This window comes from Argiope bruennichi, chromosome 2 (assembly GCF_947563725.1).
Source record: "Argiope bruennichi chromosome 2, qqArgBrue1.1, whole genome shotgun sequence".
Classification (NCBI taxonomy): Eukaryota; Metazoa; Arthropoda; class Arachnida; order Araneae; family Araneidae; genus Argiope; species Argiope bruennichi.
Genome location: NC_079152.1, coordinates 14,998,200 through 15,070,288, shown reverse-complemented (window position 1 = coordinate 15,070,288; position 72,089 = coordinate 14,998,200). Strand labels below are relative to the sequence as shown.

The 72,089-nt window shown below is 28.9% G+C and overlaps 1 protein-coding gene across 2 annotated transcripts; it reads left to right on the top strand.

Moving 5' to 3' along the window:
• Positions 1-45,066: 45,066 nt before the first annotated feature.
• On the top strand, positions 45,067-70,532 carry LOC129961650 (diacylglycerol lipase-beta-like). Of its 2 annotated transcripts, none has more exons than XM_056075175.1 (14): positions 45,067-45,194; positions 45,366-45,407; positions 45,698-45,783; positions 47,938-48,041; positions 49,725-49,884; positions 50,680-50,820; positions 53,336-53,490; positions 55,127-55,217; positions 55,528-55,645; positions 58,956-59,094; positions 59,876-60,515; positions 61,462-61,584; positions 65,981-66,060; positions 70,281-70,532. In XM_056075175.1, the coding sequence occupies exons 4-14, from the start codon at positions 47,947-47,949 to the stop codon at positions 70,429-70,431; spliced, it is 1,893 nt and encodes a 630-aa protein (XP_055931150.1). In that variant the 5' UTR covers positions 45,067-45,194; positions 45,366-45,407; positions 45,698-45,783; positions 47,938-47,946; the 3' UTR covers positions 70,432-70,532. The 2 variants fall into 2 exon arrangements, with proteins under 2 accessions (XP_055931150.1, XP_055931151.1); XM_056075176.1 differs by lacking the exon at positions 45,067-45,194 and adding an exon at positions 45,195-45,277.
• Positions 70,533-72,089: the final 1,557 nt, after the last annotated feature.

Here is a 72,089-nt window from a genome sequence, read left to right as displayed (position 1 = left end):
GCTTCTACAATAACTCGGGGACTCGGCACACAGCTCAATTCAGCAATCACTTGAGCTCCACACAACGCTTGCTCTTCGCCAGACTGATCCAACTATTCCACCATTCAATACACGACTCAATTCACGACTGACTTCGACTTCGAATTCGAGGCAGGCTTATCGGGGCTCCCGTCCTCGGAGAGGGACTATCCCCTTATTGATTGTGACTATTAGAGCATTTACTTTTATTATGTTGGCATGAATTAGTAAAAGTAATAGGGAAAAGTTTGGATTGTTTCAGATGTGTTTCTGAGTGGAGCTAGGATTGTGGTTGGCTGAGAGGATGAGGATTGTCGAAAGACGTAAAGCTATTGGTTGTTACAGGTGGTGTGTGTGAGTGGGTATGTTGCCGAAAGTAAACAGGGCTTTGCTGACTTCAACTTGAAATTGCCGGTCTTTTATAGTTTCCCGAGGCGGGCAGTGAAGGTTCTGGAACAAATGAGGCATATCTCGGTTTCTATTGGCTTAATCGCAAAAATTCTGGAAGTTTCCCGTAATATCTATTTTGTCGCCAAATTCGTCAACAAGTGGCAAATGGTCGCTAAGTTTGTCGCCAAGCTCTGAAATCACTGATTGGGCATACGATCAGCATGCAATAGAACTAATCGTAAAGCGGTCTATCCAGTGAACCATGCTGGGAAGTAACATTGCAGATTTGTAACAATAATCTCAAAATTATCTTCAAAAATTATGGTCTTTTTTTACTGTAAATAACAGTATGTTAATGCATCCTTTTCAGAATATATCTAAATTTCATTTAGTATTTTTTCTTAATTAATAATATTTCCCATAGCAATTATCCTATTAAAAACATGCATATCTTGGATTTAATGGCTTGCAAATTAGCAAAAAAAAATCTTTTCAATTTATGTAATGTCTCAATCACATGAAACATTTTTCTGTGCATATTATCTAACATTTAACTGCCCAATGTCTTACTTTGCGACGTCAGGGCCACCTCCCTCTTAAAAGTATGAAATGGATTTTTAAATTAAATTTACTTGACCCTTTTGTGAGCATAAGCATAAATAATTGAGTAAAAGTCGACGTGAGCATAAGCATAAATGATTAATATTCGATTTTGAGTAAAATAGTTTCACTGAAAATCAATTCTTTTAATGCATTTCTTGTAAAACCTTTTAATAATTTCTTATCATTTCAAAAGTTTTTAAATGACATTCGATTTTTAAGTTCAAAAGAAAAGACAGCTTTTTTCAAATATTTTAGCACTTAAGTATATCAACAGTTATTTAAAAGAATTTTTATTCGCCTCCCCCTTCCCCCCCCCTTGAAAAAAAACCTGAATTCATTCATTTCACACCATATAACATTTTAATTTCAGTCGAAAATTTCCATCTTTCTTCCTAGATTTGAATTTCTGGAGAGTTTATTTCATTGCACTAAATCTCGTATTTTGCAAATGTTTTTTTAAAGATCTGAAGACAAAATATGTTTTTGTATGCTTTCATATTTAATCCATCTCGTCTGCGTTAGAAAAACTATATGCTTAATTAAGTTTTTTACACAATATGTATGAAAGCCCGAGAGGCAACTCAAGGATTAAAAGTAATTTAGAAAGGAAATTTAATCTATCTGCTTGCAAGCATTAATTTCTTATAGGAATTCCTTATCGTCACATTGTATCGTTAAAGTATTATCTTAATTTGAATTAAAATTGAGAGAAAAAACTTTAATAATTAATCCCAGAATATTAAACAATTCAAACTAACTTTTAATCCTTCATCTTAAATATAATTTACATGAAAATTGCAGCAAATACCGTTATACTATGTTTCTAATTCTATAAACTGCAATTCTAGTGGGAAGTAATCCATTGTGTTTCGTTTATAAACTAATAATTAATTACAGCGGATTAATTTTAACTATAATATAATTCATCTTATATAAAATCTATAAGGACTCATTACAATCGATAGTGACGTCAGTATATGAAATAAATTTACATATTATTTAAATGAGTCTATCTAATCTAGATTAAAATGAGCTAATTAAGGAAGTTCTCATTTTAAGATTTTAAAAACGTTTACGGACCGCGATAGCCTGGTTGGTAGGACGTTGTATTCACATCCCTTGGATTTCGAGTTTGAACCCCGCCGACCTAAGACTCTCCGTGAGTGTGGTGGCTGGCGCACGTATAAATCTGCCAGGGTCACACAGTTCTCCATATCGAGAGTAATACCACTGGGGATACTGGTTCAGAGTTGATCGTTCCCTGGTTCAGGTCTAAATTACGATCTGCGGATGAATGAATGAAGTGCGCCCCGTAAAAAGGGTTGTGATGTGTGAGTAGTTAAGTCATACTGTAGGCGCTACTGAAAAAACAAGAGACGCTCATTCGCTTAAATCGACTTGTAATGTGCCGTAAGTCACAAAACAAAACAAAAACATTTACAGGCGAATTTAAACTTTGAAAATGTTTAGTGAAAAGCATTTCAACATTTTTAATGATATCGTCACATTTCATAAGCAAACCAGTAGGAATGGTCCCCCCTCCGAAAAAAAACTTTCTCGCATCTTTTTAATAAAAGTGTATTATATCAGAGAGCTCCTTACACGGCATTGGCGTGCAATAGTTACGAAATATTAACCTTTGGTGTGCATTTAGCATTTTTATTAAATCTATCGCGTCAACTTAAAGAGTTAATTGGAGATTCATTTTGGCATGTGGTTAATAACACCGGAAATTCTAATTTATGATTTAGATGCATTTTTCCCAACCGGTTGAAACCAAAATTTATCAAAAAAAACCCTGCATTTGTAGTTATAAAATCCCGTACCAAATTTTATATAGTTAAATCGTTGCGTTTTCGTATTATCGAGTTTATATGTTTCTGGAAGTACAAACCGATAGATGGCCAACTTCTCATTGTATTTTGTTAAAAATTTGATTGGTGCTAACTATAAATGTTAATTTTTTCTACCGAACTTTATCTATCTAGCTCTTTTCGTTTTGCAGTCATCTTGTTAAATTACATTTGAACAGCAGGACAGACAAATTTTTTCTGAACGGATTTTGTTCAAAATTTTATAGAAGTCTGCAAATTTACTAAAAGGCCGTACACGAAATTTTATCTATCTAGATCAAAATATTTTTGTGTAATCTTTGTTATAGACAAGCATTTTCCAAATATGTGTTTTTCGAACTCAAGGAAGTCTGAAACGTAGTCTTCATCGAAATCTCGAGTTCGAATTTTTTGACGATTACTATTCTATCTCTATACTACGCATACGAGAAAGTAAGTCAACCATCTAACTCTCCGACCCGCCACGAAGGCACACGGATTTAAACCATAAAACTGAATGACCGGACCGCCGCAACAGCAACATTCGCGGGAACTGCGGTTGAGTCCTAAGGGCCAACACCGGCCACGGTACAACCCTCCCCAAAGGAAGTACGTCCCGTCATCGATGGGAGGAGTCAGATCCACCACCTATTAGTGTACCCTCCAGGGTGGCGAGATCCAACCACCATGCCGGAAGCATCTCATCCTCATTTCGAGGTGCCCCCCCCCGGGGGTTGCATACGTGAAAGTAAAAATTCCTTTATAACTCATGAAATGAATGAATTTTCTTAAATTAATAATAATTTTCTTATTGCATAAATGGTGGTAGAAACTCTCTCATTTCAATTGTTAACTTCGAGGTTAGTAATTTCGAGGTTTAATGAAATTACTTGAATTAATACATTACTTTGATAAAATTATTTCTCCTTATGTTGAATAAATAAATATTAAGATTTGTTGCCCAGAATGATGCATTTCCTAAAGTGACAGTATGTTTAAATTAGACAGTATTAATGCCCTGTTTGTTTAAGTTTTGGTTGAAATCCTCTAGATACTCCTCTTTTTATTTTCTTGTTTATGGAGTATGCGAAAAAAAGTATTGTGATGGTCAAAAAATTTAGTCTAGAGATTTTCATTTTTCTGCTTATCTCTCAGTCCGTGGACACGTTATACGTTAATTTGAGTATATCACGAAACACAAAAATGAAAATTAATATGTGTTCTTGGTATTATCATATAGTAGATAAGAGTATTTCTCAAAATGTATATTCCATTAAATTTTAAATAAAGACGTCAAAGTACATATATCTGCCAATCCGTGTAATAATATAACTTAAAATTGCAACAAACATCACTCTAATAATGAAACATATTGTTGTACAATTCTCTTGAAATATTATTTGTTAATTTATTAAAAGATTTTTTTTTAAAATTGGCAAAAAAATATTGATTACATTGAAAAGATATGTTTATGAATTTTAAGATTATGCAAAAACCCTTTTTGTTTCTGTAATATCATTGGAAGTTATCTCGAAAAAACGCCAAATTTTTGCTTACTTTTTAATTAAAATTTCAAATGTGTGCCAAGTCAGTAGTTCTAGGTCAAATGATCTGGCTTATACAACAAACATTCTATAAAAACATATAGAAAATTTTACCAATGATTTTCTGTGAACGAAAACGAAACATCCAAAACTCTCAGGTATCTCCTTTAAACTGTTATAGCTCTATCGCAATTACATAGTGAAAATGACCCTTCAAATTTCTTTGAAATATAATACTATATTTTAAGTTCTGTGGAATTGCGAACAATGACGTTATGTCTTGTGATAACATGAGCAAATTTGATATCAATTATAAAATTTTCTACTTTTGTGCAGCGGCAAACGATGCTTTTTATAACTGCATATCTTTATTCACTTTGATGATATAAACATGTTTCTGAAAGGACAAAGTTTCTTAACAAGACATAGATTATGCACGTTGGTGTAAAATATATTATTTTCCCTTCAGAGCTGATAAATGATATTACTGTCAAAGATTTTTTAAATAAAAATATTCGATTAGTAAAAACAATTCATTTCTCTTTAAAGCTCTGTATTCAGGTTGCAACACATAGATCTGGTAAGAATTACACAAAGAACACACACAGAAAATAAAGTTCATAGAAAAATGCATTAAGCTTGCCTTCATGATTTGTTGTTTCACAGGAAATATAAAAATGTCATTATAGGGATTCTTGGATTTTTTTCGTATCTAGTAGTTATGATATGAATGGTCTATAAAGTGCAAACTCAAGTCTTTACAAGAAACGAATGCTTGCTATTCCACAAAATGTCTTTAAATAATGATATTACTGTTATCCCTTTTTCATTACTTAACACAAATACAATCTATACAATAATGAGATCTACACAACAGACGCACAAAATTAAATAGGTCTGTATTGCACATCTTTTCATACAGAATGAGCATCCCACGTTGTATCGGATTAAACAGTTAAAATATTATCAAGTGACACGGATCTTCTGTTATTGAAGTGAACATTGTTGTTCTGAAGTCCTTGTCTCTGGAGTAAGTTGTTTTGCCATTCATCGTCGTCATTCTGCTCGATGGAGTTGTTGTCTAAAGCGATGACGTCTCTCGTGTTGAAAACTGCTCCGTTGACCACAGGTCTTTCGATGCGGATGACTCCACCTGAAAATTGGTCAAAAAAATATTCTGTATATCACCTTATATATCGTTAATAATTTTTATGAATTCTTAACTAAACTTTCTAACTAGGGATTCTTAATTGGATTAATTAATATATGACTTTCAGTTCATAAAACAGTTTGCAATCATATGCCCAGATAGAAACAGAAAAAGAACACTAGAAACGAATTGCATAATTATATTCAAGTAAAACAAAATTCTGCCCAATACTATTAAGATAAAAAGAGAGAAGAAACCTTCTCTATAATCATTTGAATTAGCTGAATATTCCTAATCTAAAATCTTTGCATATATCATCTGTAACTTTTAAAATTATGTCTACACATAGCACACCTCGATTATATTCTATTCAATGTGATTTTATTGCGAGTGCTTTGTTAGAAAGACATATAAGGGGCAATCAAACGAAAACGAGACAGATGGAAAAAAGTTAGTAACCTATGGTAAACTATGTATTATTTTAAAGTAATCGCCGTAATTATTAATACATTTATTCCACTGTGTGACAATATGGTAGTATATGTTCACGGAAAAATATTAATGGTTGCCTCCGGAACCATGATTGTGACAGGCGTGCATTTCTCCATTTGAAGCAAATCGACGGCACGTTTATTTTTCTTCAGGTCTCTAAAAATATGGAAATCGCATGAGGAAAGATCTGGACTGTATGGATGATATGTAAGGGTTTCTCGGCGAAACTTCTCTTGCTTATTCTTAAAAACATGTAGAAAAATGATGCCATTTATCAACACTTGATGCGTGCTTCAATTTTTGTAAAGTTCTCAAGTATTAGTGTGTTAATCGTAACGTCACGTTCCAACACATTCGCCATTCACAGCTGATATTCGGGCATGAGTTTTTACTCCCTGATACTCCTTTCGCAGTCAAAAAATGCACTGTAGTACGTTGCTCCTTTTCCTCTGCCCCCCTCCCACTGGGGGGTATCTCGTAATTGAGGATGAGAAACTTCCGGTATGGTTTTCACCATCCTGGTGGGTACAGAAAAAGGAGGATTTTGGCTGTCTTCCATCGATGACAGGACCTACTTCCTAAGGGAAGGGTTATATAATAGTCGGTGAGGCCCTTGGAAGTTCCCGCCAGTGTTGTTGATGCAGCGGTTCGGTCATTCATATTTTCCGTGTGCCTTCAGGCGGGTCGGAGTGACTGGTTATAGGTATGTTCCCAGGCTTCCATAGTGACGTCGAATGAGCGCACAATTCATTGACCTCACTTCGAGAAGTACTCACAAACAAATTACACACAACGCGAATAAACATTCGCGTTGTTTCTTCCCGATTCTCAATAGATGGCGCTTTTCTACACAAACATACCAACATTGCCAATATCAGCATATAGGCTCGTAATATACTAGTTATATAGTCTTCCTCGTTTATATTAATATGATTGCCATTTATACAATGAGATAACTAGCATATGCAACAGAAAGAAATGTCTATCATTGTTTGTAAATATTACTCCTTTCCAAGCAGTGATAAGGTTGCCTAGGTACTTAAGGACAACACGAACTCCCAGAGAGAGAGAGATAATATATGCAAAATCATGAAGACAGCAAAGCGGGCTGCATGAAACTCCCACCCAATACAAGGTATAAACCCGTATCCTGTATACATATTGGAGACAACCCTTAAAGCCCTTCATTTTAAGAAGTTACGAATCATCTCGTAGTATAATAATCCCTTAAAGAAGACCTACTTTATCTATCCATTCGTCAGTAGGTCTTCAACTGCATTGGCAATCCATTAAAAGACATGAGAATGGCAATGTAAGCTGCCACGAGGTAGTTCCATCTAATGCATATAAATTCAGTATCCTCAGTAATCTGCAAGCGTTCAAAGAGATAAATTTGATACAATCAATCAACTCCTTTACTTGAAGACCTTCAGGATCATCTCATAAATGAATAATCCCTTGAAGGTAATCTACTCTATCTATCCATCCACCAACAAGTTTTCAGCTTCATTAGCAGTGTATTAAAAAGTATGCGGACGGCAATATAGGCAGCCACAAAGTAATTTTACCCAATAAAGGTATAAGCCTTGTATTCCATAAGCTATCCAAATGATAAATTGGAGACAATCGATCAATTCCTTCACTTTAAGGCCTACCGTATCATCTCATAGTAAATTAATCCCTTGAAGAAGGTCTACTTTAACTATTCATTCACCGGCAGGTTCTCAATTCCATTGACAGTATATTAAAGGTAAAATCATTACCATACGTCAAAATTAAATAGTCTTTTTTATATAGGGTTGATAAAAGGTTACTTAACAAATTCCATGGCGAGAAGAGCAAAATGATTTTTTTTATTATTTTAAGAGATCATAATCGCATGCTTCCATAAATCTGTGTCGGATTGATATGAACGAGGATAGAACCTGGGATCTTGTAGTTCGCAGCCCAGTAACATGACCACAATACAAAAGCAATTGCTCATGTAGCGTTGCTGTTAACTGGCTTATAAGCCTTCACTACAAATCCTGAATTAATTGGTTTTCCGAGTTTATTGGTCACGTACTTCATTTGCTTTGCCATACTTCACAGTCTTTAATGAAATATTCAACCTTCCCATTGTCTTTGTACTGAAATTTGTCTTTTTTACCGAATAGACTCGATTAGTGAGTTTAAAAAATTCCATTTATAAAATTAAATTTAAGAACTCTTTCAAAAAAAATTGACATATTGGGCATTATTCCAACGATATTGCCATTCTCCTTTAATTCTATTACTGCATTCATTCCTGATTTGAACAATAGATCCATTGTAGTGAAAATCTGTTTTATCTGGTAGAAGCAGCTCATTTGCACAATTTATCTCCTCTTTCATTTCTATAGTGTGCTTGATGGAATCGAATCCACATTTAATGCAAATCAGTCTCTCTTTCTTTAAAGCAGTCTTTAATTTGTTCAATGTGATTCTTCTCTCATTTATAGATTTTAAGACCATTTTTAGATCAAAGAATTAAGAGATGGACAATAGTCTAATGAAAAGAATTAAGACAAAAAACAATCTTCAGTAATCGTCGAATTTCGGACAGAAAAATATAGACTGAATGACAAAGCAAGCAGTCGCTTACGATGATGATGAAGGTAAAAACAATCATTTCGAATAATAGTTTTACCATTTCTTCTAAGCCTGAGCCACTATCAAGTTAAAAATGCCACCCGTGAAATCAAATGGATAGAATCCGTTACAGATTCCTAAAATGTGTATCCAAGAGTGCTTATAGTTAGTATTTGGACATTATCTGGAATTCTGAGTAAAATTACCCAGAATAAATATTAAATACCTTCTGATCTTTCATCCTTAATGAATTAAATAGTTTATATGATCCATCAAAAAAATAACTTAATTTTAATCAAAACAATATGATTTGAAACAAAATAGTATATTTGAATCTTCCTGAGCAATTAGTAGTTTGATAATCAGAAAATAATGGCATTTTAAATTAAAACAAGCGGTGGTCACTTCAAAACTTTCTCGCATACTTTCTAATAAACTCGTTATGCCAAAGAACGCCTTGAAAGACAATGGCATATAATTGTTACGAAACAATAACTTTTGGCGTGAATTTAGCATTTTTACTGAATCTATCATGTCATCCTTTGTTAGTTTTTGGCGATTAATTCTTAGTAACGTTATAGTAACCGAAAATCGGATTTGCTTTAGATACGTTTTTCTCAACTAACTGAAACGAAAATTTGACACAAAACTGCACTTGTAGTCACAAAATCCCATACCAAATTTGATATATTTAAGTCATTATATTTTTTAATTGTCGCGTTTAATTGTTTCTGTTCTACAGACAGCTAGGCGGTCAACTCTTAATTGGATTTGGCTTAAAATTTGATTGATATCTGTACAATATATGTTAAATTTGTGTATCGAATTTTATTTATCTAGCTTCATCTGAACGAATTCTGCTCAAAACTTGATAGAAATCTGCAAATTTCCATCTAAACGAATTCTGCTCAAAACTTGATAGAAATCTACAAATTTCCTGTAAAGACCATAATTAAATTGACAGTTCAATGCGCCTTTGAATTATATTTGTCACGGACAGATAGGCGAATATTTTCCAAAACTGTTTTCGAACTCAAAAAGGTCTAAAATGTCGAGATTTGTTAAATTCTCGAGTTCGAATTTATAATTACTATACTTTCTCTATACTACATATGCAGGAAAAGTAAAAATAAGAAATAATATCATCTTCTTATTTTATTCTGCTGAATTAGATGTTCTTACCATCTCTCACCCAGCCTCTATTGTTCATTCTGCCAGGTTCTTCTGGAGTCGGAATGGTTAAATTGTTCCGCATTTTCCTTCGTGCGCCATTTCCAGTGTATCGTCTGCGCATAGGGTCCCATCTGGGAACTGTCGGTACTGGTTGAGGACTGGGCTTCAGCCAAAATGCTTCCCTGTCTGTGAATTTCAAGGAGGTGTTCATCTGAAACATAGAATCGCATGTAAAACTCTCGGATAAATCCAATTATAAAGCAGAACAATTATTTTTAATTTATGATAAAAAGAACTTCGTGTTTAATTTGTTTTCATCGTATAGGTATTACCGAAGAAACATAATTTTCTCGTACAAGCAAGGACTTCGATTTTAATTTTCACTTATAATTTGTCAACTACGAGGAATAATTTTGAGTGCAAATTTTATTTTATAAATTGTAGATATATTATAAATCATTTATCTCACAAAGACTTTCAGAAGTTCGTTTTGCTTATATTTGTGAATTAATTCATCCTTTTTATTTTTGTAATTGAAAAAATAGAACAAAGTGCAGTACCAAAATATTTTTTTAATTGAAAAAATAGAACAAAGTGCAGTACCCAAATATTTTTTTAATTGAAAAAATAGAACAAAGTGCAGTACCCAAATATTTTTTAATTGAAATTTAACACATGATTTCATATCATTTCTGGTTTAGCTCGAAGAAAATACAAACGCCAATATTTTTGCTTTGCACTTTTTTTAATAATTTAAGAAGTCACTTTAGTATATCATTATTCACAGTATTATCATATCAAAATGCAGAAATTTGGTTTAGAAAGATGCAATATGCTGTTTCATCTTTGCCGTTTTATGTAAATGGAAATTCTTGCCACACACTTAGAAGCATTCTTTAGAAATCACTAGCTTCTACCCGCGACTTCGTACGCGTGGAAATAGATGGGAATTTATAGCATCAATGGCTTTATCTTTTGTTACTCCTGCGCATGCGTGAATTTTCAACGCCAACTAGGGCAACACAAATGTATGAATTTTCTACGCCAGTTGGGGTAACACAATATAGATTAGAAATTTTTAATTTCCTTTATTCTGTTTTATTTTAGTTCAAAAGTACTTCAGAATGAATCCGAAAGATCGATTCATTAACAATGTTTAATTTTAAATGTATCGAACACTAAGAAAATAAACAGAATCGTTTGAAATAATAGTCAAAATCATGTTAAACCTAATCTCATTGGCGTGGAAAAAAGAAAAAACACCTTGAATCTTTACTCATTTGGCGATTTTTGGCGGGAAAGTTAGTTTTTAATTAATAAACAATTAACCACTCAATTAAACGGAATAAATAGTAGCCTATGTCCTATTCCAGACTATAATCTATCTCTGTGCTAAATTTCATCCAATTCCGTTCAACCGTTCTGGCGTGATTGACTAACAAACATCCATCCAAACTTTCACATTTATAATAGTAGCATAGATTATATGCATAGCATGTAAAATGAAGTAGATCGCTATAAGTAAAATATTTTGACTGAATGCCTGTAAATTGTAAAAGATTTTGACTAATGCCACGGATTTCGACACATTATACGTGATGTAACGAAAATCACGGATTATGTCTTTTGCATCGCTAATATATTTGTATATTGAATGCCTTATTAATACTTCTGTGAAATTCCTTCTGATATGAAAGAAAGATTTTTTAAAATGCAAAAAGGAAGGAGGTAGATGGTTAAAAGAGGGAGATGGTTAAACCTCGAACTACCACATTTTGTCCCATTATATTTTGGAAGGCGAAAATTTGAACCTCGCAGATTTTAATTATAATTTTAATTAATTAAAATTTTAGCTGGTTTTCGATGTTTCTTCGCAATAACTCTCGAAAATATTCTCGCACAAAAAATATTCTTATATAGCTTTAAAGTCCAAAAAATTATATTTTCTACTATGCAAATTTACTTGTTGCATATTTCTTTAGTCTAAATTTAATTAACTTTTCAACTTATTTTTAAGTATATTTCATTACAATATTTGCATTTTTGAAATTGAAATCGTTCATTGTTCATCAAATATTTGATCGCGTGCTTTTCTTCCAGTGTTTAAAGCTAAAGGAAGATTCTGTTTAATATTTATATCGTTTACATGACAAATAAAAATGAATTAAGATATCGTTAAGTTAGTAAATAAATGAAATGAAACATAATAGCGCTATGACGTCATGGAACTAAAAGTCCTTTAACTTCAGTTGTTATATTTTTACAATCCATATAAAGTATTATGTATATTTATCTACAGACATATATGTATATTTATCTACATTCCATTATATACCATTATCTACATTCTGTTATATAAGATGCCGGTATCTTAGTTAAAGGTGAATGATCTGGAATTTCGAATCATCACGGATACACTCAATTGGCCTAGTATTCTCTGCTCTTTAATGTCACTTAGTATGTTTCTAATACGTCCTATAATCTTTTTAATAACATGGATGCATATGTGTACGTTTAGTTTTTTATATTTTAAATTTGGTGAATAAAAAATATTTAATAAAGAAAGAAAGAGTTAGTGGGGGGGGGGTATGTTTTACTGAATTGTTGCTACTATAATATAAATACAATCAAATAAAAAGAATTCTTTTCTATGATTTTTATTTGATTGTATTTATATTTATTACTGAATTATTTTTTTATTGAATTTATTGTTACTATTTTTTCAAATTAGTTTCCTTTACTTGTACTAATTCTTTATCTTGTATAATCAAATTTCATTTCTAGAGCGAGACATTTCTTAGGAAATTGAAAACGAGGTCTACGAATTAATGCTTATAAATAGAGGGAATTATTATTATTTAAAAATGTTAAATTTCAGTTGAAAGACAATTCTATGAAATGTTCAAATATGTTTAAACTCAGAAATGGGGTTGATAATATATAAAACTGAGAAAATATATAAAACAGAAATCATATAAAATAATATATAAAACTGATTTCCAATACTAGAAAGCTAAAACCGCTCCATTTGGTAAAAATGCTCCACAGCTTTCGCAGGCCGTAGCTTTCATGCTTCTCACGGCTCTTTCTACGAGGCGCAGCATATTCAATTAGCGTCCGGGATGTGGGACGAATAAAGCGGAGGCTAATCATCAATCAGCGAACGATCCATTACCGCGATGTTTGGCTAAAATCTCATCCAACTTAATGCCATTAAGTTTCTCTTTCTGGGCCTCACACGAAAGTTATTTTAATAGTTCTTGAATCATTTCTGTGATTGATTTGATGGCAGTTTTAGTTTTTAACATAATGCGTATTTTAGAGATGGCTTAATTGTTTAAAAGCGTTTCGAAGGGAATATAAAAGACTTGCACTCAAAAATTGTTACTCGGTTATTCTAAAAATAAGAAAGTCGCAATCTCTTCGAATGCCTAAATATAGTTAAGAGAAGGGGGTTTGATTTTTAAATACAAATATTAAGGGCGACGGTCGCAAACAATTTTGATTTTCTGCAAAAACTTTGTATTTTGTCGTATTTAAAGTATATGAAGGAATGTATTAACCCTCCAGCTGTTCATCACGTGATTTCCCTGGGGCCGCGGTGGCCTGCTGATAAGATCTCGGCTTGTGAGCCGTAGGGTTTTAGGTTCGAGACCCGATTCCACCGAAGAACCGTCGTGTAAGGGGGTCTTTTGCACTTTAAATCCGTCGAAGCCAAACGTCTTCCCTCTGGTGTAGTGTGATGTGGAGAAGGGGATGCCAGCTCAGGTGTCGTCCTCATCATCTGACTACGGTTCAAAATTACGAGATCCATCTCAAAATAGCCCTAGTGTTGCTTTACAACGGGAAGTTAATATAATTAAACTAAACTAAACCCGTGATATCCGCGAGTCGGCAATCAGTCCGTTTTTCTATTGCATCCCGCGTTTTTCACAATTTAGGGTGTTTGATTTTTCGATTACAGATTTTTATTATATCATATTATTATCACATAACATATAGTACCAGCTCACTTTGTTTGAAAAATATTTGAACTTATTTGTGAACATCGCATCTAAATAGTGATTTTAAAAAATTACGCTGTGACAGGATTAAAATTGTCAAGCGATTCAAAACGTAATCCACAGAACGCCGTACCTGGCATACGTGTACAATAGTCACGAAATATTTGCCTTTATATGAATATAACAATTTTACTAATCTATCGTATGATCCATGGCGACTTTTTTGGCGATTAATCCATAGCATGCGGTTAATAGTATTCGAATAATTTTTGTCAAAAGTATTTATACTTAAGGCGTGTTTTTCCAAACTGATTTAAACAAAAATTTGGTACAAAACAACACTTTCAATCTTAAAATCATATATTAAACGATATTTTTAAGTTAAGGCATTTACATTTTCCTGAAAATAGAGCCAGATGGATAATCAATCCCTTAATGGATTTACTTCAAAATTGGAACAAAATATTGTATCTATATTGTAACATCTACAATTTAGATGTTACATTTGTGTACCGAATTTTACTTATCTAACTTATTTCACTTCGTTAATATCGTGTTAACTTTTATTCAAACAACCGGACAGATAGACTTCCTGTAAACGAATTTTGCTGAAATCTCGAAAGAAATCTTCAAATTTGGTGTAAAGACTATATACTAATTTTCAACCGTCCAGCTCAAAGCATTTTTGAGTTATATTTATCACAGACAGATAGACGAACGGACAGACATTTTTTAAAAGTACGTTTTTCGAATTTAGGAATTTCTGAAAAGTGAAAATTCGTCAAAATCTCGAGTTCGAATTTTTTGATCATTACAATACTTTCAAAGTACTTCGTATATGAAAAAGTAAAAAGGGTCTCAAAGGTCTGCCAGTAGAGTTTCAGTTTGTTGTCGAAAGATTACACATTCATTACCTATTTCTTCGATGAGCCGTCATGATGTTAAAGATATCTCGCTATCAAGCGTCCTCATGTTGATGTGGCGTTGATATTTGGAGAAGGGGGGTATCGATTCATTTGTTATCCTCGTGTTCTATCATGGTGCATATTTATGAGACCTATGCTATAGTTAACTCTAGTATAATTTCAAAATGAGACATTAATTTAACTTTATTGAACTTAACATGGAAAAAGTAAAATTCGCAATTTTTGGAAGTTAATAAGTAATTAGGTTTAGGAAGATATCTAGTTATTTTCTTCTCAAAATTTTAATGCCTTCAATTAAATTTTATTTTGTTTATTTTAAAATTATAAAAGCAGTAATCTTTTTCATTTATATAAACTTTTAATAACTGAAAATTAGACAACTCATTGATTTCTCTTTTCTTACATAATTGTCTCGGACAGTGATCATTTTAAGGGATTTTTTTATATATTTTTATGACTCAAATTTATTATTATTTAATTGAAGCACGTTAAGATGAAAATCAGTATTTTTTGTTTCATAATGACAGACTTCTGCCTTATTGGGATAAACAGATTAATAAAATGTTTTTCGAGGCCTCTCTAACTTTATAATGATTAGTTGATTAACTAGGTTTACTTTTTTTATAAAAATTACTAAGTTTTAAAAAGGGACATGCGTCAGAAATTTTCTACCAATAGCAAAAAAAAATATTTTCAGGTGACTGCTCCAAAATAATTTATAAAGACGTCGTGATTAATTAAATTTTTGCTTTCTACATTACTTTCTAATTAACTTTATTTAAACTACATCCCTCAACAATGGAAATTTTTAATAAGTTATTTTAATTAATGATAGAAATAATAAAAAAATGATTACTTTAAAGTTTCACAAAAGGTATTTTTCACCGATAATCTGAGCCCTACTTTAATTATGTTTATATCACTTACAAAATCAGTATACGATCAAAAATTTCAGAGGCTTTAATGGATAATAACATTTAAAATATCGATATAAGGATTAAATATTTTTAATATTATTTCTTTATTTTTGTTAGAAGTTAATATTACAAGGTAATCAAATAAATAGAATAGGCTTTTTCATTCTTTTTTCAACAAATTTTTAGAAACTTTGAAATTTTGTATTTAATCCTAGTCACACAACATTGTTTACAGATTTAAGATCAGAGAAATTTTTCTAAAGCTGTTATATTTGATTATATTAATAGCTATATTATTCTCTAAGGTAGAAAGTTTTAAAGCTAAAAAAACTATGCTTCTTTCATCTATGTAAATTAAATAGGCTAAATATATATTACTGTTATCATAGAAATAAACCAGACAGAAAAATTTATTCCAAAATGTTTTGTTTTTCATTTTTGATTCTGCTTTACAAACGTTTGAATTATAAAATTCTATTGAAACCATTCTTTCTTGATTCACATAGTATTGCACATTTATAAATTACAATCTTTACTATCAAGGCCACTCATTTTCACCAGACTAAAAATAATGTTTCCATTGCCAACTCCAGGTATATAAATACAGATTGATAACGATTTTAATACTAAATATAGAATTCTAAAAAATGAAATACAATAAAATTTGAGAGTTTTAAGGTGCTATTTTTCGTGATCACGCATTTATCATTGTTTTTATCGTCTCTACATCATTTTATCTTCCACCATTTACTATTTGATTTAATCATTCTTAGACTTTAGGAATAATTCTTTTTAATTATTGATATTTTTAGAACTCAGAAATTATGAATATGTATTGAATAAAGAAATGATCTGGTTAAAGTTCCACACATCTTCATGTTTTATTTAGGATTTATTCATGTACATTTAATAAAATTGAAAAATATGATTTAAATTAATCCTTTACCCTACATATTAAAAATGTGAGTTTGAATTAATGCAGTTTCAGTTTAGAAATTGGATTCCTTATTTACTCATTATTTTATTAGCCCCTTTTTGAGCTATTGGTTATAATTATTTTCTTTCTAAAATCATTATTCGGCTTTTCAAATTAAAAATAATTAATGATTAAATCAATTCGAAATTAATTGCGCTGTATGTTTCCAAAGTTTTCTTCTTATCTAGGCCTAATTAATTAATTTCACGTTATTCTAATTTCTCAATTCAAATTTATTGCAAAATATCCAATTATTATAACAATATCTTTCATTAAGGTGGGTTTACACTCGGCCAGTAGCCAGCGCATGCGTAGAACGGTTAAAAAAGGCTTTTCGGTCCATGGCACATATTTGTCCCGACGGGACAACAACATGCCGCTGTATTGTATTTTTTTTTTTTCTTACTGCGCATGCGTTTGTAAAATTTGTCATGGTTTTAGGGGGGGGGGGCGATTTTTTAGCGATTACAATGCCTTCTCTTTGCGTAATCCTCATATGAGAATGGAAAAATTATTAAAATTGAAAACTAAAAATTCTAACTTTTTGGCAATTACTGTACTTTCTCTATACTACGTATAGAGAAAGTAAAAAATGATATATATATCATTTATTTATTTTATATTTTTTAATTTTATATTGGAAAGTAAAAAATGATAATGTAATTTAGTTTTAGTTATGTTAACGTCCCGTTTTAAAGCAACACTATGGCTATTTTGGAACGGACCTCGTAATTTTGAATCCCGGTCAGACGACGAGGACGAAACGTGAGCTTGCACCCCCTCTCCTAACTTCCATACCACACCAGCGGGAGGACGTTTGGCCCCGAAGAATTTACCGTGCATTAGACCCACTTACACGACGGTTCTTCAGTGGAATCAGGTCTCAAACCTAAAGCTCTGAGGTTCCGCGGCCGAGACTTTAATACCAGGCCATCACGGCCCCAAACTTAATTTACATTAATGTAAAAAAGAAATTCTTGGAATTTGTGCAGCAAAAAAAAGTGTGTATAAACTGAGAATATTTTTGTTGGTAAAAATTACTTTTTATATAATAATTAGAATTAATTATAACTATTTATATTATTTTCCAAAAAAAATAACTATGCATTTTATTCTGCATTTTTAGCATATATACAAAATAATATTTCACCACTCAAACAGTTAAATTGAATATACAAAGACTGACGAAAAATTACTCAACTTATTTTCAAAAAGAACGCATGCTCTTACCTCAGAAACGAAATGTCCATCGGAATGGAGGCTGAACTTCCGGTATTTGAAACCGATTGGAACGTCTCTGTCATAAACTAACGATTTCTGGCGGTTTCCCATGAGAACACTCAGCTTCACGTAGTTGGCAAATACCACATCAGTGATCACGTACAAAGTTTTTACGCCTTGCAGATCTGAAGAAAAAAATATATAAAATTAATTTCATTTGATGATACACATTATTTCTGAGATACTATCATTCTATGTCTAAAAAAATTATAGAAGATTCTCGAGTCTAGTCTTATACATCGTAGCATTATAAAGTTTATTTTTATTTATCTATATTTAATTATTTTTAAAATCTACTCTTAATTATATAACAAAAAATAAGTTTAATATTACCTCAAAACGCGGAAATATTCATATAATAATTAAAAATAGCAAAATAATTCGTTATAAGTTGCACTTTAAATTTTTTGATATTAGAGAAAAAAATTATAAGGAAATAAAACTGAAAAAGTATTTTTTCGATGTTATTCTAACACAAAAGTGGATTTTGTACAATTACATATCCCAAAGTTATTGTGGGGAAAATTTTTAAAATTTAGACTTTTTTTAATTTGATACCTTTGGCGACCAGCTGGTTTATCAATGATATTGGTTATATTTAATTTCTGTTAAATCTTGTGGATGTAACTTCATAATACTGCCATCAACCATTAAGGTCGTATTATTTTAATCGTTTTAATATGTTTTCTTTATTTGTTTGAGTGAACTTTCCTAGTTGAGGCTAGTCCCCTGACGTCATAGCGCTATTAAAAACGTAAATATGAGGTTAGTCTCTCTTCTAACTTTTAGAATATTATAAATTCATTTTTTATTAATCTTATAAATTACACAAGAATCCTTCTTTCTTAGCGTTTAAAAATGAAAAAATGTCCAATGATTTAAAATTTGATAAAGCAATGAATGCGGTTTAAATTTCAGATTAATAATGTAATCTATTGATGGAAATTTAAAAAAAAATTTATTTGAAAAAATCTGGAAAAATTTGCAAAGCACTTAAATTGATATCATAAAAATTACAATAATTAAAATACAACTTCTTAAGTTTTAAAACATGTTAAATTCATTTTGTGCAATAAAATTTTTTGAACTTTTGAAAGAATTACCACAATTAAACTTAATTTTTAATTAATTAAAAAAAATTTAAATGCTCGGAGGTGCATATTTCCATCCTCCAAAGTATATATAAGCTAAATTTATAAAAGATAGAATCTATCTTCGCTCTTTCAATTTGTCGGTAAGATATTTTTAATGTGATTATATGTTATGTATGTATTATAATATATTAAATTTTTCTTTAAAGTTCTTACCAATCTGCAACAATTAATTTCCTTTAAAAATGAAGGCATTAATTACGAAGGAATTAAGGAATGAAAAGTAAAATACAAACTACCAAAAAACAACTGGACAGAACTCGTAAATAAGATTTTTTTGAAATATTTTATATAAAACTAAAGCATTTTCTCTAAATATTTAAAACTAAATATTTTCTCTGTGGGCCAAACAACGATTAAATAAGAGTTTTTTAGAAATATTTTTGTATAAAGCTAAATCATTTTTTCTAAATATTTAAAGCTAAATCATTTTTTCTAAATATTTAAAGCTAAATCATTTTTTCTAAATATTTAAAGCTAAATCATTTTTTCTAAATATTTAAAGCTAAATCATTTTTTCTAAATATTTAAAGCTAAATCGTTTTCTCTGAAATGTAGACAAAGATTAAGCAAAATGTGTTTAAAAAAGTAAAAAGTATTTTTTTATATTAAATGATTTTTTTAAACATATCATTACCTTTTAATGTATGAACTTGTATTTTAGCACTTATATAAATTTTATAAACATTTTCCAACTAAAAATACTAAATGGAATCTTTTTTGTTAAATCTTATATAGAAAAATAGAGATACACTCAAAAAATCATGATATTTTGTATCAATTTAGGTTCTCAAACCATTTAGTTGAAAAGTCTAGTAGGTTTTTGATAGAAAGTTTCTTAGAGTAAGCTTTTGATGCGGAAGAAAGTATCCGGCTTCAAATTCAGAAAACGAGATAAATGATACGGAACGTCACTTCCACATCTTATTTCTAGTTTTAATAAATGTTCGAAATGTCATCGTTCTTTTATCCCTTCATACAGATTGTTACGAAAGCTTAAAAAGAACGTAAAACAATTTTTTTTTCTTGCAATCTCGTATAAGTACATAAAAATAATAATTTAATCGCCAAAGGATTTGACCTCGAGATTTTGATGAATTAATTTAAAACATAAAACTTCTCCACGTTTTATACTTTCTTCAATACAAAAAAAATAATTTTATTCGGAATTTGTCTGTTTATAAGGATATGGAAGGGATCATTCAAAACAAGAAAAAAAAATCCGATGACAGTAAAGATGAAAATTATATAATTATACTAAAACTGTGAATATTTATCATATTTTAGACAAAACACAGTGAAAACTCTACGTCTCTTTATTAATTTGTGGGCATATGAAGATGATAATTTAGAAGTTCAAAGAATAAAGAGAATAAAATTTACTATAAGGTTTTATCATAAGATTTGAACGAAATTTTGGATCAAATCAGCGCCATTATCGAACTACGAAAGTCCATCGTATTTCTAATTATTCATATTAATATCTTGAATATCTAACAATAATTCTAAATAACAAAACTAATAAATGAAATTCGAAAGATTATCAACCCTAAAAAAGTATCTGTATTAAATTTCAAATCGAAATAGTTAAAAGAAAGATGTCTAGGAAGAATAAGCATAAAATTCACCCTATTTTCAAATAAAAAGAAGTCTTGAGAATGAATATACACTACTCTCTTAAAGTTGCAATATTTTACTTATTAAAACTGGTGTTATATGGATAAAGAATACACAGAAATTTTGTTGTAGCTGTTTATATTCAATAGATTCTTTTTAAGCATGTTTTCAAATTCTGTTATCCTTGTACAAACAGACTTTCGTAGTTCTTTTATGTGACTCGGATCAAAGTGAATGTAATTGGATTAAATAGAGACTATGCTGTGGAGATCTCCATAGAGTAATTTGGTTCGTTCCAAATTATTTTTCCAAAATATTCAATCTGAGATACAAGAATCTCAGCAAAATAATGCAGAAAACAAAATCTAATATTACTTTTTTTATGAATCACAAAAAGACAGACAACTCTGAACCCCTAAAAACATATTTCTAGAATTATGTTTGTCACTCTGTTTAGCTGTCTGTGAGGATGATAATTCAAAAACGTATTGGTCTAGGTTCATGAAATTAGGTATGTAATCTTTACTTAGAATTTTCATATTTCTGTAAATTTTGAAAGAAATCTATATTCAGAAATTTATCTCTCTGGATATAAATATATTAACTACAAAAAGCAAAGAGCTAAGTGAATGAAATTTGGTACGCAGCCTTGGTATCTGAATTATATATATTTGTCATATTTTGAACCAATTTGATCGAGTTGCTGATTGTCTATCGGTCGGTATATTCCATAATGTAAATGAATGTAAATGTAAAAGTGATGACTCAAAACGTTTATACAACGACCTATGTTAGATTTTGTGACTAAAATTGTGGATTTGTTCGAAATATTTGTTTAAGGGGATCAAAAAAGGCCTCCAAACTGTACATTCGAATATTAATTGACTATAAATTCATAAATATAAATCCTTGATTATGAATTCATAAATATAAATCCTTGAATATAAATTCTACAATTTACAAGTAATTCTTTTTTTTAACAAGCTGGTTTCTTAACCCTAAAACTCGAACAAAATACTTCATGTAAGTCACTGCTGAATTTTAGAAGGAAAAAAAACATTAGAAACCAGGTACAGGTATTTTGCTATCATGATATTAAAATTCTGTAAAAACTATTAAATCTATTTTTTTTTCCTTTTAATTGTCATGCATTATTATTAAAAAGTAACTTGAATCTTCAATGCAAAAAAAGCAATATCAGAAATTACTAAGTGCAAATTGGAAGCGATAAAAAGGTAGTGAATTATTTCTTCATCGAATGAATAACACATTTTTAATTAGTCTAATTGTTGAATGAAAAAAAAAATTTTTTCAACCTAAAAGCAAGTTTTTTGTTACATAACTCACGATTCATTAACAGATGAAATTATTTTGTAACAAAAATAAAATAATTCCATTTGTTAATGAATCGCTAGATATGAAATCATTATTAGTAGCTCTAGTTATATAGTGTATTCTATATATGTGTGCAAAAAAATATTCTTCTTTTATTTTGCTTTGTACTGATCATTTTGTTTTGTTTAATAACAAAGAGATAATAATGTATGTTCAAAAGAAGAAGGTAAAAGCCTTCTGGTCCAATAAAAAATTTCAACTTGTGATAAAGTAAAAGAAAAAAAAACGATATAATGAAGGCGTTGATCATATTTAATAGACTTCAAATAGTTAAAATATGATTAAGCTTACAGACTCACACGAAATAAATCAAAAATATAAAAAACATAAAAACTTATTAGAATAATATTTACTTTTTTTAATTAAAAATCTACAAAACATGAAAATATTACTCATTTTTATATTTCCTATGACATTTTAAAGTAAAATTTTCAGAATTTAGAATCATGCTGCTTAAGCTACTTAAATAAGAGAAGAATTTACTAAATCAGCCACTCGGATTATACCCAAAAGACGAACAAGTCTCGGCCAATTTCAGTACCATTTGTACCTTCAGTACCATGGCTGACAATATGGTGGAATCATGGTCATGAAAATACATCTAAATAGTTTAACTTAAATACAAACAATATCCTTGGTGAACTAACTAGTCACGACTGGCGATAAATACTATATAAATAATTAAAATAAATATTAATTGAATTTTGCATGTCATTGATTGATCTATAGAAAACATCTCATTTTTTTTCCACCATAACTGCGTTTTCTATAGCCAAAAGGCTAAAGTATATTGTAAATCACTCAACCAAGAACAGAATATGAAATTCTCCTCTAGATTAATGCATTAGCAGCTGCTGTGAAATCAATCACACTTTACAACTTTTTAATGAAAAAAGAAAGGATATTTTTGCGCTTCAACGGAAGAAAACCGCATCAAATTGTGTTTTGCCTGATGTCAGAGCGTAAAACTTGGCCTTTCCTAACTTCCTCGTAAAAGAAAATATTTACCAAAACTTCCTCCCTAAGTTATGAATTTTCATCACTCTCTGGACTACACAATCGATATTTAATGACAGGTTTGTTATCTTATTCATGGAAGCGCAATTTTTTTAACTCAAAAAAAGGCTGTAATTTCCGTCCGAAATCCCCTTTAATTTTAAGTTATGGATTAATGGAATTTTGAAGCTGCGCTGTGTTCTTTGTATTTAGCCTTTTTTTATAGCAGAGATATTCTTTTCACATAATAAAGGCTCAACTTTCAAGAGTGTTCTTAAATTGAGTGTTTTCGAACTTTTATTTTTGCATTAAAGAAATAAAATTTAATTTCTGGATTGTCTGTGATGCTTTTATTACTTTCTCGTATGCGAAATATAGGGAAAGTATTGTAAACGTCAAAAAATTCGAATTCGAAATTGTACTGAATGCCCATGCTTCAAATCACCCTGCTTTCGAAAAACACACTTTTGAAAAATGTTCGTCTGTCTGTGACAAAGATAACTTAAAAGCGCTTTGAGCTAGATGGATGAAATGTGGTATATGGGCTTAAAACGAAATTTGTAGATTTCTATCAGATTTTGAGTAAAATCCGTTCATAGAAAGTCTGTCGGTCCCTCTTTCCGAACATATTCTACTCTCTCTATATTACTATACTTTCTTTGTATTACACGTACAAGAAAGTAAAGATACAACGATTCTGATAAATAAAAATTCGTGTGAGGTCTTCCCGTGAACCTCAGGGTGGGTTGGAGTATTCAGAGTGTGTTATTATTTGTCACCCATATTAATAATTCATTTCCATTTTAATAATTAATTTTATTTTCTATCATAATTGATCATATTCTTAGCCACTTTAAGCATGTGTAAACTTTATCAAGCATTATGTCAATCAGTTTTTATATTAGGTACAAATTTAATTACTGTGGGTTGTTGTTGTTGTTTAGAATTCTTATGCTTTTCCATTATATTCATTAGAGTTCGTGACTCACCGTCTAATAAGTTTGTGTGGATAGTGATGGTCCCTGGAAGAGGTGGTTGAGCACTTCGAACGTGTGCCTCCAGCACCAAAAGTTCGATGGCCTTCTCTACGGTAGATCTGTTGGAAGCCACTCGAAGTTTATATTCGCGATACATCTGAAAAAAAATTAGTCATTAAGCAAAATATTGAGGTTCTAATTATTTAAACCGCGTTACGGAAATCCATCTCTTATAGTCAATACATGACTAGGCATTAGAGTTATCCCATTTTCCAAACTGCAGTAAAATTTCTTCTAAAAAGGGCCTAAATAATTGATAGTAACAAAGTGGTGATTTTACATAGTGGCTCTTTTAAAGTTTTAAATTTTGGTTTGAAGTTTAGTTTCTGAAATAGCTTCTAAAATATTTATTTACTAGCCACCTTTGGCGACCAGCTAATTCGTCGGGATTAATGTTTACTAAAATTTTCAATTAAATACTTTATCTAATTTCGTCTCTTTATAACTTCTTCAACAAAATATTTTTCAGCTACAAATTTTTATAATCATATAATTGATACTACTATAAAAAGCTTACGCTTCACTGTTAACATATCGAGTATTTCGGTAATTTTCTGTCAGCTCCCGTAAAATTTGAATTTTAAGTTGTTTAGCGGGAGTTATTAAATTTCAACTAATGCAAAAAACTTTTTTACTGAAACCAAACATGATTTTAAAATATAAGCACAAAAAAAAAAAGAATCGTTCAACATTAACATCTTATTGCAATACATTTTTTTATATAATTTATGCAATATCTCAAAGAATTATTCAATAAAAATAAATCTGATTCATCATAAAATTCAGTTTCTTATTTGACTTTCAAAAAGAGTTAAATGGCTTAAATAATAATACTTTATTTTGTTTCAATAAATGTATTTCTGAAAAATTATGTAGCCTAAATTTCATAAAACTCTATGGTCATAAAGAATTATATTCAGTGAATTATTCTTGACACTCCAACTTTTAAATTAAAATAAAAACTTTTCTATCTTTAAATCTGACCGATTTATGAAGCTTCGAGTATCATTATTTTAGAAAATCAACAGTTTCATTAATTGTAAACCAATAAGCTTTGGGGAAACTCCATTTGCTGATTGCAATATCTCTTTTGAGAGTGCCAATGAGGGATCTAAAAATAGCGGTCTTTAATCAGATAATAATATTTACATCACTTATTTAATTTTAGTCGTAATACAATAGCCATTTTTTTAATTGATTTAAGACCAGCTAGTTTGCAGGAGATATTGCTTTTCTTTAATATGTTAAATTGCTTAGATATAACTTCATATCCATAATAGCAAGAAATTCCCAAACATTTAAGACATCTTGCTCTAATTGTCTTACCTATGTTTCAATCCTTGTGTATTTGAAACTTTCTAATAAAGACATGACAGCTCCATTCAGTTTCTTATTTGACTTTCAAAAAGGCGTGGCATTATTAAGAATGTAAATATGCGATTCTTATAAATTTCTTAGCTTATATTTCTTCTAGGCTATCTTATAAATTTCGTGATATTGTAACTTCACATTTTTATCCGTCTTGTCAACTATATAGATATTAAACAAAATCCTTCTTCTTTAACTTTCAGCCACGGAAGAAAGTCACGTGATCAATAGTTGAAAAAAACAATGATGGCAGTTTTAATTTCAAGGCATCATTTTAATATGTTGTTGGAAATTAGGCAAAAAAATATTTTTTTTAAATGGAAAAAAGCTTAGTGAAAATTCGCACAATTACTAAATTATTATAATTACAAAGAAATGCTTTTAAATTTCTAAATGGTGTAAAATTCATTTTTGTGCGGAATAATGTTTCCGGCAGTTATCGCCGAAAAGTGCCAAAATTAATCCTTATTTTTAATTAATTCAATTTTTTTAAAAAAAATTGCTCTTAAGTGCACATTTACACCCTCCAAAGTATATATGTACCGAATTGGGTAGCTATAGGTCAAACAGTCTGGCCTGTAGAAGTTCCAAACACACATACATATTCGTTCTTATTATTAGCAGAGATTTATTTAAAGAAAATGCATGCTACAGAAAAAAAATCCAATTCCAAAGAAGCATGACACAGGTGGAACACAAAACAAATAAGGAATAATTTAAACACTGGTGATCAAAAAGATTTTTAAAAAACGCATTTGAAATTTAAATATTGTATATATTCACTATTGGAAACCTTAAAAAAAACAGTAAAAATTTAAAAACCGCAAACAGTGAACCTTAAAAGTAGTTTATCATCTATACAGAATTTAAAAACTGAACGCATTCAGTCTTTAAGGCATAAAAAAAATACATTAAAAATTTTAAAGTTAGAAGAATTTTGTTTAAAAATTTTAATAGCATATTAAAAATATCAAGTTCTTCAAACAACCTGGAAAAAGATAATAAAATTACTCGAACTAGAACTTTTTTATATGATTAAATTTTAAAAATAAATTCGGAGAAATCTGAACATTTCATATTTGGGGCCATAAACCACTCTAGAACAAATTAATACTTCTAAATGTTTACGTTTCTTTATAAACTTTACAAAAATATGCTCGATAGAAAAATAAGTTCATAAAAGTAATTTTCATTTCAAAATTTTTTCTCTAAGATTTTTTGTTTATTAATCCTTCTTCTGTTTTTCAATGTAATTTAATGCTATTTTTTTTTATTTAATACAAATCTCTATTGATCTATTCGCTCTCAGTATAAGTGTTACTATCTCTATATAGATCTGGTAGATACTAACACATTATTTGAAATCAGATCTAACTCTCATAAATATTCTGGTAACAAAACTCAGAATTCTGAATTTATTTCCACGTCTTCAGTGACGGCAAACTTGCATTCCAGAAAAAGTAAATAGTCGAATATTCTCTCTGCGAGCCTATTGCGCCCATAGAAATTTCTACGCCCGGGGCATGTAAGCAGGTTCAGGCTATTTTTTTCCCTCGCGTAAGGTAACTGACAGCTGGTAAAAACGGAAACATTTCTCAATTTTGAAACAGTGCCCCTTGAAAGGTCCGCCACCAACACACTCAGAAAATGACGCCACTCCTGAGAGAACGAAAACACCTTTGTTTTACAGTTTCTACATCTTCTGGACTATTTTTTTTTTTCCTATACTTCAAAAATAAAAATTGAAAAAAAAACTTTTGGCAAAAAGTTGCCATTTTTCGAAATGTTCAAAATAAGTTAAAGAAGGAAAGGGGAAAAAAAGAAAGAAAGAAATTGCAATCTCAGGACAAAGGTCGATGCCCGGAAAACAGATTCTCTCACTTTGTGATCTTTTGATGAAAACTATGTTTCTGTTAGACTTAAATACATAGAGGAGTGGCGTTGTATTCGCTAATTAAATTTATTAGTTTAATCTGGGAGTTTGAAATAAAAAAGAATGATAGTAAATGATTATAGAGCTCGTAGTTGAAATGATTAAATAATATAAATTTTCAACTGAAATTTCTAATTAAATTTAATTAACTTAATCATTAATTGCAAACAAAATTTTTTGCCAATAAAGAGTTCAAGTAATAAAAGTAAGAAATGTAGCAAGTAAATAATATTTTATTAATAGCTACTGATAATAAAAATGTGTGTGTGTGTGTGTGTGTGTGTGTGTGTGTGTGTGTGTGTGTGTGTGTGTGTGTGTGTGTGTGTGTGTGTGTGTGTGTGTGTGTGTGTGTGTGTGTGTGTGTGTGTGTGTGTGTGTGTGTGTGTGTGTGTGTGTGTGTGTGTGTGTGTGTGTGTGTGTGTGTGTGTGTGGCTATTATAGCTCCCCAAAGAGTCAGCAAAAATATTCTCTCTAAGACTTTCTCGCACTCTTGATCAATACTACATATTTTCTGTTTTTCTTCATATAATAAAAAGTATACAGTGTACATTTTTTTTCTCTTCCCATTTACCGAATGGATCCAAAATTTAACATGATCTACAATTTAAATATCAAGATCATTTACCTAACATTCTGGGTTATTCTGTTATCGTGTTTCGCATATTCGTGATTTAATACAATAATAAATAGTCAACCAATCAAAGGATTTGATTCAAAATTTGAATCAAATCTTTTAACAGATTGTCGTCGGATTATCGTCGCATCTATAATTCAGGTAAGAAAACTATTTGCAAAATTTTATGGTTTACTTTGTTTTATTTCTAAATTTTACATGCTCTCCGATAAAGTAATGTCCGATTCCGTCAGAAATTTGTATTAAATTTACAATTTTGATTTAAAGACTAAACAATAATTTTTCACACATCTAGTTCTATCCGTTTCCGAGTTGTTGTCAGATTCCAAAAATGAACATAGTTATAGAAATGTTATTTTCTAATTCAGGGAGATTAGTAAACAAAAAAATTCGTCAAAATCTTGAAATCTTTTTTTTTTCGTTATTAAAATTTTTTTTTTCTTTTGTAGTTCTATGTGATATAATAAAAAAAATTTAACTTCTTTTTTTTTTAATATTTATAGACTTTATAGAAAATTTAGCGAAGTTTATTTACAGTTAATATGGTTCTATTTAATGTTAGTCATGCCTGAATGATTCGTCTATACATACTTTTAAAAGATTTCTTATAACAAAAATTCAGTGCTTTATTTTTAATTATTTCAGAAAGAGTTTTTGGAAATCTGTCTTTCCGTACAGAACTTATTAGGAAACGCAGCATTCTTTTTTTATTTCCATAAATAAATTGAAATCATATTTGTGTATCATCTTCAAATTCCTATTTCGAATTATGTGTGGTTGCATTGTTCATATAGAATAGAGGTTAAAGCATTTAATTAACAAAAAAAAGTTATCTAATGCGATACCGGGGATTTATTTCCAATAGATGAAATTTTGAAAGCTTGTTTGAACCTTTACAATCGAAACAATAACTATAATGCTAGAAAGGGAAGTATCACCCAAGGGAATCTTCCAGAAATTTCAACTAATTGTATCTGAACTAATGAAACTAATTATTTTTACAGTTTTCATTTCTAATAATAAAGTGCGAATCCTAGCAAATAGGTCCAATTAAGTATCGTCTAATTTAAAACAAAGACATTGAAGCATTATTTGATTGTTTCTTAAAGGAAAAGAGAGATCAAGGTTTAAAATGTATAAAAAAATGCACAGTCATAAGCTATAATGCATTATTATTTTTAAAATCACTCATTTGAAGGGGGAAGATAAGACAGCAGATATTTAATTTACTAAAGATTTTGCAGAATAATTGAAGAATTATTTGAACTCGGAAAAAGAATTATGAAGAAATTATTTGAATTATTATTGAAATTTGAATTTTCAATTGAAGGAAAGAATTATGAAGAAAATATTTGAATTACTATTATGAAAGAATTGTTTGAATTGAAATTACAGAATTGAAAAATTATTTATTTCCCTAAAGAAAATATCTCAAGGTTTAAAATGTATAATACTTGCACATTCTTAGGTACAGCGCATTATTATTTAAAATCTCTCATTTGCAGAAAAAAGATATGATAGCAGATATTTAATTTACTAAAGAGTTTGTTGCTCTAGCAACATTTCAAATTAATTCTTTTAATCAGTGTCTCGTAGAAACTGAATTAATTTAGCTTTATTGAACTTCTGTAATATGTCAAATTATTTGAGCAGTTTCTTAATTGTATACTTAACGAAAAAAATTCTCACAAATTCTTAATTAAATGAAATGTTGATTCAATTGTTAATATTTTAAACTGGTTTTTCTTATATAACAACTAGTTAAACCCTGCATCATTTTGATACCTCAAAAAGTGAATATCTGTTCTTATTCTTTCTAAAAAGAGAACACCAACTCTGATTCGAAAAACCATTTTTGTAACTATACAGTTTATTCTGTATGATAAGTATTCTGTTTTGGAAAAATATGCAACAAGTAATTAGCTGGATAAAGATAAGGCCCCCAAAAATGATTTAATTTTGTATTCATCAAAAAAGTTATCCTCGAAATTTTGATAAAAAAAAAACTATGATAATAACCAAATTTTAAAAATTTTTAAGTCCAGAAGAAGGGAAAAAATAGAATTATTCCTGTTTGTGAACAAAACAACTAAATAAAGAAAATGGCGGGTGAAATTCGATAAGATTCTTTACATCAAAATTGCAGCTATATATCAACTTTTGGAATAGATCCGCCAAGGGAAATTTGTCTGTTTGTCCGTCCAGTTTCATGTAAACATGTTTCATGATCAAAAATGCAACAAATTATATGAATGTATTTTGGCAAAAAAAATTTTTATCATATTTATAGTCCTTTATAAGAATTTCGATCAAATCTCTAAAGAATAAGCTATAGATCAGTCACTCTATTCTTGCATGTGTTATTACAATGATACAAAATCACAACACACAAGATCAATGAAATTTTGTATGTGGTTTTTATACCGAAATTGTAAATCTGTATCAAATTTTGGATCGAGTTCAACATGATAACATGATAAAACAACATGATAAAGTCCAAACATGATAAACATGACAAAGTCCTCATGGTCAACATTATAAAGTCCAAAATCCCTCCTCGATATGTACACATAGAGCATCAATACGTTTTTTTAAAAATATATATCAGAAAAAATCAAGGGGGTGATTTGATTCAAACCATTCTCAATGGTTTGAATAAAAAGAAACAGGTACTTGCCTTTTAAGGCAGTATGTTTACTTGAGGATTTTCGGATTACACCAAGATTGCCAAGACAATTAACTCAATTGGCGAATTTTAGATTAAGATTCAAGATAGTCGAGCTCCATTATACACAATATGCTCAAATTTTCCCAAGAAAGTTGTATTCCAAGATTCATTTTTCAATTTTCAGATCTTGCCAAAATCGCCAGGCTCCATTTACATGCCATGCAGAAATGTTAAGAAGGTTGTCAGCAGTATACATTTCTTCACGATTTATCGCGGTCGGGGAGGGCGGGACGTAAAAATAAACAAGTACAAAGAACCAGTTTACTTTAACCGGACAAATTTAGTTTTAAAATGAAACGAACTTACATTCAAGCCATCTGCAACGTCCCATGGTGAGAAATCAAACTGCGGAATCCACGTTGAAGCATCTCTGTTCACCAAATAATCGAGGTTTCCTACAGTCTTGTATTTTGGAGGACGTATTCCTAGCCTGGACCAGATCTGAAAAACAAATTAAAATTAATATAATGTAACAGAACAATAGGGTTCCATTCCTGTGGTCTCTGTAGTGGCAACATACACATAACTGAGCAGGCCATCTAAGACAATGTGTAAATTGTAGTATGAATGTTACCAAATCGTACCACAAGACAGGAGAGTGTTATTATAATCCCTGACAACCATAAAACTAAACTGACTAATAAAACTTACTTTGTTTTAGAACCCAGTCGATTCTAAAACAAAACTGCACATTTGAAGTGTGTCATGTCAGTATGAATTTGTTTAATCTCAATATTAAATGCATCAACTGAGAGTATCAACATTAAATGTATTTAGATAGAAGCGTTGAGCTACTTTCTCTATTGCAAAGCTGGTAATTCATTTATAAGATAAAGTTTTAAATAGCTAAAAAATGCATGTAAAATTTTTACTTATAAATTGATCAAAAAGAATATGAAGGTCTCGCTAAAAACTGAATGATAAATTATTTGTGTAAAAGTATAATGCATAACGTCACCACAAATCAGAATGGTGAAGTGCGCAAAGATACATTAAATGATAAATAATTGCGACAAATGTAAACATGCGAAATTAATATACCCCTTTTCAATATTCTATAGTTTATATCAATTCAAGTTTATATTAATCAATTTATATATTTGTTTGATTGTACGTCTTGCGTGCACTGATTTTCTCCATTTTTTACATTTTAAAGCAACAATTAAATTATTCGCAGATATTAACATAAAAGTTACTTTGAATGCATGAACATCTCAAGTACTCTGTAGATTCCCATTTAATCAAAACGGTAAAAAAAATTCCAAAATAAAAAGTTGCATCTAATTAAATAGTTGGTAAAATAAATTAAGGGGTTAATGCAGTTAAGGGTGTAGTGGTAACATCATAAGCCAGATAACAACTTCCGGAGAAGAGTGTACACTTTTGTCTAGTGGCTTTGTTACTCTGCTATGAACCCTAACGTTGCGAGTTCGAACCTCAACTTTCACATTGGTGACCCTGGTTCTGAACAACCGCATCCTTCATTCAGCTGTCATGGCTCCATCTACCGGCAGCAACCACTCACACACGCTCGCCGTCGCCCGCCATAACATTTGGCGCGATAACAACGCTCGTCGCTCGCCATAACTGGCGCGATAAACTCTACCGACTCACTGGTTGGGGACTATTGTGGTGGTAACATCATAAGCCAGATAACAACTTCCGGAGAAGAGTGTACACTTTTGTCTAGTGGCTTTGTTACTCGGCTATGAACCCTAACGTTGCGAGTTCGAACCTCAAGCTGCACAAGGGTTTAATATGGAATTTCACTATTGAAAATCAAATTAGTGTTCCCAATACAAAAGTTATCTTTCCTAAGTTATATTCACATTTAAGACTATCAAAATTTAATATTTTTAATTTTAAATTCATGATGCTGAATGATATTCGGAATCAGAGACACCTGGTTACGTTCTTTTTCTTTGTACTTGCATGCTTTTCATACATACTTAAGGTGTACACTAACCTATTCATGTCATAACCTATTAATTTTCAAAATGATTAAGAAATTGTAGAAAAACATAATTTTCTGTTACTATATACTTACACTCTTCTGTTTCACAAAAACAAACAACTGATTGTAGTACACTGCCGACTCAATATAAGGAACAGTGACGTATTCCGATCCAAATAGTTGTTGTCCGATAAGTTCTCGCAATAACTTCCATGTCAGTTCGATATCGGGTTCATCTCCTAGTTTCCGATATAAATCATCGCCCATCCAGCCTTCGACTGTTCTTCTTAGAGAAGTCATGAGATATATTAAAATACAGCTGTCTGATTTATTAATTTGGATGTGGGGAATTTAGATTAGAGAGTGTTAATTTACAAACTGGCTGACTAATGAAAAATTCTCCATATTTGTTTTGACTGATTATGTTTGATTGTTATAACAGTGTGTATATTGTTGAAAAAGTTCATTATAATAAATAATAATATTTATGATTCTTTGATTTGATTGTTATGTAGGCTTGTATTCATATAACAATGAATGCTCTGAGTGCATTGTGCTGAATAACAGTTAAAATGTAATATCCAGAGTATCCATTTTTGTCTTTTTACTTCCTCGTATATATAGTATATAAAAAATATAGTAATCGACAAAAAATGCGAACTTGAGATTTTGACGAATCTCCAACTTTTAGACCTTTCCGAGTTCGAAAAACGCATTTTTGAAAAATGTCCGTCCGTTTATATGTGATAAAAACAACTGAAAAACGCTTTAATTTACATGGATAAAATTTGGTATAAATAAAATTTGGATTTAATACAAAACTTGTAGATTTTTATAGAATTTTGAGCAAAATCCACTCGGAGAAAATCTGTCTGTCCGCCTGATCGAATATAATTTAACACCTTAACTAAAAAACTAAGAGAGCTATGTAAATAAAATTCGATACAAAGAATTAACAACTATAGTCTAGACATCATTCAAATTTCCAGCCGAATCCAATAACGGATTGACAGTCTGTCGGTCCGTACTTTCAGAAACACGTAAACGTGATAACTCGAAGACGCAATCATTTAAATATATCAAATTTGGTATGGGATTTTGTGACTACAATTACAGATCTGTATCAATTTTTAGTTTAAATCGGTATGATAAAACGGGCCTAAAGCACAAATTCGATTTTCGAATACTATTCACCGTTTGCCAGGGAATCAACGCCAAAACACACGTCAAGATTCAGTAAAAATGCTAAAGTCACGCCAGAGGTTAATATTTCTTAACTATTATACGCCAATGTCATGTAAGGCGTCCTAAGATAACACCTTTATTAGAGAGTAAGAGAGAAAGTTTTGGGGAGACCATTTCCTCAATAAATTTACATAATTACAGCTTTTTTTAAATCATTATTGTATTAAATAACAGAATTTTATATATATATATATATATATATATATATATATATATATATATATATATATATATATATCTTACTTTTTTAATTTTCAGAACAATTTTTTCTCAAGCTCTCAATTACATGGTTCTAATTGTTTGTAATCAAATTTAATTTGATTAATCATTAATTGATAGTTAAATTCTGAAATTATTAAAACAAATTATCCCAATCGTGAACAAACAATTGTATAAAATTTCAAATATTAGGAAATGAAATAAAAATCAATTAAGAAATCCATCTTTTGAACTATTTTAAATAAAAATGTTTAATAACAAAAATGCGTATAAATATCTGTTACTGTCGGCTCTATATTAGGCAAAAGAAGTTAAAAGAAAATAGAACATTGAAAACTTAAATTCTATTTGCCTTCGTATATTCTTTGGCAATTTCAAGAATTATTTCGAGTGCCTTTGACAATTTGCCTAGTGAAAAACGCGGTGGAAGTTTAGAGAATCGAATGTCGATTCGGTTGTTGACCAACTACAGTTCGAATTTAAATCAGTCTGAAATTAGCTATTGCCAGTATTAATTGTAAACAAAATATTTATTTAAAATATTCTACCAATCTAATTCCCTTTCAAACCGAACTTTTACTATTTAATGTGCACAATTAAATATTTAAAAACTTTTTAAAAATGCTTTATTAGTGTATTAAAAAGGAACATAATTTTTTTATCATAAATACGAAATCAAAACATTAAAATTATAAAAGAGTTTAACGAACCATAATAACTTTTATAAAACGAATGCTTCATACTTTTAAATTCTTGGAAATATACGTATGTGCTTTATAGATTTCTCTTATTTCTTCTGCTGCTCATGCTCTAACAACTTTTGTTTTAACCTTCATATCTTTGGTAAGAAGGGGTTTTTTTTCCCTTTTTCGAAAACTGATAAGAACGGGTTTTTTTATATTTATTTTTTCTAATCTTGAGTTTTTATTATTTAAATAAATATTTAAAACCCTGAAGTCTGAAAATGACGCACCTGAACTGCACGTACCTCACTCTCTCTCTCTCTCTCTCTATGTGTGTGTGTGTGTGTATGTGTCTAACAATCTATCAGATAGAATGTTAGACCTAAAGTTACAGAATTTGAAGCAGATACATTTTCCAAGGTGGCTAGTTTTTAAAAAATTATTAGAATTATTATTTTATTAGAATTTAATTAATTAAAATCAAAGGAAATTTTGGCATTTTTTTCGAACATATTATTAAACCAAAATTAATTGTACACTCTTTTGAAATTAAAAAGGTCTTTTTTATTGATAATTTAATTGTATTGTTTCTTGAATTTTGGCAATTTTTTGAAGTCTTTTTTGCACAATTTTTGACAATAGAGCATGCAATTTCAGTAACAAAGCATAGTAATTTAAAAATTTCCTAACATAAATTTTTAAACCCACACTGTTACCACAATTGGCTGTAGCGGATGGAACAAGATATTTTTAAATGCTGTAAAAGCCAAGTAACTGTCCGAAATATTCAGATATCTTTGTCTGAAATTGTTAGATATTCTAAGGCTTGATAAATTTGCAGGATTTTTTCGTTAAAAACAAATTTATTTCATGAATACGATGAGAAAATGTTTGAATGCAAGAAACACTTGCGAATGAAATGAATCAGTACGATTTTGAACCAACAGTAGCATGTGAGTTGAAAATGTGCTTCTAATGCTATAAGTTAAATCAGATTTTATGCCCGAAATTGAGATTTCTTTTCTTTGAAAATTGAATTTTTTGAGAAATATTTCACATCTGTTGAGGTTGGAGTGAGGAATTTCTGAATAAAGAAGTGAATTGCAGCTCTTGTCACGTTATTGAAACAATTTGAAATATATTTTAATTTTATGTAAAAAAAGACAAAGAATAAATAAAAGAATCATTTGAATAAATGACAATGTCCCTATAACAAGTTAATAATAAAAAATATTAAATAATTATAAAGAATCTGAAAATATTTATCTGGTCATAGAAATCTTTAATTGCTTTTCAAATTCTGATTGAATTTGGCAAAAAATTTGCCCAGTACATAATTTGAATCAGAACTAAAAATTTTACAAAATCTCACAAACACCGCTTGATTGTAGTTAATATTAATAGACAGAATACTCTCCGTATAGATAAAGTATTTGAAATTTAAAAAACAAAAAGTTCTTAAATAGAACACAATATTGTGCAATATTATAAAGGAAATAATATTTATAATAAAAGGAAAATAATATTTATAAAATTATTTTACAATATTCTAAATATATATAATATTTATAATATTGTTTTACTATATTATAAATATACAATACCATTTGTTTACAATTATCAAGAAACAATATTTCTAATACAATTTTACAATACTGAAATAGTGTAAAATTTAAGTAATCAAAATTGGGTTCCGATATTGCATAATATATTTTTCCCGATAATCACTAAATTAATTCCCAATGTTATATTCTTAAGAGTAATTATAATTATCTATACGAGCGCGACAAAAATCATATTTCATTTTTTAGTATAATTCTTAGCTATAATTGAACATAAATGTGTCCGCTTTTTTCTTATCTGCAGACTCGAACCGAATCATCTGGTTTGTCAACAATGACATTGAAAGGCAAAATTCGATTATAATAATTAAATATGTGGCTCGGTAGGGATATCAAACACTTCTATAACTAATTTTATGTTTCCTTTTAATTTAATTACCTTTTTTAAAATGCTGAATTAAGAATGAGATTTGAAGTCAAAGAGGGGGCGATTTCTCTTGTAACTAAGGCTTCATATTAGAATAGATTGCGGAAGTTAGGTTCACGTGTACTAGCTTTTAAAAAAAGGAGAAATAAAAATATTATTTTTCCTAAGCTATTTACCCTTTTTTAGTTTATGAAAATTAAAAATTCAATATTAAGGAAAAAAAGAAAATGTTATATCATAAAAAGATTGAAAGATCATTTTGACCTTTTTTATTTATAGTAATAATCGTATGAAGAATTTTTTTAAACAATTTTTGATATATATATATATATATATATATATATATATATATATGTGTGTGGGAAGCGCTGACAGATCCCGTATCCTGTATGGCGCCATGCTGGCCATGTTGCGTCACGTCATTAATCACGTGATGCTTTCCCGCCATTATTGGCAGACGAGAGTTGGGCAGTGAGACTGCAAGACGTGTAGCTCACGCTCATGTATCTTTTATGTTCTATGTAGTAATGTTTTGTCCTTTGTACTTTAATCTTAATAAATATATTTCAAATATTAATGCTGGTCGTTGCCTTTTCCCACATTTTTGGGGGCTCGGCCTTTCTCGTGAATACCCCTAGCAAATCCCGCCAAATTGTTGAAAAGCTGTGGACGTTAGTACAATTTAAGACGTTAAATTGATGCTAAGAATTTTGATAAGAGTGGATTTTTGCCGTGGATATTTTAATGGACGTTAGTGCACGTTTTGGATGGATATGATTCAAGTGGAAACGTTAAAGGTTCAAGTACTTCGTGTTCTTGTGCAACTGTGCTGACATATACTGGCTGCTTTAAAAAAAAGGAACTTTTAAGAGTGAATAATTCGACTGCTCCCAACCAGGTAGGCGCAATTTTTTCCCAAGTTTGTAATTTATAGTATAGTACGTTACTTTATTCCATTCTCCCTTTAAATTTTAATCCCGAGTGAATGTGCATTAGTTCTGTTTTAATTCATTACAATGTCTTTAAAACTAGGCGATATTGAATTAATCGCTAACTCCCTTAAATATGCAAAAACTAATTCCGTAAAATTGCTTAACTCTGTGTTAGGTTACAGTAATTTTGACCATTCTTCTCGAAAAAGAATGAGAAATTTTGAAAGATTTGAAAATTTAGATGTAGAAAAACATAAACAAGAATTGCTGAAGATTTTTTCTTTATCTGATTTTATCTCCGTTTCTAATTTATTACACTTAGAAGTAACTGAGACCGACAAAGATGCTATGTGTGAAAATATTTTTAAAGCCCTAACAAATTTAAATGAATTTCAGAACTCGCTAGATATTAGTTCTTTATCGGAAACAGAAGAAAAACATTTGTCTCCTCAAAAGGTTTCTCAAACCGAAACTTCATCTATTAATAACAGCTCTATGAGTAATACGGGTAATAATTCTTCCTTCCCCATCCCCGTAACTTCAGACGAAACATTAATAAATAACAGTCAGGCATTAATTACTGGCGCCAAAAGGGAATCACTCGAAAATGATCCCTCGAATAAACAAACGATGAATGAAATAAACCTTCAGTTTTGTTTTTTATTACGCGATCTCTGTGGTAGTAGCAGAAACTTCACAGGAAATGATTCCTATTCGATTAAAAGTTTTTTTTATGATGTTGAAGAGAATTTTTCTCTTTTTCCTTCTTTAAGCGAACAACAAAAATTAATCTTTGTAAAGAGATTAGTTTCCGGCGCAGCTAAATCTTTTTTTATTCTCTCAAAGAAATCTAAATTCCTATCATGCTTTTAAAAGTGCATTCATTAATGAATTTTCCGATAAAGTAACTTCGATTGAAATACATAAACAACTAGAAAGACGTAAAATGCGCTCGAATGAAACTTTTATGCAATATTTTATTGCCATGCGTGAAATTGCGAATCAGTCTGAAACCCTTATTGATGAATGTTCTGTTATTCAATACACAATAAATGGGATACAGGGTTCTCTTTCTGATAAAATTATTCTTTATGGTGCAAAATGTTATTCTGAGTTTAAAGAAAAATTACGAATTTTCGAAACTATCGTAAGTGCAATGAACGCAAATAATTCAAAGATGTCGTATTCTAGATATGCTAATGACGGCCAAAGACGTGATACAATACATAAAATCCCTGTCCAACAAAGAGAATCAAAATTGAATCTTAGTAATCCGACTAACAGTAAGACGCGTTGTTTTAACTGTAACGATTTTGGACATATCGCAAAGTCTTGCCCTAATCGTAATCGTGGTCCTAAATGTCTTTCTTGTAATTTTTTCGGACATAAATCTTCCGATTGTCATCGTACTACTCGGAATGACAGTTCTACCCCACGGGATAATGTCAACACTTTACATTTATTGCATTCTCCGGCGAATATGCATAAAGAGGTTGTTATTCTTAATAATACACTTTCCGGATTAGTCGATACTGGTAGTTTTTCGACACTTCTCAAACATTCTGCATGGATTAAACTGGGATCGCCGCCGTTGACGAATAACAAGATGACACTAACTGGATTCGGTTTTTCCCAAACTAAAATAATAGGTTCCTTTGAATCTGAAATTATTATTGACAAACAAAGTTTTCCTGTTTTTATTTCTGTGGTACCTAATAATTGTACTACTTATGACCTAATAATAGGTTGCGACGTAATAAATCAGGCAAATTTGACAATTAAACCTGACGGTGTTGTATTTTCCAAAATTTCTAAATCTGATGATCCTGTTGAAACTGACAGTTTTATAATGGCTATTTCTGCCGAAACTCCCACGTTTGATATAGGTACGAATATTTCTAAACAAACTCGCAATGAGGTTGAACAGATTTTGTTAGCCTATAAACCTAACAAAACTAAAACCACGAACATCGCACTTGATATAACGCTTACTGACGATGAGCCAATTTTCCACTCTCCTCGACGTTTACCCTTTGCCGAACGTGATATAGTAAATGCGCAGATAGACGAGTGGTTAAAAAATGGAATTATAGAACCATGTTCTTCACCCTATGTTAGTCAAGTTGTCGTAGTTCGTAAGAAAGATGGAAAACATAGAGTCTGTATAGATTATAGAAAATTAAATAGTAAATTAGTTAAAGACCATTATCCACTACCATTAATTGATGTCATTTTAGATCGTCTTCAAAATGCTAAAATTTTCAGTACTCTCGATTTGCGTAACGGATTTTTTCATGTGCCGGTAAAAGAAAAAAGTCGTTGTTACACCAGTTTCGTCACAAATACAGGTCAATTTCAATTTCGTTATATGCCATTCGGTTTAAGTTCATGTCCTCCTGTCTTTATGCGATACATAAATGCCGTTTTTCGTGATCTTATTGCAAAAGGCATTGTCCTCCCGTATATGGATGACATCGTCATTCCCGCAAATAATGAATCTGAGGCTCTCGAACGCCTTAACACTGTTCTAAAAGTAGCTCGCAATTATGGACTAGATATAAACTTTAAAAAATGTCAATTTTTGCATAGTCAGATTGAATTTTTGGGTCACATAGTAGAACACGGCAAATTGCTCCCTTCACCCTCCAAAACTAAAGCCGTTCTTAATTATCCTGAGTTAAAAAATGCAAAAGACGTACAACGTTTTCTAGGTCTTACGGGATACTTTAGAAAATTTATTCCCTCATACTCTACTATAGCAAAACCACTTAGTGGTCTTTTTCGTAAGGACAGCCCCTTTCTATTTCAAGCTCAGCAAAAAGCTGCGTTTTTACGCTTAAAACAGTTACTTTCTGATAAACCCGTTTTAACTATTTTTAATCAAGGCAGTCCCATTGAAATTCATACAGACGCGTCAATTGATGGCTTGGGGGCAGTCCTACTACAAAAATCCAAAGATGATAACAAATTCCATCCAGTGTATTATATGTCCAAGAAAACGTCTGACAGCGAAAGAAAATACACCAGCTATGAACTGGAGGTACTCGCCATTGTAGAAGCTCTTAAAAAATTCCGAATTTACATCCTCGGATCACACTTTAAAATTATCACTGACTGTAATGCATTCGTCAAAACGTTAAATAAAAAAGAAATGAATTCCCGCATTTCGCGATGGGCATTATACCTTCAGGATTTTGACTACGAAATAGAGCATCGAACCGGTTCAAAGATGACTGTGTCAATCTTCAAATTTTCAAAGCTCAACAGACAGATGAGCATATTACAGCTATAAAAGCATTACTTCAAAATGCACCTTACGAGAACTACATAGTCAAAAACAACATTTTATATAAGAACTTAGATGCAATCGATTTATTTGTCGTACCTGATGATATGCAGGCCAACATTATTAAATCCTGTCATGAACGAGGCCATTTTGCAGTAAAACGCACGCAGGAAATGTTAAACAAAGAATTCTTTATTCCGAACTTGAAAGAGAAAATTGAACGATGCATACGCAACTGTGTAACATGCATTCTAAATAACAGAAAACGTGGCAAATTAGATGGCACTTTGCATCCACTTGACAAAGACGATACTCCCTTTCATACATACCATATTGATCATTTGGGTCCTCTTCCCAGCACTTCTAAGAAATATAAGCATATTCTGGCAATCATCGATTCCTTTACGAAGTTTGTGTGGCTTTACCCGACCAAGTCCACCGACACCGCTGAAGTCAAGCGCAATCCGCTGAAGTCAAGCGCTGAATTGAAGCGCAATCAAGCGCACTCAATTTGGCCCTGGTCTGAAATTGAAACAAAAATTTCTCGGACCATATAAAGTGATCAAAATTAAAGCAAACGACACATACGATGTTGAAAAGTATGATTTCTTTGATGGACCATCAAAAACTTCAACTTGTGCAGAATATATGAAACCATGGTCCAGCAATATAGAACATATCACTTGAATTGTGTTTCAAAAGAAAACACTGAACACTACTTAAAGAGAAAGAGAACTATTTTCCTTCTTTTTGTGTGTGTATATTTGGACGATATAGACTTTGATTTTTTTTTCTCTATTTATTTTGTGTTTTTATATTTTTATATGTTCAACACTAATATTATTTTTATTTTTAGTTAGTTATTCGATATTTCCAGTGCACGCTATTGTATTGCTATATACTTATGCTGTCACGGATGGTATGACTATTTTATTTGTTTTATCTTGTAAATATTTCAATTTTACAAATTATTTTCCTGTATTTGCTGTTTGTTTTATATATTTACTTCATTGTACTGTATACCATAAGGCGAGGTCGCCTATCCTGTCATGATGGCCGATGTGGGAAGCGCTGACAGATCCCGTATCCTGTATGGCGCCATGCTGGCCATGTTGCGTCACGTCATTAATCACGTGATGCTTTCCCGCCATTATTGGCAGACGAGAGTTGGGCAGTGAGACTGCAAGACGTGTAGCTCACGCTCATGTATCTTTTATGTTCTATGTAGTAATGTTTTGTCCTTTGTACTTTAATCTTAATAAATATATTTCAAATATTAATGCTGGTCGTTGCCTTTTCCCATATATATATATATATATATAGATAGATAGATAGATAGATAGATAGATATATATAATATATAACCAATCTAAAGTAAGAAAAAGTTTGAAAACGAAACTAAAATGAAAACGAAACAAAACAGTTTCGAAATCTCAACTAAAATTTATTACCTATTTAAACTAAAACCAAAAAGGAACTTCATAGTATTTAGAGAGCGCAATTTTTTTTGGTTTAATTTTTATTTGATTTTTGTTTTTCCTATTAACTTGATTCTAATACATATATATATATATATATATATATATATATATATATATATATATATTCTTTTAATTTTCTTTATTTACTTTTCTTTCATTTCCTAATTATAATTTATTTTTCTCTATATGAATAAATAAATTTAAAAAAACAAGACATAAAAAAACGTTTATAATTCGTTTAATACATAGACCTGTTTATTACACCAAAAAATAAATACATGCAACTGTTTGAAGTTGGAGTTTCCCTTAAAAATTAATCTGTATCTTTTTAACATTCTGTAGGTATTTTTAACAATAAAGTTAAAAAATAAATAAATCAAAATTCAAATTGATGCACTGTACTGAATAGTAACTGAGAGAAGACATTCGAGTGCAAAGAGTTAAAAATAATCAAAGAAGATAAATATAGAATATACGATATAAATTTCACAAAATTGTTCAACTTTGTTCAGTGTGTATTTCACAATATAGATTTCATAACACTATTCAACGTTGTTCAGTATAGACAGTTGAATTGTTGTTTTCACAATATTATGAAAAATTCGTTTTTTAATGAAAAAATTTTATAATTAATATTATGGAATAAAATCTCAAATTAAGCTAATTATTACGCAATAACTAATATTTTGTGCCAGAATTTTACTGTTTCGATGCTTTTAAAAATTTCAAAGCCTTTTAAATATTGTTACATATTGTACAATTTTGTTTATATGATATTCCTCGGTATTCACAATATTGTTTAATATTTCCCAAATGTGTTGTATGTGTTAAATATTTTTCAAATGTAATGTACAATATTGTGGTGATATTAAGGTTAGTATTTTAATTAATATAATTTATTAAAAATCGAAAAAAGCAGGGAAAAAGAAATTTTACCCATTCATAAGCTTCAAAATTTCGCTGCTTCGGGATTCTCTTGTTCTAAATCTTTATTTTCCAATTCGTCATTTTCTAGATTCATAAGTAAAAATTCCTTTACTGGTTTTGTGTGGTTTAAAAAGAATGCTGTGAATCATTTAGTGACTCCTCCACTAGATCTTGTAGCTATTAGAGATAAGCGAGGACCGAACTCGCAACGTTTGAGCTCGTAGCTGAGTAACAAGACCACAAGACAAAAGTAATACTTGTGTAGCGTAGCTGTTATCTGGCTTATAAAGCTTCATCACCACAATCTGCTTAAAAAAAATTATAGTAAATTATCATTAAAATAGATCATGGCTAATTTGAACATTTTTAATTCGAATTCCTTTGCAACGCAGAACTTTTTTCCTTCCCTTCTGGTTCTATGTAGTTCGAAGTCAAGAATAAAAATTGTGGAATTTTTTTAGATATTTCTGAACTGTATTCATTCGTTAAATAATTTTATATTATGGTCTCTCAGTGATCATGAATACATAATTTTTATAAGATTCTTAATTCACTCTAGAAATTAACTGCTATATATTGTATCTAATCAAAAAAAAGTGGGGAATACACACTTTCTGAATTCTTCTAAATTTAAATTTTAACTAAATAAATATATTTATTCCAAAATTATAAAATAATTACCAATTGAATTCTTGCCATTTTTATAAAAATTTTATTCCATTTATTTATCCTCAGTACAATTTAAAAGATGAATCTTCCTTTATCATTTTCAGTTTAAAATTTACCGTTTTCTCTTCCGGTACTCATTTTTTGATAAAATTTTTTAGCTGAAATCTTTAAATAAATCTAATTAACTATTAACTCATAATGTTGAAGCATCCCTATTAATATAAAATGCCAATTACATTGTTTCGATATCTACATGATATTGACCTGCATTCAGAATATCGAACAACATAGTGGAGATATTGTATTATATCTCGTGCTTAGAAGGATGTCAATTAATTTTCCTCAAATCATATTAAATACTGCTTATTACGATTTGATCAATTAATTACATTAACGTCCGTTTTAAAAAAGCATTAGGAATAATTTGAGACAGGACTCAATTTTTAGTCACGGTCGAATGGGGAGGACGATGCTCCCTTCTCTAAGCTTCCGCGACCCGCTAGTCGGAGGACAATTGACCCCATTGGATTTGGCATGTGTCAGATCCCCTTGGACAGTAGTTCTTTTGTGGTATATAGTCTAGAACCTGAAAATCTCCACTTCCGTGGCCGAGACCTTACCACCAGACCAACCCGACCTGCTTATGATGGGCCTCATCTCTCTTTCGAATCTATTTCTTCTCTAGCTGCTCAAAACACTTTTTTTCTGTTCTTTAAATTTCTTTTTAAATTATCTCATATAGCTTCAATATCTCTGCAATGTATAAATGATAGTTACTTTTCTATCAAAATTATCTTCACTCTTGCCGAACAAATAATCTTTTATATGAAGATGCTGGATTTATGCCGAATTCTTTTTTTTTTTTTTCTTTTTTTTTTTTAGATTCCCTATTAACTGTCACTGTAACTTAAGTCCTCAATTGTGCAATTTTCTGTAATTACAGGTTTCGTTTCGGTCTTTCTACTTTTTATAATGAGTTTACAATTGGCGATGTATTTCACAAATTTCCTAGAATTTCATCTGATGAGTCAGATGTAAGTATTTAATTTTTCTTGCCTGGAATCTTCCGGATTGTCGGCTTTTAAATATTAGTTTGACTTCAGGATTTCCTTAATATGTTGGTATCTTTGCATTGTATCATTTTTCCTGTTGAGTATTACTGACTAGGAAAATTAAAATGCATTTTACTATTCTTGATATTTTAGGTTAATTGTGTGCAGACGGAATAAGTCTATTAAAAGCCTACGGTAAATAACCCTTTTTCAATTATTATTATTCAAATGATAATTTTCTAACTAAATATATCTGTGCTGATGTTTTTGTTTTCTTTTTTTTAACATCATAAATTCATTTTGAAACTTTTTAAATCGATAAAATAGGTCAATATTAAACTAATGTGATTATCATTCTCATAACTTTATTTAATTCACATAAGTTATTGAAAATGTATTATCTTTATTTAATATTAAAATTAATCAGCAGTCCTGTCATTTTTAAAATAAAACACATGGTCATATTTTTCTCTTTCCGCTTGTAGTTGCTGATATGAGGAATAGTTGATGTTTCCATCTTTTCAATGAATTTTAACCTGCAAGTAAAAGTCACATTTGAAAAAGCTATAAGGTGAGCATCACTTTACATAAGACTGAACAAGAATATTAATAAGTAAAGGTTGACATTTACTATAAGTTCTAGCAAAGCATGAATATTGCTACAGAATTTAACTAGAATGAGAATAGCAGAAATATATATTAATTACTATTTGTTTTCTAATTACTATTGTTTGATGCTATGTTGCTATATTTGTGACACCTGTATACATTTTGACTGCTGCTTGTTAATGGAATTTTACTTATTAGACTTATTACTTAACTGCTGGTAGTTTTTTTTTGTTGTTGTTGTTGTTTTTTTCTGAATCATTCCAACTATTATTGTTATATTTTATTCTGTATTAAATTTAGAAGGAAATGCATTACTTGGTTATATTCCTTTTGAATTTATTATCATATTAAACTGCAATATATTACAATTGAAGTGTCACAGTAAATTAAATATTTTTGTTGGCATTTTCATGTAATGAAAGTTTTTATTTTAATATGTCAGCTTCTATCAGTCTTGGTTCTAAATAGTTTTAATTTAACATTCTATTTTACTTTTCTTGCAGAAAATAAAATTCCAAAATCAGAAAGAAATTAATTTAAAGCAATGAAATTAAGTCATTACATTCTGAATGGTGGTATATTAATAACTGCTATTAGGATTTTGAATGCAAATGCTTATATATTGTCAGCAAGTGCTACATGTCTAGTTATTAAAAGAAATTCCCTGCCTGTTGCACTTAATCTTTTAAATCTATAATGATTTATGTTGGTTGTGGATGATTCTAGATTTATTATACAGTAATATCTTATATATGCTTGATAAGAGAGAAAAATCTGGTTGCGGCAACATGTTGAGATACTATCGAGTTCTTTGTACAACAGCAATAATATAGATATTAGTGCTATCCTTTTGAAAAAATATTTCTCGAAATAGTAATAAAAGGTGGCAGCATAACCTGCTGTAATAAGGATGAACAATGAATAAAAATGAAGTATTTAGTGAAGTGAGGGGAGAGAAGCTTTGTTATCTATATATCTATAATAATTTAAAACTAAACATATTGATATTTCCCTGATACATTGGAAAATGGTTGTATTAAGATTAAATGTTTGTCTAATGAATTGAACTATATACTATTACGAATGTATGCCTATATGATTGAGAAATTATTTTATGGCATAATTTATGTGAATTATATATATATATATAATATTTTTTTTTTTTTTTTTGCAAATTTTGCTCCTTTATACAAATTAATTACATTATTAAATTAATTTTTCCCCTATACAAATAATATTTTCACTAATAAATGAAAGCTCTAATGAAATGTATAAGTGAACATTTATTATTAGTATCTGTAATTCTAACATAGTAAGTTGTTTCTACCATTTTCTAAATAGACATCAATAACTTATTTGCTGTAAAAATTTATTAATCTCTATACTTTAAATATATTGCATGTTAGTGCAAATTAAAAAGAACATTGTTTTGAAATGTAGTACTACTTTTCAAATAATCATTCTTTTCAAATAAAAACAGTCGTAATTTAAAAATGGTTATGGTAGCAAATCTCTATATATCAAATTTCAGAATTCTTGTAAAAAAAATCTGTATATTACAATTTCAATGTATAGTAATATATATTGAAAATGTTTTACCATTTTCTCAATAAAATCAACTATGCATAGTTAACTTTTCAAAATTAAAAAAAAACTTTAAAAAATTGTTAATATTCCTGTTTCAAATCAATAATTGTTAACTTATTTTTATAATACTATACTTGTTATTATTATTATTATTGTTATTTCATAATTTTGATATTTGATTTTTTTTTCTCATTTTTTTTGTTCAAATGAATTTTTCTTTCATTGATTTCTGTTTAAGCATCATAAGAGAGTAAATTAAATTTTAACATAAATCTCTCACTCCAGTTAGGAAAGAAATTAATAGAATAGAAGATAAAAATGAAATTATAGCACTCTAATAAATATTTATTGATTTTTTTTAAATAATTTGTTTTCTTATAATTTCTATTGCATTAAGAATTGACGATTATTTTATTTTTATTCCTTCTTTAAACAACCAACGGTTGTTTCTTAACTCCAGAAAAGTGCATATTGGGTTTTCTACTGCATATAGCATTTACGAGATAATCATAATGTGTATAATTTTTAGCTGACTAATATGCCTGCATTGAATTTTTTGGGACGCAAATGGTTGGTTGCATGCGATGACTTTGTGGTACCAGCAGGGATTGATGCATGTCTGCGTATTATTTGGTAAATTTTATATTTTCAATATTGAGTTTTTTCTGTGATGAGGGAAATTACTATTTTATTCTGTGTGCTAAATTATATATAGATTTTTTTGTATAAATTTGTATTAACAATTTGTACAGTCAATTTAAATATTATTAACATAAAATTTGATTTATAATCAAATTGTCAGTTTTTGGAAGTGCATTTTTTTATTTAAAATTTTATCTTTATTTACTAACTTATCTTATCTAACTTATTATTTTTTATTGAAAAGAAATGAAAAAAATAGTATGATTCACTTGTGCCAAAACGAAATCTGATGAAATAAATAATATGAATGAATGTGCTTTGTTTGAAAATTTCATTTGCATTTCAAATATCATAAAAAATATGATCACTGATTAGAAGAATTAAGATTTTTGATACCTAAGAAATAGAGATGTATATTAAGAATCTTTTTGAAACTTCTCCATAAATTTTGTAAATTTCTAATTTCAATTCAATTTTTTGCACTTTGGATCATTATAACATGGTTCTTCATTGACCCAAAAATACTAGAAATCTAATTTTTGTATTTAGTACAATTTTGAAAAATCATCAATGTTTAAGATTGATGAAAATCATCAATGTTTAGAAATTCCAACTTGGTTGCAAACAAATATAATTACACTGAAAAAAAATTTATGAAGACTAATTTATTGGATTCTGTTATTATGAAATTGTCCGTAAAAAGTGGTGGAAAAATTAAAATTAATTCAGATGTAATTATGAGCAAAAATACTTTTTTAATAAATTAAATAAAATTTTAATAACTTTTTTAATGCTCTCAAATTTTACTCTGAACAAAAAACAATAAAGTTTTAAAAACAAAAAAAACTTTTTTTTATTCATGCAAAATGTCTTATTGTTACTTCATTGTTCTGTGTAAATAAAACACTCCTGCAAATTATTAAGAATATTTTAGTTGTTCTCATTTCAGTGAAAGTTTAGGGCAAAGATAGAAGGCATAAATATTTATTAGGACTAGCCAGCTAGTTCCATTTTGATAATGGCATTGAGATATTTAACTTAATTATAACTTAAATTGCAGCTATAATTTCAAGCCTCTTTCTAAACAATTGTTAGGAATCTTATTTGACTGCACCACAAAATCACAGGAGGCAAACTGACCTTAATTCCTAAAAGAAGCCACTTCATATTACTAGCCCTACTCTGTTGGTATCTACTTCCTACCTTGGTAGCTCCACTTAAAATTGTCCGTCAATTATCTATTTAATATTTTCTGTTATGACTTATCTTTATTATGTAGGTATAAAAACTGTGTGTTCATCATCACACTATCTATATCTGTACCTCTAAATTGATCTGTTCATTGAGTGAAATTTCCTATTAATTTTCCTACTAAGTCATTCATGCTAAAGTAATCCATTATCTCTGGTTCTGTGCATCACTGAAGCATGTGGCAATTTGAATACTCCTATGTATCTAATAAATTCATCTTTTGCTTGAAAACTGAATTGAATGAAGTTGGATTAACTTTTCCATCATCTATGAAGTTAGAGAAAGAGAGCATGAAAATGTTACTTTTTAAATTAGGTACCAATAGAAAATTTTTATCTGTACAATTCTCTATAAATCGGTTATCTCTATTGTGAACTAAAAAAAAAAATTAGATTGTTGCAACTTATTATTCTGTTTTTGTAGGTTAACCGGCACTGTTGCCTTTCTTTGGTTGAAAATTAATAATTGTGAAGAATCTGTTTACAACAATTATTTTCTTTATGCTGCTGCTGTGGATCTTGTATTTACTTCGTGTGTGTCATTGGGGCTAATGTTTGCAAGTGCAAGAGGATCAGTTTTGGAAGTATGTTTATTTTGGCAGTTGTTGTATTCTTCTATTTCATGTCATTCTAATATCACTCATACATTTCTGTTTTAAAGAATAATCAGTAACTGTAGGTTTTATTGATGGATTAAGCTATGAAAAATCAAAGGATGAGTATATGTCTAATTTTTAAATTCTGTTTATGTGTAGTACTAATTGGATTTTTTAAGGACATAATTTATTTATTTTTCTAATCATTTTTATGAAAGTAGTGAAATTTCAGTTTTGAAGTTTCTTGAGGGCTATTTTGTGATAAACTCCATAAATTTTAATTTTAAATGCTGAAAGCAACATCTGATCACTCTTCTTTGATGCTACTGTATTTAAGAAGCATTAATTAAGAAGCAGCTGGATCATCAGATAATTCGTATCTTGAATTCATAACACCCATGACCCAAAATCTGGTCATGGGTGTTATAAATACCCGTATACCAGTATTATATATACATAAATATAATACTGGTATGTAGTAATTAAAAATATGATCTGGTATGTAGTAATGAGATATGATTCTCAGTACTCGTGAATACAAATTTTATAATCTGTGTTTATTATTTTTTTTTTTTTTTTTTAATATTTTAAATTTTCAAGATCAAGTAAATAAATCTGCTTATTTAACAGAAATAGCTTCTTGAGATAAAAGAAAATAATTGTTTTTCCTTCATCAAAAGATACTTTTGAAAAATATAATGTTTTTATTTTTAAATTAATAGTTTTCTTAAAAATTCAGCTTAAGCATTCATTTCCCAACTGATGTTATGATTTTTCATGTAGGTGGAAAAGCGAAAAGGTGTGCCTATTTTATTATTTATCAAACTCATTACGCTTTTGTGTGATGCAATCATTGCATCATATGGAATATGGCTGCTCTTCCAAATGAATAAGACTTGTATTGCTCAAGAAGTTTTCATCAAGGTTTGTGAGGTTTATTTTTTCTTAATTACACTTTTTGTTGTCATTAATACTCTTGTGCAAATAGCTTTTAAACTTTCCAACTAGAGAAAGCATCGTACATACTGAAAATTCTCATATATAATGTTTTATGAAAATTTTTATACATAAATTTTTAATTTTTTAAAAATACATAATAAATAATTTTTTTTAAAATATTTATATTAATTTTTTTATTTAATTTTTTAAAGTTAGGTACTTAATTTATATTATCTCAAAAAATATATGCATATTTTGTATAAGTATCAGATAAACAGTTATCTAATAATTATTTAAAAAGTTAATTAAAAACTTTATTAGCATTAAAGTTTTTGATCCAAATTTCATTAATACAAATATTATTCTTATCTGTTAGAAACTTTTTTTTAATTTAGAAATTTCATATATTAAAATATTTTATTTCTTGCAGTTACAATTTTTTTTAACTTTAATAATATTCTTTTTTCATAATTGTTTAAATTAATCATCATTTTTCCATTTTCTGGAATAACTGCTAATCCATCTTAGAATGTCATGTAAATGTTGACTTTATTGTGCTGTCTAATGTTTACTGTTTTGTACTTTGTGAGTCTATAGATTAATTGGACCGTTCTTTGCAAAGGTGAAGTTTATTTGAACTAATTAAATTAATGTGTATATTAATGTATACAAATATGATGCATGATATAAATTAATGTGTACAAATATGATGCATTCAGAGGATATTTAGATTGAAGAATAGTATCCAACATGATAGTAACCAGCAGACACAAAAACATGAGTCCCTATGTTATTATGTCTATCTAAATAAATTATAATGAGCAGATATTTAGGATAAAGTAACCAATGGATTTTATATATTCATATGAAGAATAATATTTATAGCTTAAGACTATATATTGAGATGAAACTTGCATTATTACTTTCAAATGCTCAAGGGGTACTTGATAAACATTAGTAATATTTCTAATTCCATTGGTTATTATTATGAGCAATATTTGGGCAGTAATGATAAATAACATAGTTCTGCATTTGTATAAATTGAATGATGAAACTACAAAATATATTGTTAAACATTTTTATAGTAATTATTCAAAGTATGTTCATTTTTTGAAGGAAAAAAAAAACTGTTTATAGTATATTAGAAGGATTTGTACAGTATTGTGGAGAAACCAGAGCAGTTACTCCCATTTGACTTAAGCTGAGTTTTGACCTTGTATATGTACTGGAAGGATGTTGAGTACAAATTAATAGCTATTTTTTTTATGCATTTAACAATGGAATTAGTAATTGAGATTTAAATTGGATCTTTTAAAATATTGATGTTTGTCATTTTATTTTTGAAATGTTAAAATTATGAAAAAGGATTTTTTCAGCTTTTTCATGTGTTAATTTAATAACTATCAACTTGGTTTGACTGTTCTGTTCTTCACAATACCATAGTTTTCAGTTTAATAGTTCAGTATAATATATATATATATATATATATATATATATATAATCATTTTTCTTAACAGTTTCAATTTCTACATATTTGGTTCTTTATCATATTAATTTAAAGGATATTGAGTGTAATTCTTCTAATTTGAAAGCTAAATTGTGTAAAATTAGTATTTCTAGATTTTATAGATATTTGACAACTAGATCTGTAAACATTTAAATGTTGAAAAATATATAATCAAATTAATATTATAACAATAATTATTTTAAAAGCATGATTGTTTGATTAATATAATTATATTAAAAATTAAACACTGATGATATACGTTTTAAAATATTTTATAATTTTGAGTACTGGCTAATTATTATGGGCCCATCGGTTGTAACTGCTTTGAAGTATAATGTAATTTCATTGTATCGTGTGCATGTGTGTTCATTTATAATAATTTGCAAGGTAGAGATTTCTAATTTAGTTTTTATTTTTATATTTTAAAAAAAGTTTTAAACCACATTTTTTTTTTTTTTTTTTTTTTTTTTTAATCTATACCTCACTTTGTCATACATGCAAAGCAATATCAAACATAGATTGTATCTGTTCTTATCTTCAGTAGGAGATCTCAAATGGCTTTTAATTTTTTAGGGTAGCAATATATTTCTTCCTGTCAGAAGTTATAGAATATAAATAACAAATGTTAAGATCATTCAATTGCTAAATTTTTGAAGTGATTATACAAAATATAGTTATTCGTAAATATATACTTGAAATATGGTTAAATACTATTTGAGAAAATAAGTGATTAGGTTACCTCTAAATCTAAAGAGTTAAATTTATCTTTCTTCCGTCAATGTGACACCAATAAAGCATTCTTTATTCTTAATATTTAAACTTTTTTTGGTGGGAGGAATGGCTATATATTTTAATTTTTAGTGCATTATAAAATTAAAAGCAGTTTTTATCCTCTCAGTGGATAGTTATTTCCTGATGAAATTGCATGTTTTATTCTGTGATATTTGATTATAATGATGTGACAACTATATCTTCCTTTTTTTTAAATTTCAGGCAACTTCAATTTTAACTTTAATTTATATTTTCATCATTATTGTTGGTGTGCTTGTATGTTATGATACATTAGGAGCTTCGAAATATTGGAACATTAAAGCCAATTCTAATTCTTTAAATTTCTTCAAAAAAGCCCAATACATTTGGCGACTGAGGTAAGGCGAAAAAAATTCTTTGATGCTGTTTATTATGTTTTTTTCATTTATAGTAGCATTTATAATTAGTGTAATATATTCTAAAATAACATAAATAATAAAACAGATTAAACAATTTTTGTAAGCTATATTTTTATTCATATGTTTTGAAATTCTTAATGCAATCATGGTTTGAAGAAAAAACATAGCATCAGGCAAAAAAAATTGCCAAACATGAAAAATTCTTGTGACTTGAACTCATGCAATTTTATTGGGGTTTTAATTAATACTACTGAATAGTAAATTAAAGTATTGTGTAAAAATTTGTGCTTTTTGAATTATATAAAAATTATCAAAATTAAAGGATGGTATTTTGAAAAAAAGAATAAAATTATTCATTACATCATTTGAAAAAATAAATAAAAGATTTCTCTCCATTCTAGAAATAAATGTATGTTTTGTAGATGTGGAATGGCTTTATTCTTTTGTATTTTAATAACATGTTGAGAGGATTGCATCAAAGGTTGATGTCAAATTGACTCGCCTCTGTATAGAACGTATTTGTTATATGCTTAAACATCTTATATAGTTGCGAGGTGTTATTAAAAAACTCCCAGTGTCATGTGGATTTTACCATAAATCACATTTTAATCAAACGTCTATCTTTTAATTTCTCACATAAAAATTTTTTTTTTAATCATCGTCATTAATTTGACAAGATCTAGTAAGTGAGAAATATCACCCAAGTATTTAAAAAAATTTTTAAATATTAGCTTTTATGATTGTATTTATTATTTTTTAACTTCATATTTGACATATTTTTACATTGTTTAGCTTTTTTCATATCAGTGTTTTTTTGTTTTTTTTAAATTTATTAACATTCTTTATTTTTGCACATTAATTTTTTTACATTTTTTTAATTGTTACCTTTTTGCTTTTACATTTCAACTTGTGTTTTTGTAATTGTGTATAGTAGTTTTTTGTAGTAGCTTGGCACAAGCATAGCTGTTGAGCAAAAAAAAAAAACTAAACAAATCAACCTTAAGGTCGTGCGCAAAAAATTCAAAATGTGTTCAATCTAAGTAAAATTCATAAAACCTTTTTCTTATCTCCTTTATTTTCAGCTTCTTTATTTAACTTTTATCCAATTCTTGATATGCATGCATTTCTTATTTAATATACAATCTCTCTAATTTTCAATTAAGTATAACTTATTTAATTTTAAAGTTACGGATGTCCCTTTTTTTTTTTTTTTTTTTTTTTTTCGTATTGAAGTTTTGGGAAAAAAAGGAATTTCTCCATTTGAACAATTTTGTTTGTAATGGTATAACAAGAATTACAAAAAAGTAGTTATTTCGTTAAAATAAAAAATTTAACTTTGAACTCTTCTACAAATTACATTGTCTGCTTATTTCTTTAAAAAGTTATGTATTTCAACTTTTTTATAACACCCTGCATAGTCTTGATTTGAATTGCATGAAAACTCATTTTTGCGTAATGATTTTCTTAAATTATAGATATTTTATATTATAGACTTGTTTTGGTTACTTCAGATTAACTGAATTACTTGGTTATTTCTAATTTTGAGCATTAGTTTTCAGGCTTTTGCTTGTATTTTCAATTTTTTATTTTAATAAAAAATGATTATTAAACTTAGGTTGAAACTCTTTTGTTGCTGTGCAGACATTAGTGAAGGGAATGATTTCATATATGTTGAAATCTCAACATTTTTATCTTCATTTTTGAATGTGAGTTAGTTATTTATTTTTCATTTTATTATTATTTTTCATTCTATGTTTATTTTTTATTTTCTGTTCCAAAATAATTCTGTTTTAATTTGTGCATTTTCAATTTACTTTCATTATTATATGCAAAGTAAATTTTAAGATCATTAGAACAGAGTGATGAAAAAAAAATTGATAAATTGTGAAACAAGTTGTGAAGGTATGATGAATTGCATAGTTATCTATCACATTAATAAATGGAAATATTTATACTGGATAAACTATAGTCAAAGTATTTATAATGATTGTTTTATATATAATTCGCTTTTTGCAGGGTATTGATTTAGTGCCAACAGATATATTATCTGGAATAATAACACTCAGCCAAAAGCATGTTTTGGAAAGAAGAAAACACATGATGAAGCATTTACCTGAATCTGTGAAAATGCTTGGTAATGATATCTTGTCGTATCTTCTTGAATTTTAAGGAATGAATTTAATACTTGCAACAATAAAAAGCTTTGTAATTGCAAAGAATCTCTTAATGCAATCATAGAAATGTAATTAATTTAAATAAAAGTAATACTTTAGTGCAGCTAAAAAAAGAACTAATAATAAATGTAATTTTTATGAAAAATATCAATACATTTGGAAAAAAATCAATAGAATATCTAATATTTTAATTTTTAATATTAAGACAAATTACTAGAATGACATATTTGTTACAATGCTATTTATTTAATTCCTTTCTAATAAAATAAAATTTATGGCACTTAAATTATTAAATTTATCCTTTAATTTTCTACAGAGCTTCTTATCGATTTGGATTTTTAAAGTGTGGAAATTTCTTAAATATTATTATAATTTCAAGATTTGTGATGCGGTAAATTTCAATTATCATTTGAAAACATTTGAGGAAAGTTTTAAAATTCCAAAAATTTTAATAATTTAAAACATAATACTGTAAATAGTGATTCTGTGAGGCCACAATAACTCATTCTAATAATGCCTATTCTAGTCATTTTCAGACAAAACATATTTGCCATAATCTCTGGCCCATAGTGAACTTTTTTAAAATTTGAAAGAGAAAAATAGTTGTTATGAATTAAAGTATAAACCGGATTAAATTGCAGGAACCAGAATTCTTAAGCATTAGTGGCTTTTAGTGATATTTAGAGTTGAAAAGCTATGAAAAAGCAGCAAGGCATTTTGTCAGATTTCATAAATAGTATAATATGCTCTTTGATTTAATGGCCAAATCTTCAATTATTAAGAAGTGAAATGTAAAAAGTATTGAAATGTTGGGTAGATCTAAATTTAATAATGAGTAGATCTAAAATCCAATTTAATAGGAATGGCTAGTGCAAAAAAAAAATACTTTTAATTGACTGAATCTACATTTATTTAAATTAAATTTATCCTTTAATTATTTATTATTTTTTTTAATTTATCCTTATAAAAAGTGTTTACAATAAAATTAAGTTGGAAAATCTTTGTATCTTTTTAAAAACTATTATAACCCTTGCCAATATTTTAATATTTGCCTATATAAAAATATGACATCAATTTAAAGTGATAAGAAATATTCAAATTTTATGTAACCTTTTATTATTTCTGGGGAAATTTTACAATATAAAATTAAAAATGGTAATTATATTTATATAAAAAAGAATTTCCGTACTTATACTGTACCTGTGTTTACTGTATTATGGTTAAAATGCAATCCACATTTAATTATTAACCCTTAACTGGGGACGTGTGGTCTGTGAGACCTCTATCAATGTATTTTCGGTCACCCCTATTCTATTTTTAGCTCAATTGAATGGATTGACCCTGTAGCTTCCTGTTTTGTGATCTTCAATATATGTGCACTTCTTCAACCGATTTCAGCGGATGCCTTTTAAAATAATTCAGTTATTTCTTTAAGTGCGGTCTCTAAGACCGCACCTCCCTATTAGTGTCCCAGTGATATACAAGGCTTAGCAGATGGCGCTAAAACTTGTGCCCCGAAATATCATCCAATTTACTGATCCTATTATGAAGCAGTGTTCCAGACACTTTTAAATGAAGCAGAAAGTGATTTTAGTGATAAGGATAATTGTACAGAAGAGTTTTTCGATGAAAGTTTGCATTCAACTGATTCTGATATGTATGTTCAAACATAATTAATTTTTTTTTTATTTATAATGTATTTTGATAAATTTATAAAATATTGTTAAAATCTCTTCTTATGAAATGACGAGTAGCATTGGCTGCATCTAATTATGAAGAAACTCTAATATCACTCAGTGGTCTAAAAGTTCATCTAATCGCATACTAATACTACTTACGATGCAAAGGATTCAAAAGTTCATTGATTGGAGATCAACATCCTTTTAAAAACATCAACGGGATTTATTCATTAAGGTTCAACAGAAAATATAAAATCAAGAAGTTACTTTAACAAAATTTTAAAAGCACAGAAAGTATTATATTGTCTATTCTCAGACATTTCTGAAACTCGTAGCAAACAAACGTCGCTAGAGTGAAAAGCAAGCCAGAGAGCGGGAGAATGGATTCGAATATATCCTTACAAAAGCTGGCATTCGCTTTTATATGATCTCATGGCGATCACGTGATTGATTTACATGTACATACAGATTTACATTTGCATATTGCACAGTAGTTATGACTCGAATCAGAAATACTGAAATCTTATGCTAATTAGTCAGATGATTGCATCTAAATAGTTTAATCTTAGACAATATTAAATTAGCACGAGATTATGATAATTTATTATTTACGAGATGAATATGTTTAAAGATTAAAAGAAACAATTTCTCAAGAAAGAACAGAAGCAAACTATGCTTTTGTTTATGTGGGCATTTTCGCGTACATTTCGAACTTTGGCTAGGAAAACTAACCGAAAAAGGTAATAATAATTACGATTAAATTATCTTTTTCTTAACAAATATATTAATATATCAAGAGATACATATACAGAATTTATAGGTTGATTTTTGTACTAATTCTTAACCTGTATGTTTAAAATGCCCTAGTAAACCGTGCTATGAAAGTCACATAAGATGACAAAAAAAGGGCCAATTTCAACCATTGTCATTTTTTTTTCATATAATTGTTGAATTTTACATTATATTGTCTACTATATACCTTCATATACTGCAAAAATAAATATGGTGTAAAAAGTAATAGGTTTTTTCAGGAATATTATTTATTGTAACATGTAATTTGAGAAGAAAACGTTTCTTCCAACGCATTTACTTTTTTTGAATGATAATATATTTTTAAAAATTTCTAAAACATATCTATATATCAAGAAAAATATCTGCAAAATATATTGGCAGTTTTTCATACTAATACATTCATTAGAAAATTTAATTTGAGTGTAAATGAAATGTGTTCTCATAGACCGCACCTCCCCAGTTAATGGTTAATATAAATGTCATTGTCTGATTATAATACTTTAAATAGATTGCACAATTGTTTTTCCTTGAGTGCAAATAACCCTTTCAAACAACAATTTATTTTATTTACTTTTGTAAATCACAAAGAAAAAAAATCATATTTTACATAATTTGGTCTAAAAATATAACATTTGTTCCCTTCTTATTTCTTTCTCAAACATATTACTATTTTGATATTTTATATCCTTTCTTAAACCACTGAAAATCATTAAAACAGTGAGTCAGTGTACAGTTATCAACTTTTTTTTAATAAAATAAGTATTAAATTTTATAGTACATAACAATTTACATTTTTCAGAGAGCACTTCAGTACCAGACTGGATGACTGCAGAAAATGCCATACACTTTCTCAGAATTGCTAAAAGCACATATGGCTGGATGGCTTTTTTTGATGTATTTCATCCGTGGAATTTATGTGTATTGGCACCTCAAATTGGGTAATTTATTTCATTTCATCTTTTTATTATTTTTGAAATTAAACTTCAAATTCAACAATATTAAAGTTTACTACCTTCATTCATACAAACATAATAAGCATGTTATTTAGCCTCCTACTCATTTTAAAAATGACAGATAAACAACATCTCTATGAATTAACCTTAATGTCAGACTTGTTTCTCATATGAAGAATTAAACAATTTATATTTAATATAAGTTTATACTTATAGTGTCTTCAACTTTATTGTACTTTTTCTGTAAATTGTTTTAGATATTGCAATTAATTATAAATTTAAAATCTTGGTTATTTTGAAATTGTAAAAAATATATGCAAAAACATTTAGATAATAATGCAAGAGAATAAATTATTTTAACATATTTGCTATTGTAGTTCATTTTTAAAACAGAACAAATCATCAAAGAGGGATTTAGAGTATTAAAAAATAATAAACATCTAGATTTTTCCATTTCATATTTTGATGTTTCAAACAAAAAGAATTTGCCAGAATCTTTATCCTGAAATTAGAACAATTTTAATATATCATTTTATATACAAAATAGCATTTGGTTCGTTAATCTTTATAATTTATGACCATTTCATAATTTCTAATCAGGAAAAACATTTATTTGTTTACTTTCGGCTCTTAAATTAATACATTACCTTCAGTTGTAAAAGTAAATAAACAGTGCAGTTTAAAATATTGGAAGAATTATAGTAATTATTTATACAATGTGCTTCTATATTTGATGTAACTTTTTTTTTTTTTTTTTTTTTTGCAGATGTTGTTTGCAGTGTGGTAGTCAAAGTGATGAAACCAAAGTTGACAACTGTTGCTACCTAAACTTTGCAGCTGTACAGAAAATTTCAAATTTTAGTGAATCAGACATTGTTTTTGCATCATTCAAGAATGGTATCCATGAACCTGCTTTCTATGTTGCTGTTAATCATGCAAGGAAATACGTTGTTATTGCCATTCGAGGAACCAGATCATTTTCTGATTTGTTAACAGATATAGATGCAGAAACTTTGTATTTCCCTTTAGAAAGCAAGCACAAATTTAAATGCCATAGAGGTGCCTTGCGTAGTGCCTTATATCTTCAAAATAAACTTGATGAGTTGAATATTTTAGAAAGAGCCTTTTCTGAAAATCCTACTTATTCTCTTGCATTGACTGGACACAGTTTAGGTGGTAGTATAGCCTCTATTTTGGCTCTTCTGCTTCGACCAAAGTATCCAGATCTTCAGTGTTATGCTTATGGACCAATGGCAAACCTCTCATCTTTAGGAGTAGTAGAAACTCTTGAAAGTGTGTTAACTGTTGTAATAGGAGAAGATATGGCTCCTAGATTATCTGCCAGTTCATGTAATGAATTAAGAAAACAATTAATTGACTCATTGAGGGAGACTGATACTCCAAAGGTGATTATTAATTATGATCATTTTGTTAATTATAATTATTTATTTATAAAGCATTGAAATTTTTTGCAATGCATTCTTACATAAAAAGAATTATTTTCAATCATTTTAATATTTTTTCATTAGTATGACAGCAGGCAAAGTGTACCTAACCCCATTGTTTTTCTTGGCAAAATTTGCAATTTTTTCCCAACTTCAGGGATGTAAAATTGGTTAATTTGTGGCTGTCTCTCTAACAAAGTAAAGTAATATTTCATGTTAAAAATTTACAATCAATATCGGCTACTATCAAATTAATGGGAAATATAGAAATTCATTTTTATTTTAATTATATTTTTTCTTCCACTTTTGTAAAGTTTTAGTGCACATTCTATAAAGCTAATTTGAAATTTAGGATAGAGAATAGAAATTCAATTTATCCAATTAAGATTAAAATGAATAGGTCAAGAAATAAGTTTTTAAACTAAAAATGGCTGTAAATATATAATTTTAATAAAGAAATAAGTATTGCAAAAAAATTATATTGCATTTTAAGAAGCAGAGTATATTTGTAATTTACATAAACAATTATACAACGAAACTTCAGGGTGTACCATACATTTTAAATGCTTTTGTGATTGCATACAATAGATTGTATAGTATGTGATTGTAGTGTGGTCCACAATTGAATTAAAATATGTCTTCACTGAATGTAAATAAAAAGTCATTGATATTTTTAATTAATAAAAACAATTTAAAACGGTTTTTGGTTTGTAATAACCAAAGTGAATATAAAATCTAGACTATATTTCAATCTTTTGAGACAATAGGAAAATTTTTTAATAAATTCAAAAAAAAATTTGAATTAATAAAATTTTACTATATTTCTTTTTATATGTGCATGTTTCCCATCCTTGATCAGAAATATGTTTTAGCAAAATAAATTTTATACCTACTTATATTTTTGCAGTATAAGATTTTAGCCGGAGCTTGCTGGTATCATATACAAAAGTACTTTAAAATGCAGTATCAAAAACATGAATCTTGTGGGCATGAAAATCAGTTGTTCACGAATGAAGCCGAAAATATATCTGTAAGTATCCAATTTAAAATCAAAACCTACATTTTTCTTTTATTTTAAACAATCCTGCTTTTTATAATAATATAATAGAATATTGCTGGACAACCAGTAATAGACACATATCAATTATGCAGAAGAGACTATGGATAATATATGTACAGTGGTGGCCAAAAGTGTGGACATTTTTTGAAAGTTTCATGTTTTTCAACTTTGCGTGCTTCTAGAATATATTAATTTTCACTTAAATACAAATGTTTACATATCAAATTGAAGGTAATTTAATGTAAAATTTAATAACAAAAACAGTATTACAATATCTGTATTACAAAAAAAGTTAAGCTCATTTTAGTAAGATCTATCTTAGATTTGCATTTTTTTAAAGTGATACTTACACAATCAGTACTTAGTAGGATAACTCTTATTTTTTAAGACAGTTTCACAGCGTCTTTTCATCGAGTGAACGAGTGTTTGGAGTTCATCTTTCGTAATCACATGGTGCCAAGAATCAATTATAGATTCAATAAGTTGTCTTTTATCGGATGGACGTTTTTTTCGTACAAGAATTTTCAAACGTCGCCACTAATTTTCAATCGGCTTGAGATCAGGGCTGTTTCCTGGCCATGGTAATACATCTATGCCTTTATTTTGAAACCATGCTTTGCATACTTTTGCTGTGTGGCATGGAGCTGAATCCTGCTGAAAAATAAATGGTGATTTGTTGGGGAAGAAATCCCCGATGGAAGGTATCAATTTTGGTTCCAGGACAGTTTTGATGTATTTTTTGGCATTCGGAATGCCATCAATCACTTGAATTCGGCCCACACCATCTGCAGACATACATGCCCAAATCATGGCATTTGTTGTTGTTTTTATTGCTTCAATACAATCAGGATGAAGCGCTTCACCTACTCTACGTTTCGCGTATTTTCTACCATCACTACCAAAGAGCGATATTTTAGTCTCATCGCTCCAGATTACTATCTTCCATTGATTTTCTGACCATTTAATGTGTTCTTTTGCCCTCTTAACTTGTTATTCGCGTTGCTTTTGATTTAAATATGGTTTTTTCCTTCGAATTCTAGCTTGTAGTCCAAATCCTGATAACCTTCTTCTTATTGTTCTTGAACTTACTGCAATACCTGCTGCATTCATTTAACATCTAATGAAATTTTTCTATCTTGAAGGCATAGCCGTTTAATTTTTCTATCGGCGTTAGCACTTGTGCATTTTTTTCGGCCTGATTTGGCCTTATTTTCCACTGATTTCGTTTTTTCATAACGAAAACAGAACTTTCGTACACCAGAACAAGTCACTGAACCAGCAACTTGTCTTGCAATTTCAGCATAAGATAGGCCATTTTCTCTCGATATGACAATTCGGCTTCTTTTTGTAGATGTCCAATCAGTTCTTCTTGTTGGCAACATTATTTAAAAGTTTAATTAAAACAAAAGGACTTAAAATTTTCAAAAACAACAATACTCTATTTAATTGTACTAGTATGCATCATTCTGCAATATATTTCCACAACAATAACTCTTTTACCATCCAAATAGCCTAAACTATAGTTAGAGACATTTGATTGATCCTCAGAACAGTGTTTGTGATTAGTTACTACGCTTTTATTACAAAACACGTCATTATTCAAAACAATTTGTGTTTGTTTGTTCTACTAAAATGAGCGAAACATTTTTTTATAATACAGATATTGTAATACTGTTTTTGTTATTATATTCTACATTAAATTACCTTCAATTTGATATATAAACATTTGTATTTAAGTGAAAATTAATATATTCTAGAAGCACGCAAAGTTGAAAAACATGAAACTTTCAAAAAATGTCCACACTTTTGGCCACCACTGTATATAGGCCATCTGAAGGAATTGTGGGATGTGAAGACTTTTAATGGCGTTTTATCTATCTGCCTCAGTGAAATATACCAGAGATTGTGTGCATTATTTAAAATAACATATTGGGTGTAAAGAAAATTTTTGTAATTTTTTTCTAAAGAAAAAAAAAATATTTACCTTGCATTTAAAATTTAATCCAGAATATGTTATTCACAACTGTCTGACAGCTTCTCTAAACCCTGAAAAGAAATCCTCTTTTTTGGAGGCAAAGTATTCTTCCACTGCCATTTGGGCACCTCATAATTAATATATTCATTTCCATCAAGAAAGTTTTGCATAAGCCTGAATGGTGCAATATCAGGGGAATATGCTGGCTGAGGTAAAGTTTTCCAACCCAACTCTGCAATTTGTGGTGTGGTCTTTTTTGTGTGGTTCACAGTAACAATCAGCATCAATTGTTTCATTTTCTTTCAGTAACTCATTGTGCAGTATACCCTTGCAGTCCCACCAATAACATAACCTTCTGATACACGCTAGCTTCAAAAGAAGGTTACTGCGGATGGTGGTGTCTCACATTTATAAACATACATATTTTTATATCCACTTTTCATCTTCAATCACCAAGTAGTCCAAAAATGGTTCTCTTTTGTAACAAGCAAGATTTGAAGAACGTATTGAAATTCTGTCCATTAATTTTTTTTTCAGGTAATTAAAGTGGAACCTAAACAGAAAGTGTGGACATGAAACCAAGCCTTTTAATTTGATGAATTCCAAGTTTGAAACCAATTTCTGTGAAAGTTAACATCAGATCTGTTCCAATCATCAACATTTGATGGCCTTCCTGATCGGGTTCATCTTTTTTAAAAAAATCACCCGAATGAAATTTTGCATACCATTTTTGGCATGTTTGAGCTGTTACTACATCCTCTCAAACACATTGCACAATATATATATATATATTTTTTAATTTGCCTCCATCACGTTATTTCCTTTTTGGAACTCATACAAAATACAATTTTTTAAATGCACTTTTTCTTAACTATGTTGACACTTTTACAAATTTTATTTCATATTTTAGTCAATTTACCAAAAAGTGACTAAAATACTAAAAAAAAAAAAAAAGTTTTAAAATGATGCAAAATTATTGATTATATACTAACCTAACTATTTAAACCAGTTTCAGTCAAATCAGAGTTCTTGCTTAGGATCGACAAAACTTTCCTTTATACCCAATACTTAATTAATTTTGTTTTAAAAAACAAACAGCATTTGAAAATTATGAACTTATATCATATAAAAGAAATTTCTTTGTACTATAACATGGAATGTTGCTTGCTTACAAGATTTTCCAGAAGCTTATTTTATATATGAGCCTATTTCAAAATGTTTGTTCATTACCCATTTTTTCTCTCTCATAGACTTAAATTTTATATTTTAAAAGCATCATTATTTTGATAATTCCAGTTAATATAGTATTAATTATGCAAGATTTTATTGTTCTGGTTTTTAAAATACCTATTAGTTATTCTATAAAATATTTAGTTATCAAGTGTAATATATTTAAATCTTTTGACATAAAAAAATTATTAATATTTAATATTTTTAATACTCTGTAGAATTCAGTGTTTTCAGAATATCAGGAGTATTTAATCATTTAGAGTAGTATATTAGAAACATTTGGTATATTTTTTGGGGCTTTTGTAGAAAAATATTTGAACTTAGGAACAAAATGATATGAATGAGCACTATTTAGTCTTATTCTTTACAAACTGAACGTGCATGATGTAACCCATGACTAATGTTACTAAATATGTATTTTTCTTCGACTTCAGCTGCAGAAAAGTTAAATTATACTTTTAGTTGTATACATTTTATATTTACTAAGTGGAATTACTTTTTTGTCAATACTCAGAAATTCAATATAATATTTTTAAACTATAGCACCTTTTCATTGTTATAAACTTTAAGTAAAGAAGACAATATTATTGCTCTAAAAAATTTTAGTATTTAAATTATCAAAATTATGCTTTTTAACCCTTTCTAGGGCCATGGGAAATATGCTTCCCACCAAATTTATCTATCTTTGTATGAAATTTTGTAGGTTGGCATAAGTTCTGAGAAATGTTTTTAGAAAGACAGAAATTTAGATGCGTCAGTTCTTTATCTCAATCAAAATGATGTGTCTTGATTTGTTTACTTAATTAAATTTATCTAATAAGCTAAATGAATCCTTTTTCTTATTCTAATTTCAAGCCTAAAAATATTTTAACATAATATGACTAGAAAAAAAAATGGCCCTTTAAAGGGTTAAATGAAAATTTTTATTAACCTTTCTTATACCTGGAATGTAATAATAATATATATTTAAACTGATTTAAAATATTAAAATTTCGTTATTTATTGTTCATTTCTCATCAATATGAAGAAGGTTTTTGAAATTGAAATTTGTAGGGTAAAGTGCATTATTGTAAAAGCTATGATCTTGGATAATCAATATCCTAATAAGTAGAATCCATTGTTTGAGAAAATTATTTTTAAGAAACTTTTACTGTTTTACAGCATCCAGATGCTGATGTCTTCCTTGATGAATCAAAATTATACGCTCCTGGACGTATACTTTATTTTGAGAGAAAAGTATGGTAAGAATCTTTTTTACATACTTAAATTTTCCCGTATGAGAATGGTTATGCTTTTACAATATGTGCTAAGCATAATATATAAAATATATCACTATATTTTATCATAAAGTATTTTTTACACTATTTTGATTATTTTTTGATTTATATAAATTGCAAACTAGTTTCTCAGTGCCATATTTCAGAAGAGAAAAGTATTGAAATTTTCATAGTAAAATATGCTCCGAGAGATTTTATTTTGGGGAGGGAGGAGTAATGTATTTTCTAGCTAGAATTTTTACATGCATATGATTAAAATCAGTTGAAAATTTCATTCACTACATTCTTTTTATTATTTTGATTTTAAAAAGTAGAAAAACTTTTTAATATTAAATAGAACACTAAATAAGCAGTACATATTAAAATTTAGAAAATTGTTCCATTATCGAACTTGAAATGAATCATATTTGCAAAAATTAAATTTATCAATTTTTCTCTCTATTGATACACTATAACATAAAAACTAGAATTTGAAAATTTTGAATAGTCATGTGTTTCTGGTAACAATATATTTCAATATTTTCAGAATTTAATTATCAATTAAATCAAATTCTTACTCCCCATATAATGTGCCAACTGGTTACTAATTTTTTAAAAAAACTTACAAAATTTCTTACTATTTATAATACTGAATTGTGAAATATTTTTAAAGGCTAAAAAGTGTAAAATAATAATAAAAGAATTAACATGCCTTTAATAGAATATTTTTAATTGAAAAATAATTTTATCTAAAATATGGAGATGAAAAACAAATCATGAAGGAATTAAAATTATAGGAAATAAAAATGAATTTTTATTTGTATTTTATGTGCTGCCATACTATTCATCCGATTGCGATAAAACTTTGACAGCAATAAATTTTACAAACAAATCTTTTCATACGTTTTCTATTATTCAATATTATAAAATTGACAAAAGACAAACAGTACACGCCATTCAGTGTCAATCGCATACATATATCAGAAAAAATTATCATTAATGCCAATCAATGTGAATGAAATGAAATCGAAAATATTTAGTGCAAGCGTTGTTGTTGTTTTTTTCTTTTCATTAATTAATAGAACACAAGAAACTGTCATTCAGAATGCACAATATTTTGACTGCGGAAAACCACATATATTCAGAGTTTATCTCGCATACATAATGGAAATTTTCCAGTGCAAACCGCAATTTTTTTTATTAATTCAGTGAATCAACAAACAATATTTCGATTATACAAATGTATATTGTGTTGATTGCTTCATTAAAAAATATGCCTTCCAAATATTTGTCACTTAATTGATCTACCAGTGCAGCACATAGACATAAGCAAATTCAAGCTTCTCAAACAAACAAGGAGCGAAAAGCGAGCAATGAAGAAGGCCATTTACAAATTGCAAATTCACATGCTTCAGAATCTCAGGATCAACATGCAGTAAAATTCTAGACAATTATTTTTAAAGGAAAGACAAATGGAGAAGATGAAATCATTCCCATTATTTTCACTGACAAGCCATTTGATTTTAAACATCTGCAGTTCCCCATGACCATCAAAAAGCACAAGGTCAATCACTTCAAGTGTGCAGTTTGAATCTAGAAAATTTTTCACATAACCAGTTATATGTTGGAAGCTCACAAGTCGGACAGCCAAGAAATTTCTCTTTGCTGAAGACGGAAAGACAAAAAAAAAAAAATAATAAATATTATTTATACTTCTCTATTATATATCATTTAATTTCGGTGGATGTGTTCATTGTCGATAACAAAATAAATATTGCTTAAGATAAAATTAGCCTAAATTAAGAAAGAGATCCACAGAAATGACGATTACAGGATAACTTGAATATTTATAAAAGTGCGGTTAACATCTCGGAACCAGAATGAAAAAGAACATACTTATCGAAGATGCACATCAGCTTGTACATTCACAACAACAACTTCCGGCATCTCCAACATTATCGTCTTATATATGTGGCAATAAACAAAAAAATTGCATCTTTTTCAATGATATGCTACAATAAAATGGAAAGAAAGATTTTTATTATCAACAATATCATTCTTTCTGTCATTTCTAATGAAACAAGATAGCTATTTCTAATGATATTTCCAAAAAAAATTTGTTCTGCAGAGCAACATGCCGGTTACCAGCTAGTATTAAATCTGATTAAATTAAATGCTGTAATTTATTTAAAGCATTTCCAATTTAAATTGGACTTCCATATTTTTTAATGAAAAAATAGTACATTAATAAAAAGATATTAAAAGATTTTTATAAAAAAGAAGCATATATAAAACCATATCAAATATGTTTATAAGTTTTAAAATCAGCACTTGTACTAAATAGAATTAAGTAGACCATAGAGATGGGATAATAATTCACCTTGGTTCATGGTAGTAATTTGAGTGCATCCTAATGGAGGGAGGGGAAGGAAACAAGAGTCCAAAAATGCACAGTACCGATTTACCATAATCTCCAAAGCTTAATAGATTTAACATTTTTAACTACTGACTAATTAAATTAGTGGATTGCTAAAATAAAACTTCATACATACTCTCATTCATTCTTACGATGGACTTTAGGTATATCCTACTCGCCAATCGTGTGAAATATTATTGAATCATTACTATTACTTGATTAAAACATAATGTATGTTTGTACAATAAATTTTAACCCTTTGAAGCACACAAACTTAAAAATTATCTAATTAATATATGCTTAGGTCTAAGGGAAGAGAAAATTTATGGTGTAGTGGGGGAGGGGGGCAATTCACTGGAGTACCACCGTGCATCTATGACATATTCTTGTTATGAATAATTAGTACTCTTTAATTCACTCTATAACATAATTATTCATTATTTATTTCTGAAAATACTAAAATATATAATATTATCAATGAAAACTATTTATACAATACAAAAAAAATTTATAAAATTAAAAATAAACATTTTTATTAACAAGTAAACTTCAAATAAAGCTAGTGATGGCAAGTTCTTTACATGACATTTAGATTTTGTATACAATCAACATAATATTTAAATTAACCACTTAAAAATTAAGAAAATTATACTATATTAGAAAATAAATTTAACATTCCCAGAATATGGTTGATTAATACCTCAAGAAGAAAGCAGCTGAAAAGAAAAAATTCCAGCCATCATATTCGTATAAACCTTACTCAAATGCAAATAAATTCCTCGCCTACGAAACACTTGGCAAAATCCCCATAAGTTATCATCCATTTTACTAAGAGAGTCAGGGGAAGGAATCTTATTCGCTAATGTGTTTCTAATGGTAGGGAATCTCATGCTGTAGGTGTGCAGTGGTATGTCTCAGAAACAGCCTAAAAAGATGTCAAGTATAAAGAACTTTTTTTCGTACTTTGATTTGAAAAAAATGTGTATGTTGTAAACAGCTTTCATACAGCAAATTTGAGAGCATCCAGAAAAAACATTAAAAATTACCAATTTTTTTGTATGCAAGAGGTATATAAACTAGTGAGCTTACATCTACAGGCAAAATTAGAAATTATTTTATAGCCTTTGGTTTTGACCAGTAACTACCGCACGTTTAGAAATAATTTTTAAAAAGTGGTTGTTTCACTATCATACCGCTGCACATCAAAGGGTTTAAGAAAAAATAATTTTTTAATAATAATAATTTTACTTGAGTACCTCTGATTAAATCTTATTCACAAGTAATTTTGATAACTGGTATAACAATCATACCTCTGAAAAGAATGCATGTTTTTCTAATAACGATACTAGAGTGGTAGTGAAAATAGGTATATTGACTAAGTGCAAATTAAAGTTAATAGAAACTTTTTACATGTTGCTGTATGAAAGTATTTTAAAAAGTTTTAAATTAATAATTAAATTTAAGCAGTGAAAATTTTTAACTATGTAAGGACTATCTCTTTATACACATATATCTAGCACTTCGTTATCATAATAAATCATTGGAATAGTTTGGATACTGTAGACTTCATTTCCAATAAAGCCTCAAACATGCATACACATACTCATATTGTAGTTTTTAATAAATCAAAAAATATTGCAATAGCAGAGTTACTTGATTGCTAGACAAATTATTAGTTGAATGTCAAGTTTACTTACCTAGTTTTTGTGTAATGTAATACTTATGCAATTTGTGATTTTAGTATTTCATTGGAATTAAAGTAACTTTACTTTTTCCGCTCTCCTTGCAGGGATAAGCCTTTCTGGTTGACTGGCTTAAATCTTCAGAATATTATCATCAACCCAGACATGATTTCAGACCATCAGCCACACAGAATCCAGCATGCATTAAATATGTATTTGAAAAGTGTTCAAGAAGAATCTCATATTGTTGTAATTTAGACACATCTTATATTATCTGTTTTAAAGGATAATTTATTTTCATACTTCTGATTATTTATAAACATTTTATAAAGGCATTTTTAACTTCTGTAAATTCTTGTGGCATTTCTTTAAAAGAGTTAATTGTTACTAAATTTTGTAATAGTTTACTTTCCGACAACATAACTGAATTCAATGAACATATTTGGGGGGGGGGGGTTGCAAAACATGAGGCAAAAATTCTGGTTACCTCACTTTTCAAAAATTATTTATTATATATATTAGTTGCTTTTGCCAATCAGCTGGTTTGCCAGAAGTACTGGTTATATTTCATTTCAAGATAATCGTTAGATAAAACTTCATATCCATGATTTTGTCAAATTATCAAGCATTAAAACCTCGATGTTTTAATAGTCTTACATAAGAACTTTTCTAATGGAGACCTATTTCAAGCCATTGTAACTTTTTTTATTCGTCCTGTAAATTAAGTAGATGTTAAACAGAATCCTTCAAGAATGAAAGCAATTTTGATTTCCTTTGTAGCAGTGAAAATATGTTTAAAAGTTATTGTAATAAACTAAATTTCATCATTGAAAAGATAATTTTTTGTATGAGAATATTTTCAGAAGTTATTAAGAAAGAACATCAGAATCCAGTTCATTTAATTAATTTTTTTTTTAAAAAAAAATCGCATTCTCCCCTTTGATAGTATACCTGGGCCAAATTTGGTTGCTCTGATCCAAAAGGTCTGGCCTGTAAAACACGAACCCACCTATATGCATAGTTATCTTTATAATAAACTAGTTGTCTTAGACAACCAGCTAGCTGCTTCTCCAAAGATATTGGTTACATTTAGATAAAAATTTCATTATTCCGTGAAATCTCCAGACATTGAAGCCATGTTATTTTGATAGGTGTTAAGTTCTGTCCATTGTCTTTTTGAACTTTTCTAGGTAGAGAGACCACTTCTATGACATCAAAGTGCTATTATGTCCAATCCATCTGTATCTTTCAACAGAGGAAGAAATTCACAAAATCAAATATTTGATGTAGCAATCAAAACAATTTTGGTTTCTTGCAAAAAATACACTTAAAAATAGGTTTAAAAGTTAATAAAGTCTAGACTAAAGAATTTTACAGTAATTAAATTAGCATTATTGGAAAGATAATTTTTTGGACTAAAAACAATGTGAAATTCATTTGGCAAAATTTTCAGAAATTATTTTTTAAAAACATTAACATCTAGCTTAATTTATAATTAAAAATTTTTAATAACTGCTCCAAAATACATGTTCTCTTCGCTGTAGAGTAAATCTGTGTCAAATTTGGTAGCTGTAGGTCAAACAATCGGGTCTGTAGTGTGCATCCGTATATCTTTATTATTAGTTGAGATAGAGATTCTGTTGGGTAACAGATTGCAGTGCAAACAAAATGATCTTAAAATTTTGATTGAAGAGTAAATCCAGACATTTCTTTTTTATCATCAAAGCAAATAATTGTTTAAAAGTTTATAAATATCTTATACACACTAATAATGACCGTTATAAATTATTCATAATATAAATGTTTTAGTAATAAAACATATTCTTGGTCCATTTATACATTTTCAATATAAAATTACTCTAAGTAAAATGAGATAATAATTCATATTATTACTGTATTTAATACAATATTAGAAT

Excerpts from the sequence above, each read along its gene's own strand:
- LOC129961650 (XM_056075175.1), top strand. The coding sequence starts at position 47,947 with ATGCCTGCATTGAATTTTTTGGGACGCAAATGGTTGGTTGCATGCGAT. Across the intron at positions 49,885-50,679 it reads CAAGAGGATCAGTTTTGGAA|GTGGAAAAGCGAAAAGGTGT; the intron begins GTATGTTTATTT and ends TTTTTCATGTAG. Across the intron at positions 59,095-59,875 it reads GTATTGGCACCTCAAATTGG|ATGTTGTTTGCAGTGTGGTA; the intron begins GTAATTTATTTC and ends TTTTTTTTGCAG.